Source organism: Chiloscyllium plagiosum, unplaced genomic scaffold (assembly GCF_037043375.1).
Source record: "Chiloscyllium plagiosum isolate Xiang-an unplaced genomic scaffold, Cpla_swu_hap1 HiC_scaffold_35, whole genome shotgun sequence".
Taxonomy (NCBI): Eukaryota; Metazoa; Chordata; class Chondrichthyes; order Orectolobiformes; family Hemiscylliidae; genus Chiloscyllium; species Chiloscyllium plagiosum.
The window spans coordinates 56,371,452-56,443,540 of NW_028270173.1; the positions used below are offsets into that span (position 1 = coordinate 56,371,452).

A 72,089-nucleotide genomic window follows, 5' to 3' on the forward strand; every position below is an offset into this window, starting at 1 on the left:
TTTTTTAATCTTAACCCAAATTACCTTATTTGGCAACATGGTGAGTTCTGGTTCACTGTCACTTGTGGACTGGAATAATTTCTCTATGGGTTTACAATTTCCAGTTCACAGGAAGCACAAATATTTCCCTAAGAAAGAAAGACTTACATTTATATATCACCTTTCATTATCCCAGATCATCCAAAGGCAGGTTTTTTTTTTTAACATTAATGCTAACTCTGATTTCTCTTCATAGATGCTGCCAGACCTGCTGAGCTTTTCCAGAAACTTCTGTTTCTGTTCCATGGTTAATGTTATTAATATTGATCACTTAAGTTATTACTTAACTTAATCAAGTTAAGAGTCAGTTCTTACTGGTTCAGTGATGTTTGAACTAAAAGCCACAGCAATAAGTAGCCTTGCACATGATGGACAGGCAATGGAGTTTGACTGATGAACAGTATAACCTGATTGATGGCAAATGATTGTATAAACAGCTTTAGTCCTGCAGAGTGTATGCCTCGTAGTGCCTGTGAGAATTTGACAAGAACTCGTGGTTTTCAGACTCTTGTTTTAGTTAAATTTAAAAGGAGGCCTGGACTTAAAGAGACACATCATCTGGCATTTGTTGATGCAGGAAGAGTAAACTTGTCAACTACAGAAGATGATGGAAGGAAGAACATTGATAGATGACTGATTTAGAGGAAATTATATTTGGGAGCTGTCTAGAAAAAATAAAACTGTAAATACTGTTATAATACATGTTATTGTAAATCTAATAAAATTGTTGTCTTCATGTATCATTTGACATGTGTCATCTATTACTGTTACATGCACAGGAAGTGTCCAATCCCAAATAAGACTCAGGAAGGGTCTTTCAGCAGGTAAGTATTAGGCATGATTCTTCATGCTCTAGCCCAACAGTGTAACTTAAAGTTGTAGTTTTAAGTCCAAGTCTAGATGGATTCTTCCATGAATGTGGAGCAAGGCTGTTGTCAGGATCATACAGAGGTTGAGAGGCTATGAAGGGTCACTAAACTCAAAAATGTTAACTTTCTTCTCTCCGCAAATGCTGCCAAACCTTCGGAGTTTCTCCCAGAATCCGTTATTGTTGGTTACAACTGCTAGACACGTTAAGAGCCAAATGAAACCCAAAGGAACTGCGGATGCTGGAAATCAGAGTTTATGTTAACTCTAATTTCTTTCCACAGATATGGCCAGACCAGCTGAGCTTTTCCAGCAATTTCTCCTTGTGCTTCTAATTAAGAGTTGATCCATACTCGAAACACTTTTTCGTTCCCTCACCCCACCAGAAATTTAAAAGAGGAAGTTGGAGAGTGAAAGGTAGACACATATTTACGGTAAAGAGTGGATAGCTGAGAATGCCCAAAATCTCCTCCTCAGGTTAGAAAGGAAAATACCAAGGCTAGAAATAAAAATCGATGCCGAAGTGTTTTCAATGTAACAAAGGAAGAGACACATTCATTCAGAATGATGGAATTTGCAAGGAAAGCTAGTGGGACTAATGAGTCCAAAAAAGAAACTCATTAGGAAGAAAGCACAGATTAAATTGTCACTTTAACTACAACTAAGGGACCAGAGGTAAACACTGCTGCAGAGGAAGTAAATAGAATGGATGAGAGATATAAAGGATTTTGTCTAAAGGGAAGATAACACATTTTTTGTCAAATGAAGAAGTAATTGCAGGTGCTACTAAAATTATTTTGATGGAGAAGTATTTAGTCTTTCATTTAAATCTCTTGAGAAAAACACAAGTGTTAGTAAACAAGATGAGTGAAGATTATCCTGGTTCCATTGTACAAAGTTCAAATGAATTTTGACTTGTTATCTGGACTGGTGGTCATCAGGGTAGTTAAGAGATTACTAATGGATGGAATTACTTACTCCTAGGGAATTGCTTAATAGAAGTGAAGATTACAGCTCTGCCTGTAATCAAGGAAAGTTGAGTTGAAGGTAAGGAGACAACAGTTGTAGGAACAGATCCAGCATACCTTCCCATCATAAGTGATGACCAGACCAATGGTGCTACAAACAGATCACCAGAGGTCATAGTAATATTGCACTACAAGCAGAAGTAGTTGAAACTCTAATGAAAAATGACGATAATTAAAAAGAAGTAGGTCTTCACAAATTGAGCCTCGTGAAATAGTCCCAGAGTTAAGGAAGTTGACACAAATAGCCCATATTGAAGCTGAGGTTATAGGAGTTCCAGGCTATTATTATATTGAAAAAGTTCTGATGAGGAAGTGGAAACATCCACAGACTTGCAGATGAAGACTTCATGGTTGTTCATCAAATTGTGGTATTGCCAGATATCATAAGGAGATATTGCTAATAGCACATGAAGTTCTTATGTCAGGGCATCTAAGTATACAACAGAAACATAGGCATCAATAAACAGATACTTTTCATGACCAAGATTTCATGAAGATATAGTGCAGTTTTGTAGAACATGTCAGACATGCAAGGGGATAGAAAGTTTCAATGTGTGATCAGATCAGCACTTTAGATACCAATTCCAGTTTTTGAAGAACCATTCAGTTCGTGATCTGTGTCGGACCATTAATCAAAAACAGGATGTCAGTGCTCAATCTGAGCTGGAAAGGAACAAAGTGAACTGGAGGTGAATGACAGCAGTGCAACTTCTCAATAAAAGCCTGAGGAATGAGGCACAGATCAAACTTAGAGTGGCAGCAAAGCAAACCTGGAGATGAAAGGCAGTCATGGAGCCTGTCAATAAAACTTGAGGGGCAAGTCCCAGATTGAGCTCAATTAGAACATCAGTTAATCCACAAGAGGAAATCTGCCAAAATTTGAAATGGCTGACAAAAGTAACATATTTACAAAAGCAAGCATTAATTTGTAGGTACTGGTCACCTTCTTATTCTATTTCCAAGTTTTAACATTGTATACACATTGGTGGTAAAGCTAATAAAATGTATAAAAATCACCATAAAATAATTAATATAACTAAATAATTAATTAAAACTAGTATCACAGGTAATATACCAAATCTGCAATCTATGAGAATTCAAGGATACTACTGTAATGCAGGACAAACATTGAACAAAATAGCACAGGGACAGGCCCCTTGGTCCACCATGTCCATTCTAAACTAATCCAATCTGCCTGCACAAGATTGTTCATGTGTCTGTTGAAATGCCTCTTCGACGTTACTTTATCGGCTTCTACCACCTCTCCTGGCAGCACATTCCAGGTAGCTACCACCCTGTGTAAAAAAAATTTCTTCGTACATTTCCTTTAAACATTTCTCCTCTTGCTTTCAACCTATGCCAACTAGTATTTGATATTTCCACCCTGGGAAAAAGACTCCAGCTATCCATACCACTCAATTTCATATACTTCTTTCAGGTCACCCATCAGCCTCTCTTTGGTAAATGATTGAAGTTTCAGCTTGGGGGTTTCCAACTTGTTTTTACTTCAGATTTCTAGCATCTACAGCATTTTATTTTTTGCTTAGAAAATGAAAGTTTTTCTTAAAAATACTGGAGCAAAAATTTGTATCAAGTTTCTTCCAACTAGAAGACGAGAATAAGCTAACATTCAGCTCTCGAACGAGTTTAGGAGAAACCAAATTGTGAGCTATCACTCTGGATTTCAGACATCAATTTCCCTCAGCCTTTGTCATGCTATGGTCCACTCTGGCCTTGAGCACTCAATTTTCACAGAATTTACGAGCTGGAGTCTAAACAACAGATGAGGGGGAAACTAACCTGGATTCTTTGTACAGCAAACTTTTTATGAGCCTATAGACCAGGGGAATGTGCCAGTTGATCAAATATTACAGCTGATCAAAAGGTCCACATAATCAATGCAAAAACACTAATAATAGTAACATGAGAGGGAAATATACATCACGGTTATACTCTTAAATATATTTTATTCACTAAAATAATAATACAACTTTGCCTTTAAAAAAGTTAAGCAGCAAACAGCCTTCTTGCTTCCACCAGCAACTGGCTACTCAGATCGCAACATTTTGATCTTTGAGGTATATAATTTTGTGCTGGTTGGTTGAGAGTGCCGGTTCATAAGGTGCCAATTAAAAGAATATTTGCTATACCAAGAAGCAGTCATACATACGCTTGAACACACGCATCAGCAGGTTCAAGAACAGCTTTATTCCTGCAGTTATTAGACTGATAAATGGATTCTCTAACTTCAAATAATGCTGATCTTCTAGATGTTGGACTTGCTGAGAGCATGCCCTGTGTGAGGTGACCTGCATGTCTCTGTCAGAGTTTATTTTTTAACCCGATGATCTGCCTGTACTGCTTGTAAACAAAGCTTTTCACTGTACTTAGGTACACATGACAATAATCAGTCAATCACTCGAACATCTTCAGACAAGATGTTTCTGACACAGTCAGGGAAAGTAAGGTGTGACTGTGAGTGAGTCAGATAAAGGGAACCAAAGGACAAGCAAATTAATACCAAGACGAGGAAAGAATAGACCTTAAGACATAGGAGCAGAAATTAGGCCATTCAGCCTATCGAGTCTGCTCCACTATTCAATCATATCTGATACGTTTCTCCTTGTCTAACCTACTCATTACTTACTCATAGAATTTGTCAGGCATGACCTCCCTTTGATGAAACCATGCTGACTTTGCCCTATTTTACCATGCATTTCCAAGTATTCAGAAATCTCATCTTTCAAAATGGATTCCAGGATCTAACCAAAGACTAAAACACTTAGTAGAAGAGTCATGCCACTCCATTCATTCCACCCAAGAATTCCTGAACGCCAAAGACATCAAGATAGAAGAGGATGAAATAATGGTCTCCTTTAACATAACAGCCCTGTTAACATCCATCAACCTGGCCAAAGAAACACTGACTAACTATTAGAAGAACCAAAGACACATACACCAAACACCACCAACTTCAGCAACAAGGACATCGTCAAGTCTGTGGATCTATGCCTTACCACCCACTTCACTTTCAATAACAAAACCTACAGACAAACCAACGGAATGCCCATGGGTTCTCAGCAGAGGCAGTAATACAGAGACTTGAACAAATAGCTCTATCAAACATCCAAATCAAACTTTGGGTCTGCTACGTGGATGACACCTTTGTCATCACAAAGCGAAACAAATTAAACGAAATCTTCAAAACCATCAATTATATCCTTACTGGCATAAATTTCACAAAAGAGGAGGAAAACAACAACAAATAGCCATTCCTAGGTGTCACAGTAGAGCGAAGTCAACGGGGAGCTTCAAACAAACATCTGCAGAAAAACAACACATACTGAACAATCATCCCAACACCCACAAATTAAGCTACGTTGGAACATTATGTCAACAGGCCACCACATACTGCAGCACACAGGAACTACGAAAAGCAGAGAAAAATCATCTATATAGTGTATTCAAAAAGAACGGGTACCCAAATGAACACAGTCCACCGATTTCTCAGCAAACCCAAACAAGCAGACAGACGTGCTCAGAAACCCTAGCCACTCTCCCCTACATCAATGATATCTCGGAAATGACTGCCAGACTACTCAGACCTCTTGGCATCAAGGTAGCACACAAATCCACCAACACACTAAAACAGCAGCTAATGAACTTAAAACACCCTACACAGACAATAACCAAAATGAACGTCATTTACAAAATACCTTACAAGAACTGTAACAAACACTACATTAGACAAACAGGTAGAAAACTAACCACCAGGATACATGAACATCAACTAGCCCCAAAAAGACATGACCCACTATCAGTAGTATCCTTACATACAGATGCGGAAGGACATCACTTTGACTGGGACAACACATCCATCCTAGGTCAAGCCAAACCAACACGCACAAAAATTCCTGGAAGCATGGCATTCCAACCGGAACTCTATCAACAAACACATTGATTTAGATCCCATCTACCTCCCCCTGAGAAAATAGAACCAAAGAATCAGAAATGATATCACTGAGACAGTAAGTGACATCACCAACCCAAGGAAATCTAAACATTTAAGTAGTAGGCAGGACATAACAGAGTTTCACCAGAGGCTCACTGATTATGTTACCCAGTATGGTGATGAAACATCCAAAAATGAACCTTCCAGCTCAGCGAGCAAACTTACATCCAGAACCTCAACCTGACCTACAAATCTTCTCAAAACTTGCAAGATTTTTATACCATCTGACCCTACTTTATTTCTTACTATTGATTTAATTTACTAATTTATGTATACATGGTGGGCATTACGGAGATGTGGCTGCAAGGGGAGAAGGATTGGGAGCTGAATATTCAACGATATACATCCTATCAAAAAGATAGGCAGGTGGGAAACCCTACCCCCTCTGCCCATGTGCCTATCTTTTAGATAGGATGTATATCCTGGAATATTCAACTCCCAATGCTGCTCCCTTTGCAGCCACATTTGTAATGCCCACCACATATACCTGCCAATTTTGATCTGCGCCACAAGCTCATTTACCGTATTCTTTATACTGTGTGCATTCAGATATAACACCTTCAGTCCTGTATTAATTATCCCTCTTCTTATTGTCATTCATTTGTCTACTGTGCTTAAAGTTTGATTGCTAACCCTTTCCAAATACTCTGTCCTATTTGTGTCTGTGCTAGACATTTTAATAACCTCTGAGTTCTGCACTCTAACTTCCTCCTTTGATTTGAGATTTCTAATTTCCCCTACAACTGACACCCCCCCCCCCAAAATTAAGTTTAAAACAATCTTCGGCCCTAGTTATGCGATTCACTAGGATTCTGATCCAAGCATGGTTCAGGTGAAGACCGTCCCATTGGAACAGATCCCTTCTTCCCCAGTACTGGTTTCAATGGCCAATGAATTTAAACCCATTTCTCTCACACCAGTCTTTGAGCTACACATTTGCCTACTTAATCTTATTGACCCTGTGCCAATTAGCTCGTGGCTCAGGTCATAATCCAGAGGTTATTACCTTTTTAGAGTCTGCTTTTTAATTTAGCTTCTAGTTGTTCATATTCCTTTAGAAGAACTTCTGCCCTCGTTTTATCTATGTTGTTGGTACCTACATGGACCCAACCACTGGGTCTTTGCCCTCCCACTCTAAGTTCCTCTTCAGCCCAGGCGAGATATCCCACACCAGAGCACCAGGCAGTCAACACAACCTTCGGGACTCTCGATCCTGCTCACAGAGAACAGTGTCAATCCCTCTAACTGTACTGTCCCCAACCACAACATTTATCTTCTCCCCACCCCCACTCGAATGGCTCCCTGCACCATAGTGCTGCAGTCAGGCAGCTCATCCTCCCTGCAGACCCCATTCCCGTCCACACAGAGGAAAACTCTTGAACCTGTTGGAAAAGGACAGGGCCTGAGGCTCCTGCAATTCTACCTCCTGGATCCCTCTACCTGCCTCACTCACTGCCACACCCTCCTGTCCCTGACCACTGGCCGAATTTGAGTTTGTTAGCCTAATGATTAGATTACTTACAGTGTGGAAACAGGCCCTTTGGCCCAACAAGTCCACACCGACCTGCCGAAGAGCGACCCACCCAGACCCATTCCCCTACATTTACCCCTTCGCCTAACACTACGGGCAATTTAGCATGGCCAATTCACCTAACCTGCAGATCTTTGTGACTGCGGGAGGAAACTGGAGCACCTGGAGGAAACCCACGCAGACACGGGGTGAATGTGCCAACTCCACACAGACAGTTGCCCGAGGAGGGAATTGTGAGGCAGCAGTGCTACCCACTGAGCCACCTTGGGTGTGACTGTTTCCTGAAACAGTGTTTGTGTAACTCTCCCCCTCTCTGATGTGCCACAATGTTTGAAGCTCAGACTCCAGCTCATCGACTCTGAGGCAGAGTTCTTCCAGCATCCAACATTTCCACAATGGGGTCCACCAGCTCCACATCTGCAGAAACACCACATCACCAATCCTCCACCTTATTTTATTTAATTTTAACTAAATTATTGGGGGAATACACAAAGATAGGGTGGAGGTTACAGATCGGATCAGCTCTCCTCGATTTTACTGAATGGCAGAGCAGAGCTGGAGTGGGATCACATATCTTTACCATGGTGTGGGCAGCACAACCGGATTCGCACAGGCTGCTCTTTTTAATGTTAAAAAGGACAGTTACAGCCAGGCTAGAAGTGGAAAAGTTAACTCCGCTTTCTACTCGTTATGAGCGAGCGACTGGTAGGCAGACTTGACGGGGCGCTCAAGTTGCGTGGTGAGGTTTCCCAGGAAGTCACTGAGCAGCTTTCGGGTGTAAAATAACAGAAAATTAAAATTAAAAAATCGGCATCCGACTCCCTTTGGGGAATACTGACAGAAATATCCACAGAACCGAAGCAAAGGATTAGATTTCTTACAATTGGCGGCCAGAGACGCCGCAAATGAATCCGCTGGAGGAACAGGTGGGTTCAGTCCGTCTCATCGACCACCGTCGGGCTATAAACCCCATTTTTTTTAAAGGGGCCTCAGCGACGGTTGAGACTGGGCGTTTAAATCTGGGAGCGCGAGCCCTGGGCGGGAAGGACGGCACTGGCCACGTGGGTGGTGCAGGTGCGCGCTGCGGTGTTGCCGGAGGGTGGGGAGAGGAGCAGGGGCGGAGCGAAGGAGGGTCACGTGGAGGTAGGAGCGGGGTGAAGTGGGGGAAACCGGGGCTCCCACCACAGCGCCTGCCTCCAGCTACTGCGCGCGCATTCCCACAGAACGCGTCCAATCTTCAGTTTCACAGAAAGGCCATTCTTCTGGGAAGCAGAGTCGGCACCGCCCTTCAGACAGCGCGCTTCCTCCTCCTCCTCCTCCTCCTCCTCCTCCTGCTCTATCATTATAAAAGTGGGTGCATCTCGGAGAGACCGCGTCTCCACAGCGCCCGCGCAACAATGGCACTGTCCTCAACCGGCCTGCGTCACCATGACTGGTGCGCGTGCTTTGGTCGAGCTGGTTACTCCATTGGCTGGGTGGGACATCAATCATATCACCACTCCGGCGAATTCACTTCCGGGGCAGGTTCACTTCCGCTCGGGGGCTGAAGACCCAATGAGGAGATGGTGAGTGTAGCTGCAGGGCTGTACAATAGTTGCTGGATGAAAGGTGGTCATTCTGTCTGTTTGTTCTCTGTAAGAGCAATTCAGCTAGTTCCATCCTCTCGCCTTTTCTACCTTGCTGGTCGGGGGTCTGTATTTTTAATATTCATAGCCACAGAGTTATACAGTACAGGAATAGGTCCTGTGGATAAGGATCAAATCGCACCATAGTAGATGAAGAATTCGAGCTCAGCGTATATCTGAAATGAAACGATGGCCTAATGAAAACATTGTTCTAAAAGCACCTGACTCACAGTGCCTTTTTGCGAAGGAAATCTTGCTCTCCTTACCTCATCTGACCTGTGTGACTTCAAAACGCCACCGGCAATATGGTTGATTCTCTCTATGAGCAGTTAGGGGTTAGTAATAAATGCTGGCCCAAATGGCAAGGTTATCGCAATGAATGCAACAAAAAACCCTGCAATTGGACGACCCCAGTTCAAGGAGCTAATCAATTACAGAGTTAGAGTCGTAGTGATATGCAGCATGGAAACAGACTCTAGTCCAACTCGTCTATGCCTCTTATACTTTAACCTAATCTAGTCCAATTTGCCAGCACTTGGTCCATATCTGTCTACACCCTTCCTATTTATATACCCATCGTTTAAATGCTGTAATTGTATTAGCCTCCACTGCATCCTCTGGCATTTCACCCTCTGTGTGACAAAATTGCCCCTTAGGTCTGTTTTATATATTTGCCCTCTTACCGTAAGCTTATGCCCTCTAGTTTTTTACTCCCTCACCCTGGGGAAAAGACTTTGGCTATTTACCCTATCTGTGCCCCTCATGATTTTATAAACATCTATAATGTCACCCCTCAGTCTCTGATGCACCAGGGGAAGCAGTCCTAGCTTTGGGGAAATCCCAAAGGCTTTTTACTCATGCGTGAGGAATAAGAATGATCATGAAGGTTGGGCCGGTCAGGGATCGTGTAGGGAACTTGTACGTGGATCTGAGCAGATAGGGGAAGCCCTAAATGAGTTATTTTGCTTCAGCTTTCATTAAGGAAAGTGACCTTTGTTGTGAATGAGAACTTTGAAGAGCTGGGAAACAGGCTTGAGCAGATCAAGGTTGATGTGCTGGAATTTTTAGCAAACATTAAGATTGAAGACCAAAAGATATGCAGGTCAGGTGGATTGACCATGCTAAATTGCCAATAGTGTTAGGTGCATTAGTCAGAGGGAAATGGGTCTGGGTGGGTTACTCTTTGGAGGGTCGGTGTGGACTTGTTGAGCAGAAGGGCCTATTTCATCACTGATCAGATAATTCCCCAGGGCCAGACCAGGTTTATCCTTGGTTACTCCAGGAAACAAGAAATGCGGTTGCTCAGCTGCTTGGCAAAGATCTTTGCTTCCTCACTCTCCATGGAGTCATCCCAGAGGATTGGAATGAGGCAAATGCTGTTCCTCTTTTCAAGAAGGGTAATGGGGAAATCCCTAGCAATTAGAGACCAGTCAGTCTTAAGTCTGTGGTCAGTAAGGTTTGGAAAGGATTCTGAGGGATAGTATTTATGACTGTTTGTTTGGAAAAGCATAGCATGATTAAAGGCAGTTAGCATGGCTAGGTGAGGGGTAATTCATGCCTCACAAATCTTATTTGAGTTCTTTGAGGAGGTGACGAGACAGTCGACGAAGATCGGGCAGTGGATGTGGTGTATATGGACTTCAGCAAGGTATTTGGTAAGGTTCCCCATGGTAGGCTCATTAATAAAGTCAGGAGGTATGGGATACAGGGAGATTTGGCTATCTGGATTCGGAATTGGTTGGCTGACAGAAGGCAGAGAGTGGTTGTAGATGGAAAGTATTCTGCCTGGAGGTCAGTGGTAAGTGATGTCCCGCAGACCTCTGTTCGTGGGCCTCTGCTCTTTGTAGTATTTTACAAATGACTTGGATTAGGAGGTTGAGGGTGGGTTAGTAAATTTGCCAGTGACCCAAAGATAGGAGGTGCTGTTGATAGTATCGAGGGCTATTGCAGGCTGCAGCACGACATAGACAGGATGCAGAACTGGGTTGAGAAATGGCAGATAGAGTTCAACCTGGATAAATGCGAAGTGATGCATTTTGGAAGGTTGAACTTGAATGCTGAATATAGGATTACAAACAGGATTCTTGGCAGTGTGGAGGAACAGAGGGACCTTGGTGTTCAAATGCATAGATCCCTCAAAGTTGTCACCCAAGTGGACAGGATTAAGAAAGCATATGGTATTTTGGCTTTCAATAACAGGGGGATTGAGCTTAAGAGCCAGAAGGTTTTGCTGCAGCTCTACAAGTGAGACCACCCTTGGAATATTGTGTCCGGTTCTGGTTGCCCTATAGGAAAGATACGGAGGCTTTGGAGAGGGTGCAAAGAAGGTTTACCAGGATACTGCTTGGACTGGAGGCTTTTCTTATGAAGAGAGGTTGACTAAGCTCGGACTTTTCTCTCTGGAGAGAAGGAGGAAGAGAGGTGACCTGATCGAGGTATCCATGGTAATGAGAGGCATGGATAGAGCCCATAGCCAGAGACTGTTCACCAGGGCAGGATTGACTGGCACGAGGTGTCAGTTTTGAAATACTAGGAGGAAGGTACAGAGAAGACGTCAGAAGTAGGTTCTATACGCAGAGTTGTGAATGCATGGAATGCATTGCCAGCTGTGGTGGTGGAAGCAGAGTCATTAGGGACATTTAAGCGACTGCTGGGCATGCACATGGATAGCAGTGAATTTGTCAGGGTGCGTAGGTTAGGTTATTTTATTTTAGATTAGGAATAATCCTCGGGACAACATCATGTGCCAAAGGGCCTGTTCTGTGCTGTACTATTCTATGTTCTACATTTAGCCTCTCCCTATAGCTCAAATCCTCCAACCCTGGCAATTTCCTTGGAAATCTTTTCTGAACCCTTTCAAGTTTCACAACATCCTTCCGATAGGAAGGAGACCAGAATTGCACGCAACATTCCAACAGTGGCCTAACCAATGTCCTGTACAGCCGCAACATGACCTCCCAACTCCTGTACTCAAAACTCTGACCAATAAAGGAAAGCTTACTAAATGCCTTCTTCACAATCCTAACTACCTGTGACTCCACTTTCAAAGAGCTATGAACCTGCACTCCAAGGTCTCTTTGTTCAGCAACATTCCCCAGGACCTTACCATTAAGTGGATAAGTCCTGATAAGATTTGCTTTCCCAAAATGCAGCACCTCTCATTTATCTAGATGAGACTCCATCTGCCACTTCACCACCCATTGGTCCATCTGAAGATCCTGTTGTAATCTGAGGTAACCTTTTTCACTGTCCACTACACCTCCAATTTTGGTGTCATCTGCAAACTTACTAACTGTTCCTCCTATGCTTATATCCAAATCATTTTAAATAAATGACAAAAAGCATTGCACCCAGCACCAATCCTTATGGTATACCATTGGTTACAGGCCTCCAGTCTGAAAAGCAACCCTCCACCACCACCCCCTCTCTTCTACCTTTGAACCAGTTCTGTATCCAAATGGCTAGTTCTCCCTATATTCCATGAGATCTAAGCTTGCTAACCAGTCTCCCATAGGGAACCTTGTTGAATGCCTTACTGAAGTCTGTATAGATCGCGTCTTCTGCTCTGTCTCTGTCAATCCTCTTTGCTTCTTCAAAACACTCAACCACGTTCATGAGGCATGCCTTCCCAGGCACAAAGCCATGCTGACTATTCCTAATCCGTTCTTTCCAAATATATGTAAATCCTGTCCTTCAGGATTCCATCCAACAATTTGTCCACCAGCATTGTCAGGCTCACTGGTCTATAGTTCCTTGGTTTTTTTCTTACCACCTTTCTTAAACAGTGGCATCACATTAACCAACCTCCAGTCTTCCAGTACTTCACCCATGACTATCAATGATACAAATATCTCAGCAAGGGGCCCAGCAATCACTTCCCTACCTTCCCACAGAGTTGCACAGTACACCTGATCAGGTCCTGAGGTTTTATCCACTTTTATGTGTTTCAAGATATCCAGCACCACCACCTCTAATATGGACATTTTTCAAATGTCGCCATCTGTTTCCGCACATTCTATGTCTCCCATGTCCTTCTCCATAGTAAACAATGATGTAAAATGCTCATTCAGTATCTTCCCCCATCTCCTGCTGCTCCACACGTCTGTTGCCTTGCTGATTTTTGAGGGTCCCTATTCTCTCCCTCATTCCCTTTTTGTCCTTATTTGCAGCACAGAAGATCCCTTTTGTCCAAATCGTCTGTGCTGTCCAGATTCTAAACTGATCTAGTCCCATTTGCTAACATTTGGTCCATATGCCTCTAAATCCTTTCTATTCATATATCCATCCAGGTGCCTTTTAAATGTTGTAATTTTACCTGCCTCCACCACTTCCTCTGGCAGCTCATTTCATACATACACCACCATCTGCATGAAAATGTCCTTCAGGCCCCTTTTAAATCTTTTGTCTCTCGCCTTAAACTTGTACCCTCTACTCACCTACTCTGAGTGGAAAAAGGCCTTAACATTTCTCCCTATCCAAGCTCCTCATGATTTTATAAACCTCGTTAACATCATCCCCATCCTCCCACACTCCAGGGAAAATAACCCAGCCTATTCAGCCTCCCTCTATAGTTCAAACCTCCGACCCCAACACCATCCTTGTAAGTCTCTTCTGAACCTATTAAAGTTTCATAACATCATTCTTATAGAGTGTTCTAAAAGTGGCCTCGCAATATCTTGAGGCAAGTGTGCCTAATGCCTTGTTCACCACCCAGTCAACCTGTGACACTTTCAAAGGACTATGCACTTGCATCTGAAGGTCTGTTTGTTCTGTAACACTCCCTAGGGCCTGATCATTAACTCTATTACTCCATGTCTCTTCTATTCAGATCCATCAACATTATCCTTTTGTGATAACCTATTCGCAGTCATCCTCTTAACGGTTTTGATGATTTTAAAGTAATTCTATTATCCCTGCTGGCAGCTAAAACAATATAATTAGATACCCTCAAGGTATGCCGTAAGTTCTTAATTAAAAATGCAAGGTCCGTCATGAGGAAATCTTCTCAAAAGTTTACTGTGTCAGCCTAAAAGTGAATCCTGAGTGTGCAGTCTAAAGATACCAAAGGATTTCCTTCATAACAAGAAAACACTACAAGATCTACCTGTGATTGATTTTCAGATCAATGGATCTTACCAAAACGAAACTATAACCTGAAAAGCTAACTCCAGGCATAGGTCCAAATGTTTAGCTTTTGTAGTTTTCCATCTGCATCTGTTGTCTCTTTGGACAGTTTCAGAAATGTTCCTCTCAGAAAAGCCTCTTCCTACAGTCTTTGTACAGATTTTATCCTGCAATATCCATCTACAATGGTGCAAATATGTTCTAAGTTTACTTCCGTTGTGATGACTAACATGGTATAACACTCATTCATCAGTTGGGAGCAAAGTGATTAGTTTTTCTTGCACTTGTTTGGTTGAAAGACATGACGCTCATGGAGTCAGTATTGAGGACCTCCTCAGTTGAATGTAGGGTGGGACATTCCCATGGATGGTGACAGAGGAGTCTGTTATGTTTCCAAGTTGATACAGTCTGTGGGTAGCTCTCCTCACTTGGGGACTCAGACCTTGGTAAGGGAGAGTTGACAGATTTCACTGGGTTGAGATCACCTTCATTTTAATCTGACATAATGCCAGATCTCTCTAATTTCTCTCTTTATTACATTTTGTAGTGATTGTTCACTATGGTTTACTCGGCTGCTTCAGAAGACTGCCAGAGTTTGCCATGTTGTGTGGAGTAATCGTATAGGCCAGAACAGACAGTGTTGCAGTTTCCCTTCCTTGACGGATTATATTTAGAATTCTAGGATAAGCTGAATGTTTTGATGGAGTCATTTTTGATTTTAATCCATAAATTCCTAAAACTTCAAACTTTAGATTCGCAGTATGGAGTAGTTGAGACAAATACCTTTTTAATGATAATTTCTCATTCATGTGAATATCTAGTTTAACAGAAGGAAATGTGGGTTTGCTGAGATGAGGAGGGATGAGAGAATGTTCATGGTAAACATTTCTCTCAATAATTCTATTTGTGAACCAAATTTTCCATGTTTGAATTTGAATCATTAATCACTGAATTATTTATCCATTGTCATAGCATTTCGCTGTCATTACTAGCAGACACAGTTATTTCAATATCTTTTAATGCCTTATTTATAGATTTTTACCAGAAGGGCTTGGCCTTTCCCAAAAGTCTCGTTTTCGAGTTTGATAGTTTTACCCAGTACTCTGGCTGATTGCACAACCCACACTCTACTGATCAATTTCCCAGGATAAACCTTCAACCTGGTGCCCTTAAACAATATTTTCCTCTGCTTCTAACACTTTCCACTTTGTGTTTTCTTCAAGTAATTTTGGAAAATAAGAGGAGGATTATCAACATATTCAATCAACATATCACCTGATATGCATTTATGTTCAATGCATATCCTAAAGATCAAGTTTATCTTTGCCAGCAAGACTTGAGCTTATCATGAATTGAATGTCAGTTAACACTGTACCTGGAAAGATGTGGGCTGATATGCAGAGGAAAGAATATAGCTACAATGTGGTCTCCTCTACGTCAGGGAGACAGGACGCCAACTTATGGATCATCCCAGAGAACATTTCTGGGACACCCACAACAACCAACCCCACCACCCCATGACTGAACACTTTAACTCCCCCTCCCATTCCACCAAGGACATGCAGGTTCTGTGCCTCCTCCATTACCAAGCCCTAACCACCCGAAGCCTAAAGAAAGAACGCCTCATCTTCTGCCTTGGGACCCTGCAACCATATGGGATCAATGTGGATTTTACCAGTCCCAAGCCTCCAACTCGGCACTGCCCTTTTGGCCTGTCCATCTTCCTTCCAACTATCCACTCCACCCTCTCTGACCTATCACCCTCCCCTGCCCCCACCTTCATCCACCTATCACATTCCCAGCTACCTCACACCCCCCAGCCCCACCCCTCTCTCACTTATCTCTCAGCCCCCCAGCCCACATTCCTCATTCCTGATGAAGGGCTTATGCCCAAAACATCGATTCTCCTGCTCCTCGTATGCTAGCTGACCTGCTGTGATTTTTTTTTTCCAGCACCATACTCTGGGCATTGTTATCTTCGGGTCACTATCCACTGTCTCTGCTAGATTCAGGGGGTGTCACACAAGTGAGGAAAAAGCAAGATCTTGTAATTGAGTCTCCCACACAGGGGAATCAATCCCTTCAGCAAAGGAAGAAAGTGAGTTGGAAAAATCATTTTTTCCCTTTTCTTGTTTTACAGAAGGATTGCACTATACTCCACCAGAGGATACAGAGAGGATAGACACTGGGAATAAATCTTGACCATCAACCAAGGAGCAACTGCACAATTGTGGGAAGACATCCAGTCCCTTCACAGCATTGCTCAACACAGAAGGTTGGGCAGTGAAACTATCATCTGGAAATTGGTCGGGTCAGGGGAGCTTTGACATATCGGATCTGAAACTGGTCAGTGGTGTGCAGCCTTCCATCAGAACTAACCTTTCTGAAAGTTCGGCTGTGGGCGATTGGTCAGGGTGAGGCTGGGAAGAAGGGTGAGTGGCTTCTGAGTGGTGAGCGCTGCATTCACTCATCAAGCCGTGGGAGTCACTGACTCATTTCTATTCAAATGTGAGGCTTGTGCGGAGGGTTAGAGTCCTGACCCCACCAATCACGCAAGGTGCTTCAGTTGTGCCACTGCGAACACAGGGACAGCCACATGGAAGAGAAACCATTCAACTGTGAGGTTTGTACTGAAACTATAGTGATGTCCCCGAGACAGATGATGCACACTTGGGAAAAATCCTTCAGTTGTGATGTTTCTGAAATGCCTTTCACTCAATCCTCCCATCTTCTGTCCTACCCAAAGATTCAGACAGGGGAGAAATCAGTGACGTGCAAGGCATACAATAGCTCGTTCTCACAGTTATCGACCCTCCTCAATCAACAAGACTCTCACACCAGGGAGAAACCATTCACATGTGAGGTATGCCACAAATCTTTTGCACAGTCTTCAACCCTCCGTGTGCACCATCGCATTCACACAGGGGAGAAGCCATTCACATGTAACGTGTGCAACAAATCGTTCTCGCAGTCATCAAATCTCCGTGCGCACCAACGCATTCACACTGGGAAGAAGCCGTATACGTGTGAGGTTTGTGACACGTCATTCTCTTACCCATCAAACCTTCGCAAACACCAATACCGTCACACTGGGCAGAAACCATTCAAGTGTGAGGTGTGTGACCAGGCCTTCACGCTCTCTGCGACGCTCATGACTCACCAGCGCATCCACACTGGCGACAAGCCATTCAAGTGCGAGGTATGCAACAAGTCATTCTCTCAGTCATGGCCGCTGCTTGTGCACCAGCGCATTCACACTGGGGAGAAACCGTTCACGTGTGAGGTGTGTGACAAATCGTTCACGCGGTCATCGACCCTCCTGCAACACCGGCGCATCCACACCGGGGAGAAACCTTTCGTCTGCGAGGTATGCGATAAATCGTTCTTACGCTCATCGACCCTCCTCGAGCACCAGCGCATTCACACGGGGGAGAACCCCTTCACCTGTGAGGTGTGCGAGAAGTCATTCTCACGGTCGTGGACCCTACTCCTCCACCAACGCATCCACACTGGGGAGAAGCCGTTCACGTGCGAGGTGTGCGACAAATCCTTCTCTGACTCTTCAAACCTGCGGAAACACCAGCGCATTCACGCAGGGGAGAAACAGTTAACATACGAGGTGTGCAACAAATCATTCTCTGAGTCACCGTACTTACTGGTCTCACATGACATCCAGACAGGGGAGTAACCCTTCAAATGAGAGGTTTCTGCTGAGGCTTTTGTGACCTCTTCAATTCTCTTGGGACTCCTTGAGTATTCAAACAGGGAAGGAGCTCTTCAGCCATGATGTTTGCAACAAAACTTTCAGCCACTCCTCTGACATCCTAAAGCACCAGCAGATACAACTGGTGAGAAACCATGGCCTCTCCCACAGGAGAGACCCATTCAGTGCGAATTCAGTAATACTGCCTTTAATTGGTTCTCAGCTAACATGGCACACCAGGCGAAGTCGTTCAGGAGGTACACTCCTGTTGATGTGAGGTCAACCGCACACCAATGTCTCCACACAGACTTGGAGCTGAGTCACCTGCTTCTGTTGCACTGAGAGTTGTCTGTGTTGTTTACCCTCCTGTGCTGTCACAGGGGACCTGTATTTCCAAAGCATCATCTGCCTCAGCAGGGTCTGTCTCAAATATCTCCCACCATCATCCATTCATTTCAAAAAGGTCAAATTTAACCTTTTGACTGGATCACCAAATGAAGACATCAATATGTACAGAAGGTCCTGTATAAATTCAGCGTCCTTTCAGTGCTGTGTCAGGTACAAGGCACTCACTGACTCTCTCTCCCTGACCAAGAAGACAATCAGATGCACAGTGGTTAAAAAGATTTCAGCTTCTGATTGACCAGTATGAACTCTGAGATGAGCAATTCCTGGGATAGTAATGGAAATACCTCAATTACCTTTAGTGCCTCTGGCCTATGCAGGGGGAGAATGAGCAAGGAATACCGTTCCTCATCAGTCAGTCCAGCTGGGAAGTCGGGTAGGGCAGGATGTGGTTCAACTGTGACAGTCTCCATTGTCTCACATCATTTTACTATCTGGCTGGCCATGTGCCAAATGGCTTCTCAAACCAAGCAGTAGAAGTCACTCAATGTTCAAGTCAGTATCTTGTGGATTGGAGTGAATGGGAAAGAGGACATCAACCCCCTACAAAAATGTGCATTTATACAGCACCAATACAGCAAGACATCCTGAAGTGTTTAATGCAGTTACAATCATATAGAAATTGACACCAAAACAAAGGAGATATGATGGGGGATAGCACTGCATCCCTGAGGATTTCGTCAACCACGATATGTGGGTAATTCAGGAGGATGTGTGTCAACATTTTCCATGCTATGGCAAGATGGAAACATCTCAGTTGTTTGCACAGCCTAATTTATCTCTTGAACAGCTACAGTTATGACATTCCTGAAGCCAAGGGAAACTTATTTACCCTGAAAATCCATGGGACGAGGGAATGGACTCTTCACTTGAGCAAACGTCTGCCAGCTTAGAAGAACTCCGCTGGAATACCATTGTGACTGCAGGCTTTGTTTTTCGTCTGATTGCCGGGATTGGGATAGACTGGAGGGTATTTGTTCCCCTTCTCGGTTATGGTGTTGTGTATAGATTGATCTTAATGATAGAGAGGCACTTCAGAATTATTCAAAATGGCAGCAATTTGTCTATCATACTTTCAGCCTCAACAGCTTAGAGATAAGGCAGGGCAATAGCATGGAAAGAAAGAATAAAAGGAAGCAATTCCTGCTCGCTCTCTCCTACAATCCCTTTGGAAATTGTACCCCTTGTTTCCAAAGATCTGTGGGTCAGGAATTGGCCTGGTCAGCCCCATAAAGATCAATAGCAGAAACACCCAACTCTGAACAGGCATCATCTATGAATGAGGGAGAGATGAGTTGGGGATTGTAGTGGTTCTAAAGGTTTAGTTTAAAAGATATATAAGGTGGGAGTATAGAGAAAATGTAGAGTTTTGAGGGGGGAGTTCCTGAGCTTGGAATCTAGACGCCGAAGACCTGGCCATCATGATGACCTGAAGGAAGTGGGGCAGATATACTAAAGGCCTGAACTGCAGAGTTCTGAGAGAGGTGGGGCTGGGGTTGGCAGAGAGAGGGAGTGAGGCCAGGGAACAATTTGTGTTTGAACATGAGAATTTTATAATTGGAGGTACTGGGGAAGTACGGACTAATGTAGGTCAGTGAGCACAGCAGTGATATCTGAGAGTTAGGATAGAGAGTGCAGGGTGTATGAAGTTTCTGGTGTGAGAAGATGGGAAGCTGGATAGGAGAGCATCAGTACCATGGACAAGGATTACACCAGGGATGAACTATAGCCAGGTGGGAGGGTGTTGAAATGGGTAATTTACTTAAACTCAAATTCCACGACTCTGCACTGATTGAATACCTATTTCTTCACTTGCGACCTTAATCACTTAATCAGTAGGAAACAGTGCAGTGATGTAACTCAGGAAAGGTTTGTTAACTTACAGGAATAATACTTAAGTCTACGTAGCAAATCTATTGACTTATCATGGTTCTTGCTTCCATATTCAACCTAAGGTGCAGGTGACACTTAGGCTTTCTTAATTTCGTCGCTGCTGTTGTCTTCAGCTTCTGGCTTGGACAACAGATTGTGGTCTTCAGTTTCAAGCTTGACATGTGCTTTGACCTTTGAAAGATGGTGCTTTGTTAACACTTTCCAGGCACAACCATATGCAGTGATATTATTGAACTGCAGTGTAAATGAAAACAAACTGGTCAATTGCACGAAGGAATCTGTTGCCACAAAGGTTTTGAGTCTGTCAATCAGCCACTCCGAATTCATCACATCCCTTCGCCTCCTGCTGTAAGGCCAGCAGTGTGCAATTCTACTCATGCAGCTGAATAAGATCTGTTTTATGCAGTTCAATAAAACTCATCCAAAATTGTCCTTGGCAATTTCAACATCACAGTTCCTGGCATTGAAGGAAGTCTTAGGAGCCGGGAGTTGGAAACTGCAATGAGGGAGATGAATCCTCTTGGAATTCATCTTTTCCATCTTGGCATCCTCTAGTACAAAGACATAGGAAAAATTCAAGAGCTGCTTTTTTGATTAGTGCATCCTCAATGTGTTACTCCGGGATGATTCAATTCTTCAAATGAAAAATGCCCTGGACTCCAATGTGTTAGGCATTATCAACGAAAGAACCAAGCTGACTGCTTTTGAGCAGTTTTTACCAATTTGGAGAGTTTTGATGCCACTGTAGACAAGGAAGCAGACGGCAGGCTTTCCAAAGCATTTAGCATACTCTAGTAATGTGTGAAGAATTGTAAACTCAGTGCAAGGACGAAGCTTTCTGTGCAAAGACATAATCCTCACCACCCTCCTTTATGATGCCCTGTTAGAGGTTCAGCACTGCAGACATGTACACCGTAAGTGCTTCCAATAGCACCACCTCTGCAGCACCCTCTCAGGATCCACTGTGAGGGTTGCACTACAACCATTGAAGTCTCGGAAACAAGTAACGTCACCAGTGTTCTGCAAGGCCTACTGACTTAGGTGGGTCACATTACTGGTCTGGATAACCATCACCTGCTCAAAATTGCATCGTATGGGGAGCTGACCAATGATACCTTCCTAAAACTGTGATCTACAAATGAGTGTTGAAAGAGAGAGAGGGAGGTCCAACTGAGACAAGGCTGGATTCTCAATGGTTTCGGGAATGTGAGATCAATCTCTGGCTCTTAATCACACTTATTCCTGATGAGACTTCCCATTATCTTCTAACCGTTTCCTATGAAGTCAATTATTTATTTGACCTTCGCTCTCATTAGACTTTGTTCTCTTATTTTTATAACTTCTCACAAACAGAGTGGCACATTTTACAATATGCTTTTTTACTCATTTATTCAGGAGAAGAGGACATGTACTGTCTTGCCCGCATGTTTGGTACCATGAGCCTGTCCTATCAGACTTAGTTGATGAGCATTCTCATTATATCAAATGGTCACTGATAGGATTCTGATTTAGAGGTCATCTGCTGGGGAATGTAGTTACTACAACTGGTGCTTGGAACAAATTACTTTTTAAACATTGTGGTAAATTTGCATATAACCTAAAATATAGAGATTGCAAAGTAGATGATACTTGATCTGTAGAGAGTGTGTGTAAAATATGTGCATGATGACAATCAGTGTATGAAAGATGAGGTGTTGTTGATAATTATACTTCAAGGTTTGGTTAATGCATAGTCTTATGGAATAAAGGTCAAAAAGAATTGTACTGTAAAGACTATTACAGAACAAAACTCTGACAAATAATAGTGTGATAGAGCAAAACATGGTTTATCTTCTAAAACACTGCAAATTAAAACTCGACTAATGTAAAATAAATCTATTGCTCTTTTTTTCAATTTGCATAATAAATCTTTCTACCTTATCTCTAACAGCCATAATGCCAGGTACTTGTTAAAGGTATGATGGCGATGTAGTAGGATGAGCAGTTGGAACTCGCTCCTTCAATCTTGATATACTGGAAATTTTCACTGAGAAATGGTGATATACCTTTAACTAAAGATGGGTTACCAGCTGAGTCGTGATATGTTGTGTATTTTTTTTTAATGAGCTAGAATTAAACATAATACTGTTAACTGATTAACATGCTTTGATTATTTCATCAAATAAATAAACTTAAACTAACCATGAAATGTAAATTTCTCTCCAAAAAGTTGTGATCTGGGGGGTCAGAGGCTGAGCTGGAGGTTGAAGAGGATGACACTGACTGACTATTTCTTGTTGGAGATGAGTGGAGAGAAATTTTAAGAAATGTGGGAACCGGAGTAATCCCTTGAGACAGTTACGTCATTCAGTTAGATTATGGCTAATCCATATCTGAATTCTTTCACACTTACTCCCTTTGCCTAACCAAAAAATGTTAACAAAATTAGGACTTGGAGGCAGATTTTGAATCATTGCAAGTGTTTTATTTTGTTTGGTTGCAAGATTGTTATAAGCTGAATGTAACACTCATGTTTGTTGTGATTTATAACTCAATAAATTCTTACACTGTAACCCAGTGTACCTGATAACTGTTCCTGTTCACTGAAATACTCAGGAGTCTACATTCAGTGTTCAAAGGAGATGTGAAATTGAAGCTTTTTGTCTTGCATTCATCAAGACTAAAATACAAGAAGCTAACTTGAGAAAGGGAGTCCAATTTGTACAGGAAGAGAAGGTGCTAATAAATTGTGCCAGCGTTGGTGAAGAGATGGAACAAGAACAGTTACTCTTAGTTCTCAGACTGTGCAACTGGAATCTAATTGGTCAGGGTATTGCCATGGGAATGTAGCAGAGATGGGTAGAACCATGACCCGTTTTCCATCAAAAAAGGTGTAATATTCCTTTAGCCTCTTTTAACGCAGGGTCCTCTGTTTTAATATATGTAGCTTCTGGATATGCGCAAATTCATCACGTTGCAAGTTTGACTGAAAAATCTTCAATTACTTTTTGGTGTAATTCACAGCACACTCCGCGTTCTTTGATAAATGTTGTCCACCAGCAGAATCAGATCTAATGTGAGATGCAGTGTTCTGAAATTTGCAAGCATAGGCTGATAAAGCGGGATTGCCAATTAGGTAGCAGGATATGGTAATTTATACTGTTTGCCAGTTGTATGGCCATTGGGGGTAACTCCACTGACTAGAGTTCTGTCGAGTACAAAGGAAGATAGCTGTGGTGTTGAAGGTCAATCATCTCAGTTCCAGGGTAGCACTGCAGGAGATCCTCAGCTCAGTACTGTACTCAGCTCAGCCATCTTAGTTTTTTTTGTAAATGATCTCATGTCACATATTTGATTTGATTTTATGGTCACATGTACTAAAGTACAGGAGTACGTAAAGTGTATAAGGTAGCACCATGCATAGTGACTTTATGTACAAGTATCTAGGTGCAGAATCTTAAGGACAAGGTAGAAAGAAAGAACAAAGTTAAACATTGCAGTAATTATAGTATAACATAAAACATGCAGAGTAAGGTTAAAAGTTACACATTGCAGACCTTTGGTTTAAGTAGAACACCAAAGCTGAAGGTTCAAATATTCTAGTCTTTCTAAAGGTTTAGCCCTGGGGAGACTGCACTTTGAGAAATCATCTCAAGAGCAGAAGTCCTTGCAGAGGCGATGCCAGGCCCAAGGATCACTGCTTACTGCCGTAAGACTACAATACATATCAGGAGACTGCCACACTGGGCCAAGCTGTTAAACACTTCTCAGATACTGAAGCAGCCTGTGTCTGTATACAGTAAGATCTGAACAGTATCCAGGCTTGGACTGATAAATAACAAGTATTACTCACACCATAGTCAATGGCCATCTCAAACAAGACAGAATCTAACACTGCACCTTGATTTTCAATAGTAGTACCATCACTGAATGTCACCAACGTAGGGGTCACCATTGACCAGAAACACAATTGGACTTGCCATATAAATACTGCAGTTAAAAAAGCAGGTCAGAGGCTAAGAATCCTGCAGTGAATAACTCACTTCCTGACTCTCCAACTCATGTCTACTATCTGCAATGTACAAGTGAAGAGTGTGACAGATCATTCTCCACTTTTCTGGATGAATGCAACAACACTCAACAAGCTTGACAACATTAAGAATAAAATGGAGCACTTGGTTTGCACCATATCTAAAGACATTAGTTACTAATACTTAGCAGCAGCAGTGTCACCAACTACAAGATCTGCATTGCATGAACTCCCTAAGGGTACTTGACAAGGCATTTCAAATTTAAAAACTCCACCACTGACAAGGACAAGGGTAGCAGTTACCTGAGAATACAAATGCCCACAAGTTCCCTTCCAAGCTGCACACCATCCTTACTTCACTATAACTGGGTCAAATACCCGGAACTCCCTTCGCAGCAGCATTTTGAGTCCACCTATTATCAAATGATGTGGAGAACAAAGAATTCTGTGTCCTATGATCCTGCCCCACTAACTACCTGACCAAGGAGCAGTGCTCAGAAAGCTTATACTTCCAAGTAAACCTATTGGACTATAACCTGGTGTTGTGTGCTTTTTAACTATTATCAAATGGATCACAGCCAGAAATGCCAAATCCCATAAGTGAATTTAAAAAGGTAGATAAAGTTTGATGTGATTTACATTAGTAACCAGTTGAAGTGCTGTGGGTGTCAGTGTTGTCTTCGTGTCTGTGTATCTAAAGCTGTGAAAGTTGGTAAAGTCCCCAGTGTCAGCTGGAATGGACATTTGATTGTCGTCAATCAGTACTGCTGATGGACTTTCAGTTTTTATTCATTCAGGTAAGTTCTATTGTTTAGACACAGTTCAAAAGGTGTTCAACAATAAAACTCAAGGAATATCCCGATGTTCACTACAAATCAGCATCAGTGAGGCTTTTGAGTCAGTTTTCAAATCCCTCCCTGGCCTCACCTCCCCTGTCTCTGCACCTTCTGTATTGCACTGGGAAATCAGCGAGGAATTCTGCTCGTCCTGGAGTGGGATTTGAACCCACATCTGCGTGGGTTCTGTGACCATGATTAACGTTGTTCCAAAAGCCATATGAATCATTCCTCGGGTTCTTGGCTTCAATACAACCCCCCAACCATAACTTTCACAAGAATATTGCAAAATATGTAAAAAGAAAATTTCTTGTAGATATGCACATTATTGGCCACGAAGCCAAGCCAATCATGGTGTAATGCCTGTAAAGATTTTCTTTTCATGTACTACGGATTAAGAAGCGGGAAAAGATACTGCTGTAAACCAAGGCACTGTTGTCGAATTTGTTGTAGGGTTAAAACAAAAATGAACCACTGGGATTCCTTCTGTGTTATATCTGCCTGATTTACAGCAGTGGAGGAGGATGCTGCATGTTTCAGCTCTGTGAGTGCCCATTCAGACCAGTTTTACCCAGTGACTGACTTTTGATTGTTTTTTTTGTTCAAACGGGACAGTTGTGTGTCTGTTGAAGAGTGCTCAGCATAGCAACGACGTTTTGATTAGTTCCTGGGCAGGTGTCGACAGCTTTGTGATTGTGCTCAAACATTCACCTATAAAAGGGAAAGCACCCAAATCTCTCCCTCCCACTCTTTCCTTCTCTCTACCTTTTGAGTGGAAAGTAAAAGAAAATCTCGCTCTCGCTCTGTGTCTCTAACCCCCACCACCCCCCTCCAAATTCCCTTCTTGAAAGGAAATGGGGAAAAACACATTTAGACATACTGAAAGGATGAATCTTCAACCAGTGAATGAAAGACTGAGATTTGGTGTGTCCACTTTCTCATGTCCTCAAACAGGAGTTGAAAGAAATCCAAATCAAACAAAAATAAAATAGCTCATGGGTCTCTAATCGGACTGGTACCAGAACTGTACTTCACTGGCAGTTTTGTACCTTCCCCATCCATAATATTTGTGTCTTATCTCTTTATCTCTGTTTGTACATACGTGGGATTTTTTTGTTAGAACTTAATTTAAAGAGTTGTAAGTTAGCAATTCTTGTCTTTTTCTTACCATTGGTTAAACTTGTTTGGTTGCTGTTCGAACACTCATTGATGTTTCATTATTTTTATTTTATCTTCTTATCAATTTTGGTTTGGAGCTATCCATTGGGACCTGTGAGCGAAAGATAACATTTGAATTGTGGGTAAAAGCTTATGTAAAAAGGAAAGCAGACCAAACCAGCTTTTGTTTATTTGTGAGGCCAAGCCCAGAAGTTAATTCTACATTAGTTCCTGATCAAAACGTCTGTCAATACTTCATCACGGAGGAAGAAGACTGTGTTTTAAGAGCCAGCAGAAGTTGGCTATTAATGAGGTCAGTATCTGGGAATTGGTTCCAGGAAGTCTGAAAAAGATGCTCAGTCAGGTGGCAGATGCTAAATGATAACTTGGACCCCGTGGAGGAAGCAGTCAATCTGTTAGTGAGTGGTCAGAGTTTGAATTAGGACTTGGGAGTGTTTTTTTTATGACAGGGAATCTGGCTGTTGATGTTACAAGATGAAGATTTGAAAGCTCTCTGCCTAACCTCCGTAGGTAGTTCATGGCAGCTCAGACGGAAAACTAAGTGAGACGTATTTCTCTCTTTATCTGGGTGAACTGTAAAGGTGACCCTAATTGGCATCTTCAGATGATTGATCAAGAAACAATCATCTCTGTGTGTGAATTCATGCATCGTGAAAATCGTGTAAGTAATCTGGCCAGTTTTGTTGTTTTATTCATCCTTTTAACTTTTTTTTTCTCTGTTTTCAGCCTCATTTACACAAAAGAGTTTATCGCCGAGACAACAACTAGATTATTTTGGCAGAGTAAAATTAAACCACAAAGTTACTGTGTTGTTAGTAACTGACAAAGTCTTTTGTTTAATTATGAAAGTGTGTTTATAGTTGATTATTTACTGAGTTGAGACTGGTTATTCAAGTCTGATTAGAAACTATTGAGGGTCTTTGAAAGTATTAATTTTACTGTGTTGTGCATACCAAGATAGAAAAGCTGGTTTGGTTTGGCTGATTGTCATAACAATACAATAAATAAGTTTTCTTGTTAATGATTAGGTACTCTTGTAATTTGAATTCAGTGATTTAATCAAATTTTCACATTGTGCCAACTCCAGAAATAGTGGGATTTGATTTCCAATGCCCTATTTCAGGGAATAGTTTGAAAGCACTTTTTTTACATTAGACTCCCTACAGTGTGGAAACAGGCCCTTCAGCCCAATCAATCCACACCGACCCTCCGAAGAGTAACCCACCCAGACCCATTTCCCTCTGACTAATGCACCTAACACTACGGGCAATTTAGCATGGCCAATTCACCTGACCTGCACATCTTTGGATTGTGGGAGGAAACCGGAGCACCCGGAAGAAACCCACGGGTAAATGTGCAAACTCCTCACAGGAGGTTACCCAAGGCTGGAATCAAACCTGGGACACTGGTGCTGTGAGGCAGCAGTGCTGACCACTGAGCCACCGTGCCGCCCAAATGTGATTAGATTCTCTACAGTATGGAAATAGGACCTCCGGCCCAACAACCCCACACAGACCGTCTGACGAGTAATCCACCCAGACCCATTCCCATACCGTATGGGCAATTTAGCATGGCCGGTTCACCTGACCTGCACATCTTTGGAAACCAGAGCACCCAGAGGAAACCCACATAGACACAGCAACAATGTGCAAACTCCACACAGACAGTTGTCCAAGGCTGGAATTGAACCCAGGTCCCTGGTGCTGTGAGGCAGCAGTGTTAACCACTGAGCCACCGTGCCAACTGTTCAGCTGGGAGTTTGGAATAAAAGCAATGTGTGATTCTGTGTGGAGTTAGTGGATGTGATAAAGAATTGAAGGATAAACATCCAGGTTAGGATGAGCGTTTTTGTTCCCTAAAGGATATTAGTGCTAGGTTTCAATGTAAGCTGATGATATATTTACTGTCCAATTCACCATTTTGTCTCCAGTTCACAGGGTTCTCCATGTTAAAAGATCTCTCATTGTTCTGAAACTATTCTGATTGTATTCAAGAAATTCATGATTTTTGGGAATGTAAATTTTTCTATTGTAACCACTGTCCCTTTACACAACACTTCTTTCATAATAACCTTCCCATTACTTCATCACTGTTATCAGTACTGTAGGCAAACCCCATTAATATCCTAACTGCTTTTTGACTCCTTAATTCCACCCATATCAATCTCCTGAATGCTAAAATGCATCCTTTTGCAATACTTCTTCTGTTTCATCTTTTTCTTTTAGAATGGATGGCTCAGTTGGAAAACTTTCAGTCTGATACACTTATATATGAAACATCCCATTACTGGATATGGTGTTACTCTGTTTGCCTGTGTTGGGACCACTGTGACATTTATCACCCATGCAAGTATGTAGTGCAGAGAAATGGTTCTCTGAGGTAGTTCGCCGTCTCTTTCTATACTGTGTCTAGGGCCTGTCCTAATATAGTATTATGGATAGACCATTGAAGAGGTTTGAGAGAAGAGGTACTGGTCTTGGTTAAATGGTTCATTGCCTGAAATCAAGAAGTACAACTTGCATTACAAGTGATAACTCGGACTGGTAGGAGCTGTATAGAATACATATTGAGCTCCCAAAAGGTGATCATGTAGGATTCAACTGTCTCCACCCAAAGACTGTAGGTGACCTCATCAGATTGGGTGGAGCTCAATATAACTTCTTTTGAACCATTACCATATATAACATCTCCCCACAAGGTTTTACCCGACAGTTAACCCATTATATATTCATGTAGGTTCAATAGTATTATGTTTACTAGTGACCCAGTTCTCACACCCCGAAGATTCTGCCTTCACAAATGTAAACAATGATTACTCGTTGTCCTGATGGCAGCTGGAGTACTGGCAACTTGCTTGCGTTCAGAGTGGCATGTCCACTTCTGGGTCCTCCAGCTCCCCCATTACTGCTGCTAAATTATCCCTGTGGTAAACAAACAGACCATTTCTACAAGGCAGCAAACATCAAGGCATTTTACAGTTTACACACAGCATAACCCTGTGATTCTGATCAATGAACACTTTCTCATGAATAAATCTTCATTTTATGGAGCTAAGTGTGACTCCTTACTCTCATACTCCCGTTAGCGTGATTCCCTCCCCTCACTCTCCCCCTGTCAGTGTAACTCACTCCCCTCTCTCTCCCCCTCTGTCAATGTGACTCCTTCCCCTCACTCTCCCTGTCAGTGTGACTCCCTCCCCTCACTCTCCCCTGTCAGTGTGACTCCCTCCCCTCATTCTCCACCTGTCAGTGTGACTCCCTCCCCTCACTCTCCCCCTTTTAGTGTGACTCCCTCCCCGAAATCTCCCCCTGTCAGTGTGACTCCCTCCCCTCTCTCTCCCCCGTCAGCGTGACCCCCTCCCTCACTCTCCCCGTCAGTGTGACTCCCTCCCCTCACTCTCCCCCTGTCAGTGTGGGACTCCCTCCCCTCACTCTCCCCCCCTGTCAGTGTGGGACTTCCTCCCCTCACTCTCCCCCTGTCAGTGTGACTCCCTCCCCTCACTCTCCCCCTGTCAGTGTTATTCCCTCCCCTCACTCTCCCCCTGTCAGTGTGACCCCCTCCCTCACTCTCCCCGTCAGTGTGACTCCCTCCCCTCACTCTCCCCCTGTCAGTGGGACTCCCTCCCCTCACTCTCCCCCCCTGTCAGTGTGGGACTTCCTCCCCTCACTCTCCCCCTGTCAGTGTGACTCCCTCCCCTCACTCTCCCCCTGTCAGTGTTATTCCCTCCCCTCACTCTCCCCCTGTCAGTGTGACTCCTCCCCTCACTCTCCCCCTGTCAGTGTGACGCCCTCCCCTCACTCTCCCCCTGTCAGTGTGACTCCCTCCCCTCACTCTCCCCCTGTCAGTGTGACTCCCTCCCCTCACTCTCCCCCTGTCAGTGTGACTCCCTCCCCTCACTCTCCCCCTGTCAGTGTAACTCCCTCCCCCCACTCTCCTCCTGTTTGGTGAGCTTCTCTGTGAAGTGTCTGTGTATTGGTCACAATATTAAAGAGGTTGTCTAACTGTAATATTTGATGCATAACTCTTGTCTTTGAGTGGATGCAGTTTAACCTTCCCCGGGTAGTGGGGCCAATGTCAAAACGTGTAGATTAGATTAGATTACTTTAGATTTTTTTTAGATTAGATTAGATTACTTTACAGTGTGGAAACAGGCCCTTCGGCCCAACAATTCCACACCGACCCGCCGAAGCGCAAACCACCCAAACCCCTACATTTACCCCTTACCTAACACTACGGACAATTTAGCATGGCCAATTCACCTAACCTGCACATCTTTGGATGAAAAAAAAAGCGAGCAGCTGTCCTCGCTGCTCCGGGTCTCTCTGTCCCACGCAGACACGGGGAGAATGTGCAAACTCTGCACAGACAGTCGCCTGAGGCAGGAATTGAACCCGGGTCTCTGGCGCTGTGAGGCAGCAGTGCCGCCCACCGTGTACTATTAGGCCAAGGATTTTTGTGATTCCTGTGTTTGTCGTTGAGCTGGTGGCGGACCCTGTTCACTCTCACTTCCACTGATTCTTAATTCACAATCTGAATCACACAGTATGAGTCAGCTTACTGGCAGCTGAGGCAGCTTGTGACTGTTCGTCGTTTTAATTGGTTATATCCCTGAGATGAACCAATAGTTGATACTCTGCGTCTGGAATTTGAGTTCAGGAAATGATCAAAGTTCAAGGTGAACAGTTAATTCGATTTTATTGTTGTTCTACTGTATTTTCCAGTGTGCAAACATTAATTGATCCCCACCCTCAACCCCAGAGTGTTTTATTCCAAGTCCCTGGTTAGAATAGGGACAGCAAGTTCCCAGAATGTTGCTGATCCTTTTCTCCATTTCCCTGTGTTTTTCCTGGGTCTCTCCCGGTAAGTACAGAATTCAGCTTTCCATTCTCTCTCTCTCTTCTCCAGCTCAGGGCGAAGACAGGAACTCTCCTGGGACTTCACAGGAATGTAAATGTCAGTCGGTTTCTGTCAGGAATTAATGTCACAATTGTACTAGTGAAGAGCTGAGGGGCTAATTTCCTTTCATGTCTGTCTCACTCACTGTGTGTCTATGTTCTTTCTCTGACATTCTGTGTCTCAGTGTGCCACAATCTGTGTGTGTCGGGGGGAGGGGGGTGGGGGGATGCTGTGTATCCTTCTGCATGTATGTGTGTCTTTCTCTGGAGCTCTGCCTCTCTCTTTCTGGATATTTTTTCCTTTGGCTCTGTCCCTCAATCTCTGCTCTGTCTCTCTCTCTAAGTATCTCACTTTCTCTTTCTTTGTATCCCTGTTTCTGTTTCTTCTTTGTCTCTGCCTCAGTCTCTCCGTCTGTCCCTCCCTTTCTCTCTCGCTCTCGCTCTCTGGTTCTCTCTCTGGTTCTCTTCCTGTCTCTATCTCTCTCTGGTTCTTTCTCTCTCCCTCTCTCTGGTTGCCCCTCTCTCTCTTTCTCTCTCTCTGGTTTTCTTGCTCTCTTTTTTTTCTGTGCTCCTGCCTCTTTCCGTGGACATGTTTCACTGTCTGTTTAATTGTTCCTTTCTGTCTAACAGTCTTGCCCTTTCTCTCTCCCTGCAGTTTTTGCACTGAGGGAAACAGCTTTTTCTCTCTCTCCTTCTCCTTCCCCACAGACCTAAAATGAGCTGTTGGTTTCTGACGCCCAGTTGTCACATGAGTCTGAAAGTGCCTGATGTTGTCTGCTCCTCGTTAGTAGCCTCAGTATTTGGATAGGAGACTGTCTGTCTTAAAATACCAGGGGCAGTCATCTTTGAGGCTCCTGTGGCCAGGTCAGAAGGTCTAGGTCTGAGTCCCACCCTGGAGATTTGTCATAACAAGTTGATTCAAAATGCTTACAGCAGCCTGTTTAATGCTCGAACTGAAAGAATGGTCGACAATAAAAAGGCAGCTTCCAGGAGCATTTTCTTTCCTATCAGAAATCTTCCGATGTATAGACTCATAGAGATGTACAGCATGGAAGCAGACCCTTCGGTCACACCCATCCATGTCGACCAGATATCCCAAACCCAATCTAGTCTCACCTGCCAGCACCTGGCCCCATCCCTATTTTCACTCAATGAAGATTCACTGATCCAAATCTTCAGGTCTTTGAATTATCAGATTTGGGATCTAGATTGGGAGGCGCAAATCAGGATTCTGGGATTGTCTGGGATTCTCCACAACTGTTCGTAACATGGACTTCAGAATCAGAGACTTGGGTTAGGTATATACACTCTAGAAACACACTAGGCCAGGTAAAGTTACCCAGTTTAATGCCTGGGTCTACCAGTGATCAGCTAATCATTACAACCAGACACCCTAAGCCTGGGACGATATCCTGAGGAACCTGTACAGAGGTGTCCTGGAGCTGAGATAACTGAACTCCAAAAACTACAACCGTCTTCCTGTGTGCTCCAACCAGCGAAGAGTTCTCCCTTGATACCCATTGATTCCAGTTTTGCTAGAACTTCTTGATGCCATATTTGTCAAATGCAGGATAAAGGGCTGTGGAAGCAGGCAGGAAACTGGAGGTGAGACCAGGATGAGATCAGCCATGATCATGTTAAATGGCGGAGTGGGCTCGAAGGGCTGAATTGCCCACTGCCACTCCTAATTCGGGCCAGTCACTCTTTCCTCACCTCTTGAACTGAAAGAAGTAGCTGAAAAAGCAGAAAAGGGTTGGGTTACAGAAGTCTCCACCAGTCAGGTCAATGCATTCAGTATCGACCCTGATCAGACGATGTGTGCCAGTGTCTTCGGGGCTTTTTCAGCTGCCGTTAGAACTATGGTAGGTATTTGCTGGTGTGGATACACTATCCAGATTTCAGCATTCACACCATCATTCTGATTTCACACCGTCACTACGTGGGTGAGTTTTCCTTGATCAGGTGGTAGTGTTTGTAAGTGTTTATTTAGATGTCCCTTGAATCTGTTAATCTTTATTTTCTACAGACAGGAATGCATTTACAGTTATGTATTTAGCTACCTCTGGCACTGCTGACTTACCCGAGTATGTTGGAGTGGGAATGATCAATGGAGTTCCAGTGGCCTATTATGACAGCGGTACCCCTCAGATAATCTCCCGTCAGCAGTGGATGACAGATGCCTTTGATGAAGAATACTGGGAATATCTCACAAATCGAGGGAATAAACATTGTGCCATTGCAAAAGAGAACTTGAAGATGATAATGAAGAATACAAACCAGACATCCGGTAAGAGCAACAATACACATACTTCCACTTACCCTTTCTTTATTGTTTCTTCTTCACCCAAAGCTCTGTTTCCATGTGATGCAGTGATTTGTGGTAGAGTGTAGTCCTTTCGATTTAGCCTACTATATTCACTGCTTGTGATGTGGTCTCCACACACTGGAGAGATCATGCACTCACAGGTGACCATTTTGCACAGCATTTCTGTTCACTCTGTGACTCCAGCTTCCTGTCAGCTGATGTTTTATTGATCTACTGAGTTTCCGCTCTGATCTTTCTGACCTCAGTCTCCACAATAGACAAATGAACAAGGCCAGTGAGTGTGGAGACAGGGTCAAGGTCACAGAACAGATTACAAGTTGGCTTCAAGACAAAATAGAGAACGGGAGTAAACGATACTTATTCAGAGCTGCAGAAGGTGGGAAGTCTTCAGACCTGGGACTACTGCTGTTCACAATTTACATCAATCCTTTGGACTTTGGAATCAAAACTTTTTTAAGTGCAAATGACATGAAATTGGAGGGAGTTGGCTGTGCTTTCTAGGAATTGGAAAGTTATTTATTTGTTAGTAGCTGCAGGTCTAGGTGGGGGGAGAAGAAAAGGAGATCTTGCCATATAAACACATTATTCACTAAAATCTGCATTTCAGCTTAGCAAAGCCATTGAACAGTGAACCAAGCACTAGGTTTTATATCTAAAGGAGCAGCATTAAAAATTAGGGAAATTATGCTAAATTTGTATTGATCACACACTGCAACTCTTGTTGCCATATTATGAAAAGGATAAAACATTGGGCACTGGAGATGGTGCTGACAGGGTGTATAACATGGGATACCTATCAGAATGCTGTGTTTTTCCAGCACCACATTTTTCAAATACATATCAGAAAAGAATTGAAAGTTGAGTCCATTCTACCTTAGAGGCCAAAAGGCCTCACGAGTGCATATTGGAGGTTTTAATAACTTTGGAAGATTTTGATTGAGTGGATGTGGAGAGAACATTTCCACTTTTGGGGAAAATCATTCAAAGCCTTAACGTAAGATAACCAGAAATACCCAACAGAGAATTTAAACTTTTACCCAAAGATTGGAGAAAATGTATGGCTCGCCACCACAGGGAGTTATTAAAGTAAATAGTATTGTTACATTTAAAGAGAAGCTAGAGTATTTTGAGGGAAAGGCAATAGATGATCACAAAGGTAGGTTTGCAGCAAAGAGGATGGGAGGAACTCAGGTTGAGCATAAGCACTTGCAGGGACTGGTTTAACCTGTTTCTGTGCCAGAAATCCTGTGTAATCCTTCTGAACACTCAATTTCTGTTCCTTTACCCACCAACACTCCCTTTGGCTCTGCAACACCAACTCTTTTGTCATTTAACCTCTCCCCATTCCAGTCTGTCACTAATCTTCTCCGTTGTTCCATTTCCACTCTCACTTGCTCAAAACCTGTTATGTATTGAAAAACTTTCCCCGTCTGACAATGGTCATCAACCTGAAATTCTTCCCCTGTCAGTGGATGCGAGCTGACTTATTATCTCTCAGCTGACTGCTGTGTTCAGTGAGTGCCAGGTGGGCATCCATCTGTAGTTACACTGCAACCCATGACCCTTGGGTGTACGTACAATGTATGGGCAATCCTGTCCACTGTACTACAGCATTCAATCAGATAAACCAGGCTAATTCCCTCTTTGATGGGATTTTTGTGTAACTGGCAAGGTCAACATTTGTTGCCTGTCCTGAATTTGACATGAACTGGGTGACTTGCTCAGCCTTTTCAAAGGCCAGTTAAGAGTCAACCAGATTGCTGTAGGAGTCACATGTTGACAGACTTCCTGTTCTTAAGCACATGTAGTGAAGCAGATGGATAGATTTGATATTACAGTTGATGGTTTCACAGCTAACAAACCTTATTCCTGATTTTGTTACAATCCAGGACAAAGCAGCCCACTTGACTACAGCCAAATCCACCTCTTTTGAAATTCACTCCTGTCACTACACTGCACAATTCCCCACACAGTGTACCACCATACTGCAGAATGGCTACAGTGAGTACTATTTGCAAGATGCATTGCAGTAATCCACTCGGACTTCTTTAACAAAGTCCTCAAACTAGCAAACTCCATTATCCAGAAAGACAAGTTGATGTTTGTTAACACCTTCAGCTTCACTTCCAAGTCACAGAGCATCCAAAGTTGTTGCAACCCTGTCCAATAACAGTGAATGGTTAATGATAACTGTAATACTGATAATGTTCACTTGGGTGCCTGTCACAGAGGAATGAATCTGTTTGCAGTTTAGGAGATATGAGTTGTCGAGAAGTGAAGGAATGCAGCTGTGCTAAGCTGGGAGAAAGAGGGAAAAATTACATATACTTAGGGCTTTTCATAACCTCAGGACAGCTCATCTCCAGAGAATCACTGCAAGAATATAGGAAATACAGTAACCAACTTGAACACAGCAAGCTCCCATAGCAAAATGTGACAATGATCCCCACTTATTATGATGTTGAATGAGGAGTAAATATTTGTCAATAAAGTGTGGCACTGGAAAAGGCACAGCAGGTCTGATGAAGGATTATGCTCGAAACGTCGACTCTTTTGCTCCTCAGATGCTGCCTGACCTGCTGTGCCTTTTCCAGCACCACACTTTGTTGACTCTGACTCCCCAGTCCTTACTATCTCCTAGTAAACATTAGTCAGCAGACTGAGGATAACTCCTCAATGTGTCATCAGAATGCCATGGAATCTTTTACATCTCTCATTAGAGAGAGAGAGAGAGCTGCTGGTCACCATACCTCAGGCAAGGAGACAGATTGAGGAGGAGAATCCTTCATGGTAACCTCAGCTGGTGTGGGAATTGAACTCATCTGTTGGTTTACTCTGCATTGAAAACTAGCCATCCAGCCAGCAGAGCTGACCAATACCCTCAGGTTAAGCAATCACCAGTTCTGTCTTTCTGTGATGAGAGAGAGCAGCCTATGGTCCAGTTGGGCGATGGTGACTTCACCTTGGAGATGATGCTATATAATGTGAGACTGCTTCAGCAGATCTCTTATTTGCTTTGAAGTGATGTTGAGCCCTGATTCTATGCTAAGACTAAATCTCTGTATGGGTATATGAATAGGAAGGGATTAGGGGAGTACGGGCTAAATCCTGGCAAACAGGACTAGACTAATTTAGGATATCTGGTCGGCATGGATGAGTTGGTTGAAAAGGATCTTTTTCTGTGCTGTGCATCTCTATGACTGTGTCTCTATGAAGCCAGAAATCACACAACACCAGGTTGTAGTCCAACAGGTTTATTTGAAATCACAAGCTTTCGGAGGGTAGCCCCATCATCAGGTGTAGTGAGAGAGAAGCATACAGACAAGAATCTGGGCAGGGGGATCAAAAGATCATAAAAGTGGTGTGAATGGAGTGCCAAATAAGAAGTCGCTGCAGCTGACCAAGGGTGTTAGACAGTGTGAGTAAAATGTCAACAGCTGAATAACAACTGAAATCCGATTAAATGAGGCAGAGAGATAATTCCAAAACATTAAAAATACGGTGGTGCTGGAGACAACCCAAATGCCTGGAATAACATGGAATAAAAACGGAAGCTGCTGGAAAAGCCCAGCAGTATCTGTCTAGAAAAACCAGAAGAAGGGTCACCAGATCCAAGACATTAATTCTGATTTTCCTCCCTATATGAGAGGGAGTACAAGTTTGGCATTTCATTTGAAAGATGGACAGGCGTTGTGGAGTGTGGGGTGATGGTTGTATGACCATGAAGGGAGCAGAACGCAGGAATATTGTAGCAGAGAGGCTGGTGCAGTGATCCTATCTCGTGAGCTGATTGAACTTGCTTTATTGACTACACTCCCCTGGAGATGAGTTCCTCACATTGATTTCCTTGCTGATCCTTTTTCATTGACAGTGCGGGTATTGCCAGGATGGCTTCATGTCCCGAGGGGGGGGAACAGGTTTTACCTCCTCCTGTACATTCTCAAAACTATGATATACTGCCCAAGTTCCAGAGAACTGCTTGGGTTTCACAAAATGAAGATATTCACAGACAATAGATTTCTTCCATGCAAGTGTTCCTTCAGTACTGTGTACAAACTTGGTTTTACAGTAATAAATCCTGCTGTGAACGAATCAATAAAGAAATCTATTGTAATAATTAGCTAGTTTAATTTTACTAGTATAGCAATGCAGAGCCCACAGAGAAACCTATTACTGTATTACTGAGCGCACAGAGAAATCCATGACAAAATAAATATACTTTTCTAACGGTAGTACCTTTTGTTTACTGTTCATTACTGACAGGAATTCACATTTTCCAATGGATAAGGAAAGTTGAAATAAATGATGACAGCTCCACTAATATCGCGATGCGATTTGGATTTGATGGAAAGGACTTTATTAGTTTAGAGCCGGACAGAATGAGATGGGTCGCATCCAATCACTTTGCAGTGAAGACTGCAGAGAAATGGAATTCAGATGAATCCTGGAACAAATATTGGAAATGGCAGTTGGAAATAGAACTTGTTGAGCGCTTAAAACTACGCTTACGTTTTGGAAAGGAATATCTCAAAAGGACAGGTATTTATTTCAGTTCTGATCTAACCTCACTGATCTATGAAACCGTTCTCCCATTCCATTCAGTGTCTGTCTGTTGTTTGTGGTTTCACCCTTTCCCATCACAGTTCAGCCTGAAGTGTTCATCTCCAGGAGGGAGCCCAGTCGTCAGGACAAGCCGCTCACTCTCTCCTGCCTGGTCACTGGGTTTTATCCTGTAGACATCGAGGTGACCTGGCTAAGGAATGGAGAGGTCATGTCTGAGACCCAATCCTCGGGGATACGACCGAACCATGATGGGACCCATCAGATCCAGAAAGAGATTGAGATCAATGCTGGGGATGAGGATCAATACTCCTGTCACATTGAACACAGCAGCCTGGCAGAGGCCCAGCTCTATCAGTGGGGTAAGGAACTATAATCGATATTCATGTGTGAGGGAGAAAGAGAACAGGGAGAGTGTGTGTAACTAAAAGGATCGAATGAATGAGATATACATAGTTACAGGCAAGAGAAACTGAGACTGTGCCGAAGAAACAGATTCAAAAAAAGGAATAAGACAGAAAGAAATGTGGAAAAGTAAAATGAAATACGTCACTAAGCAAGCTATATATTTTTACATTTTGTAATTTTTCTGATGGTTTGGCTGCAGGGATTTTTGAATGAATTCAGATTGCCATGTAGCTGTTTGTGTACTGGCAACAGACCACCGGTTAATTCTACACATCACTTAAACTTTCTGAGAAACTGAATTTACCAGAGATTTGGTGAAGACATTTTGTCAAAATGATGTTTGTCACAAATCACATTTAGTTGGAGGCACCATAATTCCTTGACACCATACAAAAGCATATTAAATATTACAATGGCCTCAATCATTCATGCAAAGCATGAGCTGGTATGTAAGTGGGGACCCAATAGTTAGAGACAATCGAGCAAGGTTTGTTTGGCATCTCCAGTAACTGGTGAGAGTTTTATCTTCCAGCTAGTATACTGTAACATAAAATAAATTTACCAAATGAGTAACTGGTTAACTAAGTATACAAATACATTTAGATGAAGATAGCAGCACTGATAGTGTGTCATAATTGTAATAAAATGACAGGTCGTGCAGTGTACTGCAATTTTAAAGAACCATAACTATGGTAAGTGTCTGCAATTTAAACATGTTTGCATCTGAGTTACCAAGGTAGATTCAGAATTGCAGACATGAGAGTCAGCAAGAGGGTGAGGTACCAGTTACATTCCTTAGGTTAAGTAGAACTTTAAAGTTGGCCGACTGACTGGGAACAGGAGAGTGTGACTGTGAGTCAGGCAGATGCTGGGATTCAGGATGGAGTGGTAGGGGAGACTTGGCCAGTAATTGGGAAGCATTTGCCACCAGAGCAATGAGATTAAAGACTGTAAGGTGGATGTATGACTAATTGTAGCACTGTGGTTCAGGATCCCGTTTGGTGGTGGGGACAGGGTGTGTAGAAAGAATTTTGGTAATAATGGGATATGACGATTCTCTGCAACTGTGAGTGAGAGTTCCCCAATGTTTGTGTTCCATTGCCTGGTGCCTTATTAAGGATGTCTTTTCATATCTAGAGATGAACTTGGACTGGAGGTCAAGGGCAGCAAGGGGATTCAGTTGTTGTGGTCCATGCAGAGCCAATGATAGGAATAGAACTCAGAATGAATTTTCACTGACTGAGTTTGAGGAGTTGGCGTGTGCTAAAATGCAAAACCTCAAAGATATTTAGAACAAAGAACAAAGAAAATTTACAACCCAGGAACAGGCCCTTCAGCCCTCCAAGCCTGAGCCGATCCAAATCCACTGTCTAAACCTGTCGCCCAATTCCTAAGCATCTGTATCCCTCTGCTCCCCACCTACTCATGCATCTGTCCAGATGCATCTTAAATGAATCTACTGTGCCTGCCTCTACCACCTCTGCTGGCAACGTTTTACAAATACCCACCACTCTCTGTGTGAAGTAATTGTCACGTATGCATATGTGGTTGGGGGAGACAGCTGGGGCTGAGGGAGAAAGTTGTTAGACTGATACAATCAATATACTATGCACAAAAAATTAAAAAGTTACATGTCTCATAGTTCCTATTTAGCAGTTACATTCAAATCTAATATGTATACCTGGATTGTTATCTCAGCCATGTGTTAACCTGAATAGGATCAAGTGGATTAAATGTTAGGCTCAAAAGATAGTTTAAAGAAAAGGGGCCTTGATTCACGGGGCACTGGTACCAATATTCAGAAAAGAGACCTTTTTTTAAGGATGGTCTTTGTTTGAACTGGGCTGGGTTCATTGTCCTGAAATAATATATCTAGGCAGTCTTGAAACTGATGGTTTGAGGCTGGCAGGTTTGGATGATAGGAGATTTAGAAATCTAACAAGGGAAATAGAGATAATGGAACAGTGGAAAGATTTGGGCATAAACAAGAATGGGAAAAGAAACAGAGTTTGACATTAATACTGCAGCAGAGAATAAGGTCCATGCAAATAGTAGTAGCAAATACTCAAAGGCATTTTAACTGAATTTGCAAAGTATTTGTAATAAGATGGATCAACCATAGGTACAAGTTAGAAATAGATGGTTCATATCTAATCATCATTGTGAAACGCAGTTTGCAAACTGACCAAAGCTGGGAAATAAATATCACAAGAATACAAAATTTTGGAAAGACAGGAAGAGTGGTGGAGGAGGAGGAATAATAGAGGAGAAAGTGAGGACTGCAGATGCTGGAGATCAGAGCTGAAAGTGTGTTGCTGGAAAAGCGCAGCAGGTCAGGCAGCATCCAAGGAACAGGAGAATCGACATTTCGGGCATAAGCCCTTTTTCAGGAATAATAACCTTACAGCAAAAAACATGGTAAAGCAGGACATTTCCAAACCTGTCGGCCATTCCCCCTCCCCAGTTGCAGGATTAAATTTTAGTGTCTCTAGCTCCAAGATGGTACTGGTGGTCAGAGGGGCTCAGAGAGAGTTTTGTCAGCTGCAAGACTCCTTCAGATGTTTGTGCTTTTGTTATGTTGTTTCTTCGAGATCTGATTGCTGCTACAACCATGATCTGTAAGATGCTGGGTCTTCCCTTTTTTCCTAGGGTTAAAGCTAGTAGCTCTAAAGTCCTACCTTTTAAACACAAAGAGCTGTCCCACAAACCACTTCACCTGCACCCCACCCTCCCCCTTAGTCCTCTTCCCACGGTTTTCAATCCAGAGTCACACACAATCTGAAACTTTAAAATGGGGTCCCATCAAGATGGTGTTTGGGTAGCACTGTCATCACAGCAAGACTGAGAAAGGAAGTTGGTGCAGAGGATCAGGAAGTAAAACACGTGCAGACGAAGAGCAGGAATCACAAGACTCAGAAACACAAGTGGAACAGTTTAAAGGCCCCCTCACAGCGATTTCACTGAGACAGAGAACATTAAGCAAAAAAATAGTCGAAGCATGCAACAAAGAATATGCAATAATGTTTGTGGGATGTTTTCTTATTGGATTTGTATCTGACTGCTTAAATACGAACTACGAGACGTAACCTTTTAACTTTCATTCGTGTAGAGTATATTGATTGTATCAGTCTAACAGCTTTCTCCCTCAGTCCCAGCTCTCTCCCCCTCCCCCATATGTATCCAGACATCAATTCGTCATCAACAGCCAGCAACCAACATCTCTTCTAATCCTTATTACAGTAATTTCTGTATTATTAGTATTGAACAGATTTCTGAAAAAGAAAGTTGCAGAATCATCTATGGGTCAAGTGCAAGGTACTTTCCAGCTTGTGTTATGCAATGAAGCATAATTCAATTAATAATCACATATTAGTCGACTGTATGATAAAAGGTATTCATAATACAATGAATTCCATCTTACGTTTGGGAAAAAACCCTCCAATCTCAAATCGTTAAATCGTTATGAAGAGAATATTAACTAAAGTGAAATTGTAAATAAAATTACAAGGTATAATGCTTAATCAATGGAGAAAAATATTTAAAACTACATGTTCAATGAAAATACACTTGATTGAGAAAAAGGACTGAGCAAGAATAATCCAATTGTGGCCTGCTAAAGAAACTAGGAAGAAAATGGGGTAAAAGATAGAACAGAAAAGTAAACCAACCAGGGATATGAAAGCAGATCTTTTACAAAGAAATAAGTGAAAGTAAACATTGATCTCTTAGAGGCAAAATAAATTGTAATGAGTGATAAAAGAATGAGAGACCTTGTACAAATATTTTGGCTCTATATAAAATAGGTAACGTTACATTCCAGAAATAGGGAGTGATCAAAGAGCGAACAATAAGGCAATTCATACCAGCAGAAACAGTCCAGTGCTCACTGAGTGCTTCAGTGAAATGACAGCCAAGATTTAGTGCTCAAGAACTAATTGTGTCTCAGATGTGCTCACTGCTGCTTGCCCATGACCAATTTCAAGTCCAAATTCCCCTCTCCTCCCCCGCCAACCACTAAGAAGGAAGCTAGGAATATAATGGGGTAAAAGATAGTGAATGAAGGTGAACCAACTCGAATATAAAAGCAGATATTTTACAAGGATCTTTTATTATGTTGCCAGGCAGCAAATCCAAGACGTAGAAGTAGATTTTCAACACATATAAAGTTTCTAGTATAATGAGAGTGGATATGACAATGACATGGCAATTTATAATATAATTTAACAATGACATCAGCTGTCATGTGCAGGAGCCTGTAAAGACAGGATAGAATGTTCTGTGCTTCTGAGAGATGAACTTGCAGTGTTATGTGCATTGATGTAATTTCTAGGGTTTGTAAAACTCTACTAGAGTCAGTCTGAGGGCAATCATTATAGTCCACATACAACCTGAAGGAGTTAGGATAGCTATCTCTTCAATGTGCAGAACAGAACACTGAGCCATATGTCTCATGACAACACAAACTATGGTAATAGTAAGTAGAACATAGGACATAGAACATTACAGCGCAGTACAGGCCCTTCTGCCCTCGATGTTGCGCCAACCTGTCATACCAATCTGAAACCCATCTAACCTACACTATTCCATGTACGTCCATATCCTTGTCCAATGACGACTTAAATGTACTTACAGTTGGCCAATCTACTATCATTGCAGGCAAAGCATTCCATACCTTTACTACTCTCTGAGTAAAGAAACTACCTCTGACATCTGTCCTATATCTATCACCCCTCAATTTAAAGCTATGCCCCCTCGTGCTCGCCATCACCATACTTGGAAATAGGTTCTCCCTGTCCACCCTATCTAACCCTCTGATTATCTTATATGTCTCTATTAAGTCACCTCTCAACCTTCTTCTCTCCAACGAAAACAGCCACAAGTCCCTCAGCCTTTCCTCGTAAGACCTTCCCGCCATACCAGGCAACATCCTAGTAAATCTCCTCTGCACCCTTTCCAAAGCTTCCACATCCTTCTTATAATGCGGTGATCAGAACTGTACACAATATTCCAAGTGCAGCTTCACCAGAGTTTTGTACAGCTGTAGCATAACCTCATGGTTCCGGAACTCGATCCCTCTATTAATAAAAGCTAAAACACTGTATGCCTTCTTAACAACCCTGTCAACCTGGGTGGCAACTTTCAAGGATCTGTGTACCTGGACACCGAGATCTCTCTGCTCATCTACACTACCAAGAATCTTACCATTAGCCCAGTACTTTGTATTCCGGTTACTCCGACCAAAGTGAATCACCTCACACTTGTCCGCATTAAACTCCATTTGCCACCTCTCAGCCCAGCTCTGCAGCTTATCTATGTCTCTCTGTAACCTACAACATCCTTCGTCACTATCCACAACTCCACCAACCTTAATGTCGTCTGCAAATTTACTAACCCACCCTTCTACGCCCTCATCCAGGTTGTTTAGAAAAATGACGAACAGCAGTGGACCCAACACCGACCCTTGCGGTACACCACTATTAACTGGACTCCAGGATGAACATTTCCCATCAACCACCACCCTATGTCTTCTTTCAGCAAGCCAATTACTGATCCAAACTGTTATATCTCCCACAAGCCCATTCCTCCGCATTTTGTCCAATAGCCTACTGTGTGGAACCTTATAGAGATTCTGATTTAATCATGTATTGGAGCCACAGGAAAACATCAGCAGATAATCTCAAAAGAGGTAAAGAAAAATATCAGAAGACTCTTACTGGGGCAAGTCAGTCATGATGTGAGCAGCAGTCAAACTCAGAGAGCCTCCTCACAATAACATTGAAGAAACAATTGTATCGAGCAGTATTGAGCTGTGTGCCATTGAGCAGAGACATCAGATCTTTATGTTCCACTCGGAAGTCAGGCCTTTGAGACAGGTTGGAAGAGAGCACTGCAGATTCAGAATCTCCCCTTAAAGGCATTCAAGGCCCATTTCATCCCAGAGCAATACCTGCAATCGAGTGAATGTGATTTATTCAGAGAGCCCAGATTCCAGGGAAATCCATTGAATCAGTTCTGACAGGCCTGTGAGAGTTTGTTAGTTGACGCAGGTGTGGAGCATTGAGAGTTGAGCTTATTCGTGATCGGGTCATCATCAGACTCTGCAGTGAAAAGCTATTAGTTTTTTTTAGGGCTAAACACTGGGATTTAACACCTGAACAAGCAGTTCATTACAGTGTTCAAGGCAAAGGAAAAACACAGAATTGGGCAATAATGTGGGAAAATGCCTAAATTTTCGATGATTCAGTTAGTCAGGTAGATCAGAAGTGCCAGGGTTGGACAGTTTGAGTTATAGGGAGAGGCTGAATGGATTGGGACTCTTTTCCCCGGAGTGTTAGAAGCTGAGGGGTGAGCAGATTTATAAAATCATGAGGAAAGGGTAAATAGGCAAGGTCTTTTCCCTGGGGTGAGGGAGTCCAGAACTAGAGGGCATGGATTTAAGGTGAGAAGGGAAAGACTTAAAAGGAACCTAAGGGGCAACTTTTTCCTTCAGACGGTGGTACGTGTATGGAATGTGCTGCCAGAGGATGTGGTGGAGGCTGGTACAATTGCAGCATTTAAAAGGCATCTGGATGGCTATATATGAATAAGAAGGGTTTGGTGGGATACGGGCCAAGCGCTGGCAAATGGGACTAGATTGATTTAGAATATCTGGTCGGCATGGACAAGTTAGACCGAAGGGTCTGCTTCCATGCTGTGTATCTCTATTACTCAGTGAGACAGCCCTCCTCACTCAAAAGCCTGTGGACACAGGGAAAGAGCAGGAAAGTAGAAACTAGGGATAGGAATAATCTCATTTGGCCCCTCCAGCCTGCTCATTATGACTGTGGCTGACCATCCAACGCATCACCCTGTTCTTTCTGCTTTTCTCCCATTTTCTTTGCTACCTTTAAGTGCGATATCCAACACTTTCCTGAAATCATACAATGTCTTGGTCTCAACTGCTTTCTGTTGTAGCAAATCCCACAGGGTCACCACTCTCTGGGTGAAGAAATGTCTCTTCATTTCAGTCCTAAATGCTTTAGCCAAGTGTCCTTTGACTGTGGCCCCTGGTTCGGGAAAGCAGTACAGCAGCCATTTAATCGTGTTCGCCTTATGGAGCTCAGCAAACCATGGAGTACAAGAGAAATGGAGGAACGGCCAGGAGTTGAAGGAAGACCGGTCACTTGCAGCAAGTTCTCAGATCAAAAATTATAGCAAAAGGGAAAAGAAATGACACCTCTAAAAACCAGATGCTTCAAGAAATTGGAAGTTAAAAAAAATCTCTTATGGGTAGTTACGGAGGAAAACCGGAGATTATGTTCAGTCACCCTAGAAACAAAAGGCTTCGCAAAAGAATTTAAGATAAGCACTGATATTGGTATGACGATCTTGGCAAGCCTTTTGCAATGGCCCCAAGAAGGAGTTGTAACCGGCAAAGCTCAGATTGCAGTTGACATATTGTCTCAAGATACAGTGGATTTCGATTTCGATTTAGACTTTGTTGTCATGTGTACAAAAGTACAGGAGTGCAGTGAAAAGTTTTCAATGCTGTCCCACACAGTGCCATCTTAGGTACAAGCACTTAGGTACAAAAACTTAAGAACGAATAGAAAGAACAAAGTTAAAAGCTAAACATTACAGTTGCTCTTAGCATAGCTGGAAAAATTAAAGAATAAAATGAAACAATACAATCCTTCTTCACATTATGTCAAAAAAAAAAGAAATAAAGCTAAATGTTCAGCCATTGCTTAGCTGTTCTGGAACTGCACTTCCTAAAAGGCTCATCCTCCTACACTTTCTACACACTCGCTCGATGTTCCGTCATCACTGCAAATGTCGCGGGATCCTCCATGGCTGCGTTGGATCTCAGGGAGGAGAAAATTAGAACTGCAAATGCTGAAACTCAGAGTCAAGAGTGTGGCACTGGAAAAGCACAGCCAGTCAGGCAGCATCTGAGGAGCAGGAGAATCGACGTTTTGGGCATAAGCGCTTTGGGCTGTAAGCACCACACTCTCGATGCGTTGGATCTCAGACTGACAAAGCTCTGATCAAAGTCCCACCCAAGCAGATCCTCTGTCTCACCTTTGGTCCATGCACAGGCATCTGGAATTCACTGAGAGTCCTGGGTCAGGCCCCAGCTGCTGCCTAACATGAGACATCTAGCTAGCCACCAAATTCAACGAGCCCGATACTGCCGCCGCCACTGCCTTGCCCCAGAAGGTAAGTTTGTAGACAAAAAAAACTTTAAAAAAAATTAAAACTGAAAGAAAGGAAATAATAATAGAGAAGGAAGAAGAGCAGGCCAAATGGCCAAGATTACTCAGCCACCATCTTGCAGACGTGGGGACTGCCATAAGTCTGCACAGTGCTGTCACCACAATCAAGCTCTTCAACAGAGATAAAATAATGTGAAAAAGAAAAGAGGATGAGGAAAGAGAGGGGAGGAGAAGAAAAAAAAAGAAAATTGGGTGGAGTGAACGATACCCAGGATCAGAAGCCCTACTCTGCTGCCGTTGTATTGAATAAAAAGCTTTGGTCTTTGTTATGGGCAACAAAAAAATGCTTCTACTTCTAAAAACAAATTGTTTGCCAGCTTCTAAGAAGAAATTTCAAAAAACCAGGGACTGCTAAAGTTTGGTGCAGAATAGCCCACATCAGAAAATTCTGTCAAGAAGGTTGGGCAAGTGATCAGGTGTGATGGAAGCATCATGACCTCAGCAGACCATATTGTATGAGAGTGGTCCACAATTTGTGAATTGGTACTTTGTGATGGATGATTTTTCAATCTTTAATCACAGCCTGCTAACACGAAAGGCAATGCCCAAAGAAATTCTTCAGAAAGTCGATGGAGATCACTTGGAAAAAAACAAGTTTAGAGTTTGCGTGTAATAAATGATGGTCAGGAACTATTAAAAATGGTGGATTTACTCTGCCACACATGTATAATCCAGAAACTGCCTGGCACCAGCAGAACTATGATTTTTTTCTTGAGATCTCTCTGACAGGCCATGGAAATTTGGAAATGGACCTCTTCCACTTTCAAGGGAACCAGCATATTTTATCAAAGTAGATATTTCTCTATGTGACTAAACATTGCCAGACTTCACACTATAACTGAGGCAGTGATCAAATCACTGTGGAACATCTTTTCACAAAGAGTTTTTCAGATAAGTTTGTTTTAGTCAGTGGCCCACAATTTGTGAATTAATCCTTTCAGAGATTCACAGCATCTAAAAATGCAAATAAGGAGCTGAAGTGGATCGTTCAGTCCCCTGAGGTTGCTCTGCAATTCATTGCTGATCTCTATATGTCTTAAACTCTACATTCTCATCTATCCCTGAAGACCTTTGAAAATCAAAGTATACTGCATGCATCAGCTCTCCTTTATCAATTCCCTTAGGAACTTCAATAAGCTTCTCAAACATGGTTTTCCATTCACAAATTCATGCTAACACTGCTCAATCAGATCATTATTAACCAAGTGTCTATTTATCCCTTTCTCTATAGAATTTTCCCTGCTACTTTTGTAAAGCTATAGACTGTTGTTCCCAGTTTTCTCTCTCACTTCATTCTTAAATAGTTGGGTGTCATTTGCTATTGTTCAACCTGCAGGAATCATTCAGAATTATAAAGAATATTTGAAGGTAATCACCAATACCTAACCCAAAGCTTATCTTTTATAGTCACCCCCTTCAACACTTAAGGATGTATACCATCAGATTCAAGTGATTCGTCTACTTTCAACCCCTTTAATTGCTCCAATACAATCTTCTTTACTCATACTAACATCCTTCAACTCCTCATTCTCCCTAATCACTTGGATCTCTAGTTCTGGGAGACTTATGCTTTTTCCTCCCGCAAAATAGATGCAAAGTAATCACTTTGCTTTTCTACCAATTCTATATTCCACATTTTAACTTATCCTAACTCTGCCTTTAATGGACTCATTCATTTTAGCCAACTGTTTCCATTTTACGTATCTTTTGCAATTTTTCCAGTTTATATTTATATTTCTGCAAGATTAAATTTCTAATTTATTCTTCCTTTCCTCAAAATCTTCTTGGTCCTCAGGCAACTGTTTCAGGCAACTTTATAGACCTTTGATTATAACCATATATACTCCTGAACTTCTTTTGTCTGTCATGATGTCTAGCTTTTTTTAGTTTGGAGGAATGGATAGTTGCTGAGGTCATTAGATTAGATTAGAATACCTACAGTGTGGAAACAGGCCCTTCGGCCCAAACGGTCCACACCGACCCTCCGAAGTGTTATCCACCCAGACCCATTTCCCTCTGACTAATGCACCTAACACAGTATGGGCAATTTAGCATGGCCAATTCACGTGATGTGCACATCTTTGAACTGTGGGAGAAAACTGGAGCACCCGGAGGAAACCCACGTAGACACAGGGAGAATGTGCAAACCCCACACGGACAGTTACCCAAGGCTGGAATCGAACCTGAGACCCTGGTGCTGTAAGGCAGCAGTGCTAATCACTGAGCCACCGTGCCGCCCATGTAATAGTTCTCTAGAAGACATGCCTGTAGAAAGGAAATGGATAGTTTTTTAAAGTATTTGCTCAATTCCCCTCAATCAATTTGTGCCTCATGCCTTCAGCATTTCTCTAGATGGAAGTGGTCATGGGTTTGGAAGGTGCTGTCTAAGGATCTTTGGTGAAGATGAGATCCCTGATTTGGGCTGTTAATCTGGTCAAATCAGGGAGCCCTAGCTGACAGATAAAAGCAAGAGTGACAGATAAAAGCACTCTGATCTGGTTCTGAGGGAGCTGGAATAATGTCAAGGACTTTCCACGTGTAAGTAAAGGATGACTTGGTGATAGGAAAACAGCTTCTGTGGAATTATTTCAGTAACTTTATGTCATCTACCTTGTTGTGAATGCTGTGTGCAGTTACTTGACAGTGCAATTTAATATGGCCCAGAGTTGGGAAGTTAGAAAACACAGTCCTCAGGCAGAGCAATCGCATTGTCATATTGACCAAACCAGATAGGAATGTTCAGAAGGACCCAAAAAGTATCAAGACTGAATGAGTGTAATGCCCATAAACTGTGAGATACTGAGAAAGAACTACATGGACTATTGTACAGAATTACAATTACATCACAGAAATGGTTGAAGCCTCTTGCCCTTGATCAGTGGTGATGAGAGTAAGACCAGAATAAACTATAAGATGCTGCAAAGACACAACCTGTGAAGTTCAGATATTGCTGTTGGTTGGGGGGTGTTAATGGTGGAAGAAATGGTTAAATAACATCCATGTAAAAGTTGAGAAAAACTTGGGGGCACTGTGGTATTATAATAATGCATATGATGATGATGATATAGAACATGATATCGTGTTTATTTAATCAGTTATATGCACAAGATGGTGAAAAAATGATGGAATAGTTTTTACTTGTAAGAGACATATGTACAGTTACTCTTTTTTTACACAACAGTGTAAATAAAAGGCTTTGCAAAAACCTATTAGAGACAGACAGCAGTCATTCTTAAGTAAATGGGGAACCATTACCAGCCATAGATTTCAAAGAAGAGACTGGGGCAGTTATCCTCCCATGTCCTGAATAGATTTTTTTTGTTGTTGTGTCACCATAGTTGTATCAGACTACAGGGGCTGCTCTCTCATTAGAAAGAAGTGACTGGTGGTGATTCAGCCTGAGGGCCACCTGACCTCAGGCAAGGGAAGAAGTTGAGAAGGAGAGTCCTTTATCGTAACCTCATACCATGATGGGAATCGAACCCTTGTTATTGGCGTCACACTGCTCTGTAAAGCAGCAAGCCAGCCAACTGAGCTAAACCAATTCCCCTTGAATAGAACAATGAGCCAGAAGCCTTTAGCAATACAGCCAAAGCTGGCCTTTATTTCGGTGGGAATTAGGTGTTTGTCAATAGCTGAGGTTTGAGAATGATCAATCGTGCCACCTCTTGGTAATGTAATCCTGGGAGCAATGACAACATACAAACAGGCTAATTCAGAACTGAATGGGTTCAGGAACAGAGGAATAATCATGATCTTATTCAAATGTGTTTCAGAAGTCCCAAGAAACAGCGCTGGACACTCACATCTTGAAATGTTAGGATTCGTGATCATTCCACTGGCTATTATAGTTGGAATAATCGGATTAGTAATGTGGAAAAGGACTCAGAGAGGTGAGTATCAGAGGAAATAGAATATCAAACCAGGCAGCCTCAACCATCACTAATCATTTTCCCTAACGAGACAGCATCCTTACTGTGCTCTGGGACTCTGGTGGCTTGACCTATTTATATGGGTAGTCTAGTTCAGTTTCTGTTCTGTTGTAACCTCTAGGATGCCACAGAGGTTTAGAAGGTGAGTCCTTCATGGTAACCTAAGCTGGAAGGTGAATTGAACCCATGCTGTTGGCATCACTCTGCATTGCACTGTATTCTGGATGTGGTCTCACCAAATCCTTGTGTAAATAAAGCACAATCTCTTTACTTTTGTATTCAATTCCCTTTGCCATGAGCAATAATATTCTGCTGGCTTTCCAAAATTCCCACATTGGCTGAGATTACCATGAAGTACTCTCATTCTCGACCTCTCCAGTTGCCTAAGGTATGGTGACCCTCAGGTTAAGTCACGACTTGTTGTCTTTCTCTCTCTCTCTCTTATGAGAAAGCAGTCCTATGGTCCAGTCAGTACAACTAACCTCTTGTAATTTGCGCACAAGGATGCCCAGATCCCTCTGCATGTCAGAGTTCTGTAATCTCCCACCATTTAGATAATATGCTACATTTATGCTATTTACGACAAAATGGACAATATTTTAATTATACACTATTTTCCACATCTTTGCCCAATCACCTAACCTATCAATATCCTTTTGTCACCTCCTTGCAGCTCCTTCACAATCTTCTTTCCCATCTGTCTTTGTGTCATCAGCAAATTTAGTAACCATACCTTCCATCCCTTCATCGAAATAACTGTTACGGATTGCAAAATGTTGAAGTCCCAAAACTGAACTTTGTGGCACATCAGTTGTTACTTCTTGCCAGCCAGAGGATGACCCAGTTATGCATACTCTCTATTTCCTGTTTGCTAGCTCATCTTCTCTCCATGACAACATGCTCCCTCCAACAATGTGAGTGTAGGAATGAGTAGGAAAGTGAAGCTGAGGCAGAAGATCAGACATGATTGTATTGAAGAGTACAACAGGCTATTTCAGCCACTGAGCTCAAGTTGCTCTAATTTCTATCTCTCTTACCGAAATAAGCTGATCATTTCCAGCAATTTTGGTTTGAGTTTATTTATCTCTTAGGTTTATTGTTTCCCATTGTAGTCTCTCTTACTTTTGCACAGGCCCCAGCACATATTAAAAGCGGGGTGAAAAAAATAGTAGTGCAAGACACATGAAAGCCATAGTAATGTACAGCATGAAAACAGACCATTTGGTCCAACTCGTCCATACCAATCAAATATCTCAACCTAGTCTAGTCCCATTTGCCAGCACTTGGCCCATATCCCTCCAAACCCTTCCTATTCATATACCCATCCAAATGCCTTTTAAATGTTGCAATTGTACCAGCTTCCACCACATCCTCTGGCAGCTCATTCCATACATACACCACCCTCTGTGTGAAAAAGTTGCCCCTTAGGTCCCTTTTATATCTTTCCCGTCTCACCCTAAACCTATGCTCTCTAGTTCTGGTCTCCCCCACCCCAGGGAAAAGACTTTGTCTATTTCCCCTATCCATGCCCCTCATGATTTTATAAGACTCTATAAGGTCACCCCTCAGCCTCCGATGCTCCAAAGAAAACAGTCCCAACCTACTCAACCTCTCCATATAGTTCAAATCCTCCAACCCTGGCAACATCCTTGTATCTACATGCATACATTGACAGTTAAAAGTCCTAATTCTTACCCACAGATACACCTGGAAACCTACAGCAACAATGCCATGGGAAGTCTGGAGAAGAACATCAAACAGGTGAGATTCCAAATTTTTCTAAACACTGATTAAATCACTAATCTATTTCTATCCACATTTACACTTTTTCCAAATGTTGCACAGTTGACGTGTTTAATGTTTTTATTAGTTTCTACGCAACCATTTCTGGAAACGGGACCCACTCTCCACCAACAGGAAGCCACGGATAATAAAGTGGAACTGGAGCTCATTGAATCCCACACATTACTCAAGGCAGAGCCTGTTCAGAGAGACTCAGAACCTGAAACCTGACCCAGTGGGAGAAACCAAACTCAGAGCGAACAAGCATTGAGTCTGGTTCTGACAGATGATGTAAATAAAGTGTAAAGTAATCCAGGTAATGACATTCTCCTAAGCAAGTACAAAGAACAGGAATAATGTAGATTTTACTGAGTCACTGAGTCCACATCCTGGAACTAAATCATCACCTGAAGAATAATCAGACCCCAAGAATTTGGAGGAGCTGAGTGAATGAGAATGATGACTGAGAATAACCAGCTTGTTCACAAAGGGAAGGAAAATCTGAAAAAGTTATAATAGTATTAAAATAGAAGTAACTTCCAATACAGATTTGTTAAAAATGTGTTTTTCGATGTTTCAAACAGTGGTGAAAAATTATTAACCACAAGCATATTAAAGGTAGGATATTGAGTGTGCTGCATTTGAAGGAGAGAGACAGTTTTGAAGAATATAACTGATAGAAACAACACACCGTGTCATTCGAGAAAGATTGGCTAAAAGAACAAATTGTCCAACGCTGTGCAGCCACAAATGATGAACAAGTTCCTCTGTTGCGCTCTCTCGCTTTGGAAGTTCTGCACAGGATTATCACCCGGGTGAGGGATACTGTGAAAGACATAACACCTCCAAATAATGAGCAGTCAGTTACTGGGATCATTCAGACATTTAGAGCAAAACTGGGGGATGAGATACAGATTCCACAAGAGACACTGGGACCTGTTACTTTTCAGTCTGAAAAGATTAACGCCCCGAACTTCAAACAAGAAATTGAATTTTTATCAGAACAAATGATCTAACTGAAAGGGTTAAAAACTGGGAGAAGGACATTGCTGGGAAAATCACTGTTCTCCCCATCCAGTGAATTGTCCGCAATGTTATGTGGCTGTGGAGAGCGGTGTCCCTTCTGTGGAGTCCTGTGTGATTGTATGAACAGGGAGCACACACAGCACAGCACTGAATATCACCGGAGCCAAGGGCTGAATGAATGTGAAGTTAAGATCAGAGAATTAGACAACAGCTGTTGCCAGTTTCACAAATAAGGACATGAATTGGAATCCACATTGTGAGAAGGCCTTCAGAGATCTCAATGACCAGTGTAGACACTGGAACGTGCCTTCTGATAACAGTATCAAAACATTAGACCATTGGAAGAAAGACAAAACGTTCAGCAGATTTGGCAGCATCTGCGGAGAGACAAACAGTGTTAATGTTTCAGGCGATTATCTTTCATCTGAACTGGGACAAGTTTGACATGTGATATGTTTTATGGAGATGAAATGGGAATGATGAGAAAGTTTGGAATAGGGTGTAAGGTGGGAGACATTATGCACCATAAATTCTTTTGTCACTTAGAGTAACAGGGTCGTACTGAGGCAAATAAGAAATGAAAAGTGAGTCTGCTGTAGATGCCTCATGGTCACAGTGTCAGTATTTTCGAAGACATTGCGGTTTCACAGCTTGTGACTTGAGGGTATGAAGATCTCTAACTCCATCTTACCTCAGATCACTTGAAGCATGACACCGACTAGCAGCCCAGACTGTTAGCCCAGACACCTATGTGCCTCAGGAATATTATGTTTGTACATAATAGTCAGCTGTAATCAGTATGTGCTGTATTCCTCAATATCGCAATTGAAAAAAAAGTTTTAAAATTGAAGACTGTGGAAGGCTGTGTATTTGAAAACACGTTTGCTGGAGCTCATTGTGAGTTATGTTTACGGTGCTGCTTTGCAGGCAGTGAGAAAAAATATCACGCCACTGGGGTGTGTGTTCGTGCAGAGTGAGATTCGGCCAGCAACAGATTGCTGTTTGGTTTATGCAGTTATAGTCGAGAGTGTGGTGCTAGAAAAACACAGCAGGTCAGGCAGCATCTGAGGAGCAGGAGAATCGATGTTTTGGGCATAATGCTCTCATCAAGATTGGAGGGAGTCCTAATGAAGGGCTTATGCCCAAAACATCAATTCTCCTGCTCCTCCAATGCTGCCTGACCTGCGTGCTTTTCCAGAACCACAGTCTCGACTATGATCTCCAGTATCTGCAGTCCTCACTTGCTCCTCCTTTGTGCAGTTACAGTCACAGTGCCAGGGTCCCAGGTTCGATTCCAGCCTCGGGCGACTGTCTGTGTGGAGTTTGCACATTCTCCCTGTGTCTGCGTGGGTTTCCTCTGGGTGCTCCAGTTTCCTCCCACAGTCCAAAGATGTGCAGGTCAAGTAAATTGCCCATACTGCGAGGTGCATTAGTCAGAGGGAAAAGGGTCTGGGTGGGTTACTCTTCGGAGGGTCGGTGTGAACTGGTTGGGCCGATTCACTGTAGGGAATCTAATCTAATCTAAACTCCTGGTCAGAGGAACACCTTGAATACTTACAATAAAAGAAGAGAAACGTCTGGCCTGCTAAAATTGATTCTGTGTCTTTGTCATTGTACTGTAAAAGTAACTAAAACCTAATGAAAACCAATTATCTTCTCTCATCATTTACTGTGGGTTGTTGACAAGTAACTTAAAGATTTTACATTTAGTATATCAATTGCCATGTGCCTCCTGCAAAAAAAATGAAAAAATTCAGAGAGAATATGTCTTTAACAGTCTCAAATTCAACACCACCACATCATTTCTTCATCAATTCTCACCCTGCCTCATTCCACTTCTACCCTTCCACTTCCTACTCCAGCTCCCCAACTTCCTTAACCCCCATTCAATTTCCCATCTCCACTTCCCCAATTTCTATCCCCGCAATTCCACTTCTCCCTCTTTCATTTTGTCTTTCTATTCCAGCTCCATTCGTCCCCCCACTGCCCATCGTCATACCTACGCCAACACTCGCCCCTTCATGCCCCCCACTGCCCATCAATATGTCCCCTCCTACACTCCCCCCTCCACCACCCCAACTGCCCATCCCCATGTCCCCACCAAACACTCCCCGCTCCACCCCCCACACTCACCATCACCATGTCCCCTCCGACACTCCCCCCTCCACCCCCCTCACTCACCATCACCATGTCCCCTCCTACACTCCCCACTGCCCATCCCCATGACCCCTCCTACACTCCCCCATTGACACCCCCACAGCCCATCACCATGTCCCCTCCTCCACCCCCCCACTGCATCTCACCATGTACCCTCCTGCACTCCCCCCACCCCCTCACTACTCATCCCCATGTCCCCTCCTACACTACCCCCTCCAACCCCCCATTGCCCATCACCAAGTCCCCTCCTTCTCCCCCCTCCACTCCGCCCACTAACCATCACCATGTGCCCTCCTACTCTACCCCCTCCACTCTCCCACTGCCCACACCAACACTCCATCCCCAATCCCCCCACTGCCCATTACCATGTCCCCTCCTACACTACCCCCTCCAACCCCCCACTAACCATCCCAATGTGCCCTCCTACTCTACCATCTCCACCCTCCCACTGCCCACACCAACACTCCATCCCCAATCCCCCCACTACCCATCACCATGTCCCCTCCTACACTCCCCCCTTCACCCGCTTTGCCCATCCCATGTCCCCTCCTACACTCCCCTTTCCACCCCAACAAATGCCCTTCGCCGTATCCCCTCCTACACTCCCCCACTGCCCATCACCATGTCCCCTCCTACACTCCCCCCCTCCACTGTCCCCACTGCCCAGCCCATGTACCCTCCTACACTCCCCTTTCCACCCCCCACTGCCCATCACCATGTCCCCTCCTACACTCTCCCCCACTCCACCGCTGTCCATCACCATGTCCCCTCCTACACTCCCCCTCCACTCCCCTCATTGTCCATTACCATGTCCCCTCCTACACTCCCCATCCACGCCCTCACTACCCATCCTCATGTGCCCTCCTACACTACCCCCTCCACTTCACCCACTAACCATCCCCATGTGCCCTCCTACTCTACCCCTCCACCCTCCCACTGCCCATCACCATGACCACACCAACTCTCCATCCCAATCCCCCCACTGCCCAGCCCATGTCCCCTCCTACACACCCCTTTCCACCCCAACAAATCCGCTTTACCGTATCCCCTCCTACACTCCCCCCACTGCCCATCACCATGTCCCCTCCTACACTCCCCCTGCACCCCCCCACTGACTATCGCCGTATCCCCTCCTACACTCCCCACTCTACCCCCCCCACTGCTCATCACCATGTCCCCTCCTACACTCCCCACTCTACCCCCCCACTGCCCATCACCATGTCCCCTCCTACACTCAGCCCCCCACCCCCCACTGCCCATCCCCATGTCCCCTCCTACACTCCCCCCTCCACTCTCCCCACTGCCCAGCCCATGTACCCTCCTACACTCCCCTTTCCACCCCCCACTGACCATCACCATGACCTCTCCTACACTGCCCGCTTCACACCCCCACTACCCATCACCATGTCCCCTCCTACACTCCCCCCCCCAATCCCCCCACTGCCCATCGCCATGTCCACTCCTACACTCGCCCCCTGCACCCCCACTGCCCATCGCCATGTCCACTCCTACACTCCCCCACTCCACTCCCACTGCCCATCCCCATGTCCACTCCTACACTCCCCCACTCCACCCTCCACTGCCCATCACCATGTCCACTCCTACACTCCCCCACTCCACCCTCCACTGCCCATCCCCATTCCCCTCCAACACTCTCCCCGCCACTCCCCTCATTGCCCATCACCATGTCCCCCCGTTCCCCCATCCCCCACTGCCCGTCACCATGTCTCCTCCTACAGTGCCCCCTCCACCCCCCACTGCCCATCCCAATGTTACTTCCTACAATCCCCCCTCCACCGCCCCACTGCCCATCACCATGCCCCTCCTACAATCCCCCCTCCACCGCCCCACTGCCCATCACTATGCCCCTCCTACACTCCTCCCTCCACCCCCCACTGCCTATACCGATGTCCCCTCCTACACTCCACATCCACCCCCCACTGCCCATCACCATGTCCCCTCCTACACTCCACTCACTGCCCATCCCCATGTCCCCTCCTACACTCCACCCTCCATCCCCCACTGCCCATCACCATGTCTCCTCCTACACTCCCCCTCCACCCCCCACTGCCCAGCCCATGTCCCCCCTACACTCCCCTTACACCCCACCAAATGTCCATCACCGTATTCCCTCCTGCACTCCCCCAATCACCCCTCCACTGACCATTGCCATGTCCCCTCCTGCACTCCCCCCTCCACTCCCCCCTCTGCCCATCACCATGTCCCCTCCTCCAATCCCCCCTCCACCCCCCAACTGCCTCCCACCATGTCCCCTCCTACACTCCCCCCACCCCCTCACTACCCACCCCCATGTCCCCTCCTACACTCCCCCCACCCCCTCACTACCCACCTCCATGTCCCCTCCTACACTACCCCCTCCAACCCCCCCCACTGCCCATAACCTAGTCCCTTCCTACACCCCCCTCCACTTCCCCCACTAACCATCCCCATGTGCCTTCCTACTCTACCTCCTCCACCCTCCCACTGCCCATCACCATGCCCACACCAACACTCCATCCCCAATCCCCCCACTGTCCATCACCATGTCCCCTCCTACACTTGGCCCTTCACCCCCCTCTGCCCATCCCATGTCCCCTCCTACACTCCCCCTCCCACTTTCCCCACTGCCCAGCCCATGTCCCCTCCTACACTCCCCCCACTGCCCATCGCCATATCCCCTCCTACACTCCCCCCACTGCCTATCGCCCTGTACCCTCCTGCACTCCCCACTCTACCCCCCACTGCCGATCGCCATGTCCCCTCCGATACAGCCCCCCACTGACCATCACCATGACCCCTCCTACACTGCCCCCTCCACACCCCCACTACACTCGCCCCTCCACCCCCCCACTGCCCATCCCAATGTCACCTCCTACAATACCCCTCCGCCACAATGCCCATCACCATGTCCCTCCTACACTACCCCCTTCACTCCCCCACTGCCCATCCCAATGTCACCTCCTACAATCTCCCCTCCACCGCCCCACTGCCCATCGCCATGTCCCCTCCTACACTCCCCCGCCCCATTCCACCGCTGTCCATCACCATGTCCCCTCCTACACTCCCCCCTCCACTCCCCCACTGCCTCTTGCTATATCCCCACCTACACTCCCCATCCACCCCCTCACTACCCATCCCCATGTCCCATCCTACACTCCTCCCTCACCCTCCCCACTGCCCATCACCAAGTCCCCTACTGCACCCCCCCTCCACTTCCCTCACTAACCATCCCCATGTGCCCTCCTACTCTATCCCCCATCCTCCAACTGCCCATCACCATGTACCCCCTACACTCCCCCCTCCAACCCCCGCACAGCCGATCATCATGTCCCCTCCTCCACTCCCCCCTCCACCGCCCCACTGCCCATCGCCATGTCCCCTCCTACACTCCCCCCTCCACTCCCCCACTGCCTCTTGCTATATCCCCACCTACACTCCCCATCCACCCCCTCACTACCCATCCCCATGTCCCGTCCTACACTCCTCCCTCACCCTCCCCACTGCCCGTCACCATGTCCCCTCCTACACAGCCCCCTCCCCCCCACTGCCCATCACCAAGTCCCCTACTACACCCCACTCCACTTCCCCCACTAACCATCCCCATGTGCCCTCCTACTCTACCCCCCATCCTCCCACTACCCATCACCATGCCCACACCTACACTCCCCCCTCCACCTCTCCACTGCCTATCCCCATGGCCCCTCCTACAATCTCCATCCACCCCCCACTGCCCATCACCATGTCGACCTCCTACACTGCCCCTCCACCCCCACTACACATCACCTTGTCCCCTCCTACACTCCCCCGCAATCCTTCCACTACACATCGCCATGTCCACACCGAAACTCCTCCCTCCATCCCCCAATGTCCATCACCATGTCCACTCCTACACTAGCCCCCTCCACCCCCACTGCCCATCACCAAGTCCCCTCCGACACTCCACCCTCCACTGCCCATCCCCATGTCCCCTCCTACACTCCCCCCTCCACACCCCTAACTGCCCATCACCATGTCCCCTCCAACACTCTCCCCGCCACTCCCCTCATTGCCCATCGCCATGTCCCCCCGTTCCCCCCTCCCCCACTGCCCATCACCATGTCCCTTCCTACACACCCCCTCTCCACCCTCCACTGCCCATCACCATGTCCCCTCCTACACTATCCCCTCCACTCCCCCCACTGCCCATCCCCATGTCCCCACCTACACTCCACCCTCCACCCCCCACTGCCCATCACCATGTCCCCTCCTACACTCCCCTTTCCACCCCGCCCACTGGCCATCACCATGTCCACTCCTACACTCCCCCTACCACCCCCCACTGCCCATCACCATGTCCCCTCCTACACTCCCCCTCCACCTCCCCACTGCCTAACGCTGTATCCCCTCCGACACTCCCCACTCTACTCCCCACTGCCCATCACCATGTCCCCTCCTGCATTCACCCCCTGACCCCCCACTGCCCATCACCATGTCCCCTCCTACACTCCCCCTCCACCTCCCCACTGCCTAACGCTGTATCCCCTCCGACACTCCCCACTCTACTCCCCACTGCCCATCACCATGTCCCCTCCTGCATTCACCCCCTGACCCCCCACTGCCCATCACCATGTCCCCTCCTACACTCCCCCTCCACCTCCCCACTGCCTAACGCTGTATCCCCTCCGACACTCCCCCCTCTACTCCCCACTGCCCATCACCATGTCCCCTCCTGCACTCACCCCCTGACCCCCCACTGCCCATCACCATGTCCCCTCCTACACACCCCCACTCCACCCCCACTGCCCATCACCAAGTCCCCTCCTACACTCCACCCTCCACTGCCCCCACTGCCCATCCCCATGTCCCCTCCTAAACTCTCCCCGCCACGCCCCTCATTGCCTATCACCATATCCCCTCTTACACTCCCCCCTCCACCCCCCCACTGCCCATCACCATGTCCCCTCCTGCACTCCCCTCACCACTCCCCCCTCTGCCCATCACCATGTCCCCTGCTACTCTCCCCCTCCACCCCCCCACTGCCCATCACCATGTCCCCTCCTGCACTCCCCTCACCACTCCCCCCTCTGCCCATTACCATGTCCCCTGCTACTCTCCCCCTCCACCCCCGACACTGCCCATCCCCATGTCCACTCCTACACTCCCCCCCATTGTTCCCACTGCCCATCACTATGTCCCATCCTACACTCCCCCCTCCACGCCCCCCACTGCCCATCACAATGTCCCCTCCTACACACCACCTCGCATTCCCCTCACCATGTCCCCTCCACCCCCCCCACTGCCCATCCCCATGTCCCCTCCACCACTCCCCCCCTCCACACACCCCCACCCATCCCCATGTCCCCTCCTACACTCCCCCCTCCACCGCCCCACTGCCCATCACTATGTCCACTCCTACACTCCACCCTCCACCCCGCACTGTCCTCCACCATGTCCCCTCCTCCACTCCCCCCTACAACCCCCACTGCCCATTACCATGTCCCCTCCTACACTCCCCCCCCCCCACTGTCCCCACTGCCCATCACTATGTCCCATCCTACACTCCCTCTCCACCCCCCCACTGCCCATCCCCATGTCCCCTCCTGCACTACAGCCTCCAACCACCCAATGCCCATCACGAAATCCCCTCCTACACCCCCCTCCACTCCCCCCACTAACCATCCCCATGTGCCCTCCAACACTACCCCTCCACCGCCCCACTGCCCATCACTATGTCCACTCCTACACTCCACCCTCCACCCCGCACTGCCCTCCACCATGTCCCCTCCTCCACTCCCCCCTCCACCCCCCCACTGCACATCACCATGTCACCTCCTACACTCGCCCTACACCCCCCCACTGCCCATTACCATGTCCCATCCTACACTCCCCCTCCACTCCCCCCACTAACCATCCCCATGTGCCCTCCAACACTACCCCCCCACCACTCCCACAGCCCATCCTCATGCCCCCTCCTACACTATCCCTTCCACTCCCCCACTGCCCATCAACATGTCCCCTCCCACACTCCTCCCTCCACCCCTTACTGCTGACCCCATTTCCCCTTCTACACTCCCCCCCCACTCCACCCACTGCCCATCACCATATTCCCTCCTACACTCCCCAATCCACCCTCCCACTGCCCATCACCATGTCCCCTCCTACACAACCCCTCTCCACCCTCCACTGCCCATCACCATGTCCCCTCCTACACTATCCCCTCCACTTCCCCACTGCCCAACACCATGTCCCCTCCTACACTCCCCCCTCAACCCCCCCACTGCCCATCACCATGTCCCCTCCTACACTCCCCCCACTCCACCCCCCTCTGCCCATCATCATGTCCCCTCCCACACTCCCCCCTCCACTCCCCCCACTGCCCTTCACCATGGCCCCTCCTCCACTCCCCCCTCCACCGCCCCACTGCCTTCCCCATGTCCCCTCCTTCACTCCCCCCTCCACCGCCCCACTGCCTTCCCCATGTCCCCTCCTCCACTCCCCCCTCCACTGCCCCACTGCCTTCCCCATGTCCCCTCCTTCACTCCCCCCTCCACCGCCCCACTGCCTTCCCCATGTCCCCTCCTCCACTCCCCCCTCCACTGCCCCACTGCCTTCCCCATGTCCCCTCCTTCACTCCCCCCTCCACCGCCCCACTGCCTTCCCCATGTCCCCTCCTCCACTCCCCCCTCCACTGCCCCACTGCCTTCCCCATGTCCCCTCCTTCACTCCCCCCTCCACCGCCCCACTGCCTTCCCCATGTCCCCTCCTCCACTCCCCCCTCCACTGCCCCACTGCCTTCCCCATGTCCCCTCCTTCACTCCCCCCTCCACCGCCCCCACTGCCTTCCCCATGTCCCCTCCTCCACTCCCCCCTCCACCGCCCCCACTGCCTTCCCCATGTCCCCTCCTTCACTCCCCCTCCACCCCGCACTGCCCTTCACCATATCCCCTCCTCCACTCCCCCCTCCACTCCCCCATCACCATGTCCCCTCCTACACTTGCCCTACACCCCCTCACTGCCCATCCCCATGTCCCCTCCTCCACTCCCCCACTGCCCATCACCATGCCCCTCCTACACTCCCCCCTCCACACCCCCACTGCCCATCACCATATTCCCTCCTACACTGCCCCCTCCACTGCCTATCACCATGTCCCCTCCTACACTCCCCCCTCCACCCCCCCCCCACTGCCCATCGACATATCCCTTTTTTCACTCTCCCCTCCACCCCCCACTGCCCATCACCATATACCCTCCTGCACTCACCCCTCCACTCCCCCACTGCTCATCACCATGTCCCCTTCTACACTCCACTTCCCCCACTGCCCACCGCCATGTCCCCATGTGTGACAGTGCAGATCCCACTGTGCTCTTGTTTTGTGTGCATTTCGTTATGGGCTGGAGTCAGGTAGCCTTTGTTACCTCGAAGCCAGTGTGGTTGTTGCGGTGGGTCAGAGATAAGTGACATAGTGAACTCCCACAAAATTATAGAAATTATGACTGTTGCATGAACAGTCGTAGGATCACGATAGTACTGAAAGAGGCCATTTGGCCAATCGAGTCTGCACTGACCCTCTGAAGAGCGTCCCACCCTATTCCTGTAACTGTGCATTTCCCATGACTAATCCACCCGCCTGGACACTATGAACAATTTTAGCATAGCCAGTTCACCTAACCTTTGGACTGTGGAAGGATACTGGAGCACCCAGAGGATACCCACACAGACAGTCACTGAAGGTTAGAATCAAACCTGGGACCCTGGTGCTGTGAGGCAGCATTGCTAACCACTGAGCCATCAGGCCACCCCTGATACACTCCTGGATCATACAGTAACTGGACATTGAGACATTCATAGAGTGCTATCTTTATGTCAAGGACAGTCACTCTCCCCTCATCTCTCGAATTCGGCTCTTTTGTTCAGGTTTGGAACCCCAGATTCTAATGAGGTCAGGAGCGAAGTGGCCCTTGTGGGAGTCACATTGATTGTTCGTGAGCAAGTTATTGCTGAGAAGTGCTGCATGATAAAACTATGGACAATACCTTCCATCATTTAGGATGAACTAATGGAGAGTGCAGACGAGATTGGATTAGCCCTGCATTTTGTGGTTGGGACATTGTTGGTTGGATCTTAGCGTGTAGTGTCTGGAACACTTTATGGTTAGTCCTGGAGACAAGACTTCAGTGCTACAGCAGAGATGTTGTCCGGGCCCATAGCCTTTGCTGAGTCAAGTCTCTTCAGTTATTTCAGCGGGTTTGTCGTAAGGTGGTTGTGAAGCTTCAGCCACTTCATTTGAACCTGATGAGCTTGGATTCCTCCATCATTGAGGATGTGAATATTTCTCGGGTGCTGCTCTGATGAACTGTTTCATTGTGCACCCCCATTCATAACTTGATGCTGTATGGCACCAAGGCTGAGAGCAGACTGATTAAGTCTTAAAGGTAGAGAGATGGGCTTTAGTAGATAAAGAATGTAGTTTGTAACTGGGTAGAGATGTTGTCTGTGCAGCCAGCTCCAGCTCCTCACAGACCGTGTTAGGGAACTGGAACTGGAGTTGGATGAACTAAGGATTATTCGAGAGGCTGAGAGGGTGATAGATAGAAGCTACAGGGACATAGTTACTCCAGAGAACAGAGGTAGCTGGGTAACAGTTAGAGGTGGGAAGGGGAGGAAGCAGGCAGTGCAGGGATCCCCTGTGGTCGTTCCCCTAAACAATAAGTATACCGCTTTGGATACTGTTGGGGGGGACAGCCTAGCAGGGGTAAGCTGCAGTGACCGGGTCTGTGGCACGAGGTCCAGCTCTGAGACTCAGAAGGGAAAGGGGGAGAGGAGGAGAGCGCTAGTTATAGGAGACTCTATAGTTAGAGGGACGGACAGGCGGTTCTGTGGGCATGGGCGAGACTCTCGGATAGTTTGTTGCCTCCCGGGTGCCAGGGTCCGAAACGTCTCGGACCGTGTCTTCAGAATCCTTAAGGGGGGGGTGTGCAGCCAGAAGTCGTGGTGCATGTTGGCACCAACGACATAGGTAGGAAGAGGGGTGGGGAGGTCATTCAAGAGCTCAGAGAGTTAGGCTGGAAGCTAAAAGCTAGGACAGACAGAGTCGTCATCTCTGGGTTGTTGCCGGTGCCACGTGACAGTGAGGCAAGGAATAGGGAGAGAGTGCAGTTGAACACTTGGCTGCAAGGATGGTGTAGGAGGGAGGGTTTCAGGTATTTGGACAATTGGACTGCATTCTGGGGAAGGTGGGACCTGTACAAGCAGGACGGGTTGCACCTGAACCAGAAGGGCACCAATATCCTGGGGGGTAGGTTTGCGAGCACTCTTCGGGAGGGGTGGTTTAAATTAATTTGGCAGGGGGATGGGATCCGGACTTGTAGTCCAGCAAGTAGGCTAGCTGTTTGTCAGGATGTCCAAGAATGTAGGGAGGCTGTGGAGAAGGTAGCACTGACAGGGAATACTTGCGGACACAGAGATGGGCTCAAGTGTGTATACTTCAACGCAAGGAGTATCAGAAATAAGGTGGGTGAACTTAAGGCGTGGATCGGTACCTGGGACTACGATGTTGTGGCCATCACGGAAACGTGATAGAAGAGGGACAGGAATGGTTGTTGGAGGTTCCTGGTTACAGATGTTTCAGTAAGATTAGGGGGTGTGGTAAAAAAAGAGGGGGGGTGGCGTTGCTAATTAGAAATGGTATAACGGCTGCAGAAAGGCAGTTCGAGGGGGATCTGCCTTTGGAGGTAGTATGGGCTGAAGTCAGAAATAGGAAAGGTGCAGTCACCTTGTTGGGTGTTTACTATAGGCCCCCCAATAGCAGCAGAGATGTGGAGAAACAAATTGGGAAACAGATTTTGGAAAGGTGCAGAAGCCACAGGGTAGTAGTCATGGGCGATTTCAACTTCCCAAATATTGAGTGGAAGCTCTTTAGATCAAGTAGATTGGACGGGGTGGTGTTTGTGCAGTGTGTCCAGGAAGCTTTTCCAACTCAGTATGTAGATTGCCCGACCAGAGGGGAGGCCATATTGGATTTGGTACTTGGTAACGAACTGGGACAAGTGATGGGCTTGTTAGTGGGGGAGCATTTTGGTGATGGTGACCACAATTCTGTGACTTTCACCTTGGTTATGGAGAGAGATAGGTGCGTGCAGCAGGGTAGGTATTACAATTGGGGGAAGGGTAAATACGAAGGGCAAGACAGGATCTGAGGAGCATAAATTGGGAGCACAGGCTGTCAGGGAAGGGTGTCGTGGAAATGTGGAACTTTTTCAAGGAACAGATACGACGTGTCCTTGATATGTATGTACCTGTCAAACAGGAAAGAGATGGTCGTGTGAGGGAACCTTGGTTGACGAGGGAGGTTGAATGTCTTGTAAGGAGGAAGAAGGAGGCTTACATAAGGTTGAGAAAACAAGGTTCAGACAGAGCATTGGAGGGATACAGGATAGCCAGAAGGGAGCTGAAGAAAGGGATTAGGAGAGCTAAGAGAGGGCATGAAAACTCTTTGGCGGGTAGGATCAAGGATAACCCCAAGGCCTTTTCTGCGTATGTGAGAATGACGAGAACGAGGGTAGGTCCGATCAAGGACAGTAGTGGGAGACTGTGTATTGAGTCGGAAGAGATAGGAGAGGTCTTGAATGAGTACTTTTCTTCAGTATTTACAAATGAAAGGGACCGTATTGTTGAAGAGGAGAGTATGAAACGGACTGGTAAGCTAGAGGAGATACTTGTTAGGAAGGAAGATGTGTTGGGCATTTTGAAAAACTTGAGGATAGACAAGTCCCCTGGGCCTGACAAGATATATCCTAGGATTATGTGGGAAGCAAGAGAGGAAATTGCAGAACCGTGGGCAATGATCTTTTCGTCTTCACTGTCAATGGGGGTGGTGCCAGGGGACTGGAGAGTGGTGAATGTTGTGCCCCTGTTCAAAAAAGGGAATAGGGATAACCCCGGGAATTACAGGCCAGTTAGTCTTACTTCGGTGGTTGGTAAAGTAATGGAAAGGGTACTGAGGGATAGGATTTATGAGTGTCGGGAAAGACACTGCTTGATTAGGGACAGCCAGCACGGATTTGTGAAGGGTAGGTCTTGCCTTACAAGTCTGATTGAATTCTTTGAGGAGGTGACCAAGCATGTGGATGAGGGTAGAGCAATGGATGTAGTGTACATGGATTTTAGTAAGGCATTTGATAAGGTTCCCTATGGTAGGCTTATGCGGAAAGTCAGGAGGCATGGGACAGTGGGAAGTTTGGCCAGTTGGATAGAGAACTGGCTAACCGGTCGAAGTCAGAGAGTGGTGGTAGATGGTAAATATTCAGCCTGGAGCCCAGTTACAAGTGGAGTTCCGCAGGGATCAGTTCTGGGTCCTCTGCTGTTTGTAATTTTTATTAATGACTTGGAAGAGGGAGTCGAAGGGTGGGTCAGCAAATTTGCAGATGATACGAAGATTGGTGGAGTTGTGGATAGTGAGGAGGGCTGTTGTCAGCTGCAAAGAGAATTAGATATGATGCAGAGCTGGGCTGAGGAGTGGCAGATGGAGTTCAATCCTGCCAAGTGTGAGGTTGTCCATTTTGGAAAGACAAATAAGAATGCGGAATACAGGGTTAACGGTAGGGTTCTTAGTGAGGTGGAGGAACAGAGGGATCTTGGGGTCTATGTTCATAGATCTTTGAAAGTTGCCACTCAGGTGGATAGAGCTTGTAAGAAGGCCTATGGTGTATTAGCGTTCATTAGCAGAGGGATTGAATTCAAGAGTCGTGAAGTGATGTTGCAGCTGTACAGGACCTTGGGGAACGGCCACATTTGGAGTACTGTGTGCAGTTCTGGTCGCCTCACTTTAGGAAAAATGTGGAAGCTTTGGAGAGGGTGCAGAGGAGATTTACCAGGATGTTGCCTGGAATGGAAAATAGGTCGTACGAGGATAGGTTGAGAGTGCTAGGCCTTTTCTCATTGGAACGGCGAAGGATGAGGGGTGACTTGATAGAAGTTTATAAGATGATCAGGCGAATAGATAGAGTAGACAGTCAGAGACTTTTTCCCCAGGTACAACAGAGTGTTACAAGGGGACATAAATTTAAGGTGAAGGGTGGAAGGTATAGGGGGGATGTCAGGGGTAGGTTCTTTACCCAGAGAGTGGTGGGGGCATGGAATGCGCTGCCTGTGGGAGTGGCAGAGTCAGAATCATTGGTGACCTTTAAGCGGCAATTGGATAGGTACATGGATAGGTGCTTAAGCTAGGACAAATGTTCGGCACAACATCGTGGGCCGAAGGGCCTGTTCTGTGCTGTATTGTTCTATGTTCTATGTTCTATGGGCCTGAAAGCAATGTCTGGTCCTTAAAATGCAGGAGTGGATAGAGTGTGGCGCTGGAAAAAGCACAGCAGCTCAGGCAGCACCTGAGGAGCAAGAGAGTCGATGTTTCAGGCAGGATCCTTTATCAAGACCTGCTTTCTCCAGTGGCACACTCTATCTACTCTGACTCTCCAGCATCTACAGTCCTCACTATGTCCTTAAAATGCAGGACAAATCCAGTCCAGTCATTACTGCCCCATCAGTGATGGAAGATGGTGAGGATAGTGTTATTGGCAATAGCTTGCTCACTGACATGGCTTTCGTCTTCCCAATATTTGTTTGGAGGAAATTCCTGCTGATCTGGTACTGGATAACTGGATGTTACCTAGTACGGTGACAAAATGTCTGAAAATGAACCTTCCAGCTCAGCGAGCAAACTTACATCCAGAACCTCAATCTGAGCTACAAATCTTCTCCAAACTCGCTAACTGGACAAACAATATGATAATCTAGTGATGGAGAGGAAAGAACTGGTCGTCAAGCAGAGCTGGGTATCAAAGGCGAAGCTGTGAAAGCTAACCTGACCTTATAGAGGTTTATAACATCATGAGGGGTATAGGTAAAGTGAATGGAAGATGTCCTTTCCCTCAGGTGGGGGATTTCAAGTCTGGGGGTATAAATATAAGGTAAGAGGAGAAAGATTTAAAAAGATGTGGGGGCTTTTTTTTAGATAGCAACTAGTCAGTGTCGGATGAACACTGGATGCGGGTGGATACGGGTACAGTTACAATGTGTAAAAGACATTTAGATAAGAACATGAGTAAGAAATGTTTGGAGGGATATGGACCATAAGCAGGAAGGTGGGACTAGTTTAGTTTGGGGTTATGATTAGCATGGACCGAAGGGTCTGTTTCCATGCTCTATGACTCTATGATGTCACAGGGGCAGCAGACCAATGAGAGACAAGAGAGGACGAAGAATAGATCTCTGGAGGACACTGGGTGTCACATGCATGAACATGAAGAGAAAAGTCTGTAAGTGATTCTCTGGCCTTAATTAAACAGATAAGAATGGAACAGCAGGGAGAGATCCTACCCAGCTGGTTACAAAATCATTTGTGATCTATTTTATGCTTTGAAAAATACATCTGAAACAATAAATGAATAACTGTTAACTATAAGAATAACTTAATACAAATGTTCACATAATTCATAAAAGTTCAGCACAGTATGAGAAACTAATTGCAGTTACTAATTGGTTCCAAAGTTAGTTACTGAATGAATGCCTTTTGATATTCATATTTGATGATTAAACAACAGCAATTTTATCTAACATTAAAATAAAACAGAGACTAAAAAGTGAAATGTCATGCCAATTTACAACAGGCCAGTCAGCATTTGGAAACAGAATGTGAAGTTTCAGATAGTACCTCTCTGACTCAAACAATACATTCACCCTCTTTGTTCCCAAGGGTGAGGATGGAGAAGATCCCCATTTCATTCTAACTCAGAAGCAAATTATTCAGGATTCTGGAATAGAAACTGAGAATCTGGCAAACACACAGCAGGTCTGACAGCGTCTGTGGGCAGAAAGCAGAGTTAATGTTTAGGTTCCAGTGACCCTTCCTCAGAACTGATCATGGATGGGTGAAGGTGGGATAGATGCTGAAGAGGGGGGATTGGGAGGAGCTGGAAAGGAGTAAGTGGATAGGTGGACAAAGAGCCAGAGGGAGAGAAAGACAATTAGGAAGACAAAGGAATGAATGATTTCTTGCATCAATGTTTCCTGTTGCTGACCTCCTCTCTCTGCTCAGTTTAAGCTGAAGTGCTGGGCCCCTAATTCTGGGTCTCAATTTATCCTTTTGCTGGCTCCCTTCTCACTGCTCTATGTGCTGTTAACTCACTCATTTTATTTCGAATGCTATGTTTCTGACAAGAATTCTGTGTCTTTGAATGCTTCTTCAGTCATTATTTCCACATTGACAGAAAGTCTTTTGCACAAGTTACCAAATATTGATGTGAAGTTCTTTCTGTACTTTATGTGTTCCAACCACTTTTCCAATTATTTTTTCAATTATTCCTGCTCTTCTCTCATTCCTTAGCATTTCTGCTTCAATGGAACTGATGTCAGCATTTTTAAATTCTTTTAAACTCAAGCAAGGAAGGAGAAATTAAATACCCTCTGGTTAAGTGGAGTATGAGGATAGGCAACCATCTGGGCGATGCTACACTCCAATGGAAATAAAAAGGATCAGGCAAGAGCAGTAATGCTAGATGAGAAAGCTGAGTAAGCCAAATAAGATATAAGTCAGATATATCAATACTATAGATTACAGTGTGTAGCTGGAGTGTTCAAGAGTTTTTCCAAAACTGTTTTTAAATATTACACAATCTGAAAGTGAATCCATCTCACTTATGCGTTCCAGGCTGCACTTAACTCAGGCAGATCATGAAAGGACATTTTGGAATTCAGTGAGCCCTCAAACAGAGAACAGATTTCCCTGAAGGTGTGAGTAGCCTTGGTCTTTATGAATGCCTCAAGTGGTAAATGAGAAGTCAGTCCTGCAGTGCGATTACCACTTGCTTGAATTAGGAACACTGAGCCTGCAAGCTGCAATAGCAGCCATTGTTTGGGCAATCCGATATTGCTCAGTACAGACGTTTGGACATTATGTTGACGTTGTACAAGCTGAATCCCAAAAAATCTTTTTATAGTCTTCCTGAGTTAAGTGCAGCCTGATAGTGATGGAATCCACAAGTGAGATAGAGTCACTTTCAAATTGTATAATATTTGAAAGCTATTTTCAAAAAAAATCTTGAATGTCCTAATTGCATGCTGTAATCTATAGTATCGGTTTCTCTGACTTTTCTCTTATTTGGCTTACCCAGCTTTCTCATCTAGCATTATTGCTCCTGCCTGATCCTTTCTATTGCCACTGGTGTGTAGCATCGCCCATGTAGTTGCATAGCCCCATGTATCAGGCTCCACATAACCCTAGGGTATTTAACTTCTCCTTTGGCATTTCTTGCTGTTGAGGACATACAGGGTGTTGGTGACCTTCTGGAACACTGTGTCCAGTCCTGGTCGCCCTGTTATAGGAAGGATATTATTAAGCTGGAGAGGGTTCATAAGAGATTTACCAGGAGGTTGCTGGGAATGGAAGGTAAGAATTATATGGAGAGGCTGGATAGGCTGGGACCTTTTTCACTGGAGCTTAGGATGTTGAGGGATGACCTTTTAAAAGTTTAGAAAATTGTGAGGGGCATAGATAAGCTGAATGACAGCTGACTTTTCCCCTAGGCTCTGGGATTTCAAGACTGGAGGCATATCTTTAAGGTGAGAGGAGAGAGATTTCAAAAAGGCACAAGAGACAGATTTTTTTCACATAGAGTGGTTCATGTGTGGAATGAACCTCCAGGGGAAGTGGTGGATGTGGGTACAGTTACAACATTTAAAATACATTAGGATATGTACATGAATAAGAAAGGGTTGGAAAGATATGGGCCAGGAGCAGGCAGGTGGGACTGGTTTAGTTTGGTATTATGGTCGGCATGGACTGGTTGGGCCGAAGGATCTGTTTCTGCGCGGTATGAGTCAATGGTTCTAGTGGGAAAGCTGGTATAACTGGAGCGATGAACAAACACACAGCCAGCCTCTTGGCAAGCTGACATCATCACTGGCAGCCATTTCAGTGGGCACTCTAATATCTGGATGAGGATCTGGGCGAGGACGGGGGAGTTGGGATGGTGATCAGCAGAGCAGGAGCAGTGGATGGGGTGAGGAATGGGCACAAGCTGTCCCCAGCTCCTGGACATCAACTCCTGGCTCCAGGAAGGGAAACCTGCCAGCTGAAGAGGGAGCATGCAGTCAGGCGCTGGCACCAGGGGAAATACAGCAAAATAAATCCATATAATATTTGTATATTCCTACTTTGGAAATAGAACCAGTCTGACTCAAGATTGGGATACAGACAGACTCTAACCTCACACCTTTAATGCATTATCTGATCTGACCTTTTTTTTAAATAAAATCTTAAGTTATCTCACAAAGGTGACTTAAAAGAAATTTTTGGTATTAACGAGCCGAAACCTGTGACTCATCCTAAAAGATGAAAGACTTAACTACAACCTAGGTTTGTTAAACTTATCAATTCAGTTGCATGACACTGTAATCCTTTTGCTATAAATTCTGTATCCTTATGATCTTGCTTCACAACCCCCTGATGAAGGAGCAGCACT

The 72,089-nt window shown here is 45.1% G+C and overlaps 2 protein-coding genes and 1 long non-coding RNA gene across 3 annotated transcripts; 2 read left to right on the forward strand and 1 right to left on the reverse strand.

The window, feature by feature from the left end:
* Window positions 1-8,118: 8,118 nt before the first annotated feature.
* Window positions 8,119-8,737, reverse strand: LOC148140961 (uncharacterized). The gene is made up of 2 exons (XR_015753110.1): window positions 8,359-8,737; window positions 8,119-8,245 (listed from the first exon to the last, which is right to left on the reverse strand). It is a non-coding gene; the product is annotated as an uncharacterized LOC148140961 (long non-coding RNA).
* Window positions 8,738-8,909: 172 nt separating this feature from the next.
* Window positions 8,910-22,788, forward strand: LOC122541264 (uncharacterized). The gene is made up of 2 exons (XM_043677880.2): window positions 8,910-9,042; window positions 16,367-22,788. Exon 2 carries the CDS (start codon window positions 16,823-16,825, stop codon window positions 17,912-17,914), a length of 1,092 nt encoding a protein of 363 aa, XP_043533815.1. The 5' UTR covers window positions 8,910-9,042; window positions 16,367-16,822; the 3' UTR covers window positions 17,915-22,788.
* Window positions 22,789-30,953: 8,165 nt separating this feature from the next.
* Window positions 30,954-55,084, forward strand: LOC122541263 (class I histocompatibility antigen, F10 alpha chain-like). The gene is made up of 7 exons (XM_043677878.2): window positions 30,954-31,111; window positions 33,173-33,433; window positions 37,736-38,011; window positions 38,116-38,394; window positions 50,472-50,588; window positions 52,329-52,388; window positions 52,498-55,084. Exons 1-7 carry the CDS (start codon window positions 31,060-31,062, stop codon window positions 52,638-52,640), a joined length of 1,188 nt encoding a protein of 395 aa, XP_043533813.2. The 5' UTR covers window positions 30,954-31,059; the 3' UTR covers window positions 52,641-55,084.
* The last annotated feature ends 17,005 nt before the right edge of the window (window positions 55,085-72,089 follow it).

Bases quoted from the DNA above. Each gene is read 5' to 3' on its own strand.
- LOC122541264 (XM_043677880.2), top strand. From the start codon at position 16,823: ATGGAAGAGAAACCATTCAACTGTGAGGTTTGTACTGAAACTATAGTG.
- LOC122541263 (XM_043677878.2), top strand. From the start codon at position 31,060: ATGTTGCTGATCCTTTTCTCCATTTCCCTGTGTTTTTCCTGGGTCTCT. The intron at 38,012-38,115 runs GTATTTATTTCA...TTCCCATCACAG, and splicing joins GGAATATCTCAAAAGGACAG to TTCAGCCTGAAGTGTTCATC. The intron at 38,395-50,471 runs GTAAGGAACTAT...AATGTGTTTCAG, and splicing joins GGCCCAGCTCTATCAGTGGG to AAGTCCCAAGAAACAGCGCT.